At 35.1% G+C, this 54,464-nt stretch overlaps 6 protein-coding genes across 11 annotated transcripts in view; 2 read left to right on the top strand and 4 right to left on the bottom strand.

Moving 5' to 3' along the window:
* The window catches only part of LOC18094000 (uncharacterized), an 8,199-nt gene extending 126 nt beyond the window's left edge, over positions 1–8,073 (bottom strand). Inside the window, exons 1-9 of the mRNA XM_006368150.3 lie at positions 7,890–8,073; positions 3,716–6,841; positions 3,530–3,610; positions 2,433–2,585; positions 1,385–1,548; positions 1,141–1,288; positions 864–986; positions 552–639; positions 1–253 (exon numbers count right to left, since the gene is read on the bottom strand). The exon at positions 1–253 is cut by the window's left edge and continues 126 nt beyond it. Of these exons, the coding sequence (XP_006368212.3) occupies positions 75–253; positions 552–639; positions 864–986; positions 1,141–1,288; positions 1,385–1,548; positions 2,433–2,585; positions 3,530–3,610; positions 3,716–6,730 (3,951 nt within the window). The 5' untranslated portion in view covers positions 6,731–6,841; positions 7,890–8,073 and the 3' untranslated portion in view covers positions 1–74. The remainder of the gene's footprint in view (positions 254–551; positions 640–863; positions 987–1,140; positions 1,289–1,384; positions 1,549–2,432; positions 2,586–3,529; positions 3,611–3,715; positions 6,842–7,889) is intronic.
* Positions 8,074–13,163: 5,090 nt separating this feature from the next.
* LOC18093999 (protein CHROMATIN REMODELING 4) lies at positions 13,164–28,507 on the top strand. 4 transcript variants are annotated; one of them, XM_052450489.1, is made up of 11 exons: positions 13,164–13,885; positions 14,964–15,407; positions 16,701–16,802; positions 16,929–17,705; positions 18,342–18,446; positions 18,562–21,345; positions 22,259–22,413; positions 24,073–24,187; positions 24,972–25,054; positions 25,345–26,005; positions 26,157–28,507. In XM_052450489.1, exons 2-11 carry the CDS (start codon positions 15,198–15,200, stop codon positions 28,170–28,172), a joined length of 7,008 nt encoding a protein of 2,335 aa, XP_052306449.1. In that variant the 5' UTR covers positions 13,164–13,885; positions 14,964–15,197; the 3' UTR covers positions 28,173–28,507. The 4 variants fall into 4 exon arrangements, with proteins under 4 accessions (XP_052306449.1, XP_024444902.2, XP_024444906.2 ...); XM_024589134.2 differs by having other exon boundaries at positions 13,165–13,885; positions 15,077–15,407; positions 18,339–18,446; XM_024589138.2 differs by having other exon boundaries at positions 13,165–13,885; positions 18,339–18,446.
* Positions 28,508–29,591: 1,084 nt separating this feature from the next.
* On the bottom strand, positions 29,592–30,257 carry LOC18093998 (uncharacterized). The gene has a single exon (XM_006368148.3). It carries the CDS (start codon positions 30,166–30,168, stop codon positions 29,758–29,760), a length of 411 nt encoding a protein of 136 aa, XP_006368210.3. The 5' UTR covers positions 30,169–30,257; the 3' UTR covers positions 29,592–29,757.
* A 7,269-nt stretch (positions 30,258–37,526) lies between these two features.
* LOC18093997 (uncharacterized) lies at positions 37,527–40,493 on the bottom strand. Of its 3 annotated transcripts, XR_002980873.2 has the most exons (4): positions 40,310–40,493; positions 39,361–40,098; positions 38,058–38,126; positions 37,527–37,934 (listed from the first exon to the last, which is right to left on the bottom strand). XR_002980873.2 is itself a non-coding variant. In XM_024597133.2 (3 exons), exon 2 carries the CDS (start codon positions 40,065–40,067, stop codon positions 39,369–39,371), a length of 699 nt encoding a protein of 232 aa, XP_024452901.1. In that variant the 5' UTR covers positions 40,068–40,098; positions 40,310–40,493; the 3' UTR covers positions 37,527–37,934; positions 39,361–39,368. The 3 variants fall into 3 exon arrangements, 2 of the variants coding, with proteins under 2 accessions (XP_024452901.1, XP_006368209.1); XM_024597133.2 differs by lacking the exon at positions 38,058–38,126; XM_006368147.3 differs by lacking the exon at positions 38,058–38,126 and having other exon boundaries at positions 37,527–38,057; positions 40,310–40,492.
* A 6,546-nt stretch (positions 40,494–47,039) lies between these two features.
* On the top strand, positions 47,040–49,298 carry LOC127904776 (uncharacterized). The gene has a single exon (XM_052449574.1). It carries the CDS (start codon positions 47,040–47,042, stop codon positions 49,296–49,298), a length of 2,259 nt encoding a protein of 752 aa, XP_052305534.1.
* Positions 49,299–53,381: 4,083 nt separating this feature from the next.
* Positions 53,382–53,852, bottom strand: LOC18093994 (uncharacterized). Its single transcript, XM_006368144.3, has one exon. It carries the CDS (start codon positions 53,743–53,745, stop codon positions 53,572–53,574), a length of 174 nt encoding a protein of 57 aa, XP_006368206.2. The 5' UTR covers positions 53,746–53,852; the 3' UTR covers positions 53,382–53,571.
* Between the last annotated feature and the right edge of the window lie 612 nt (positions 53,853–54,464).

Below are 54,464 nucleotides of genomic sequence, written 5' to 3'. Positions count from 1 at the left end.
TAGAAATAAAATCTTATGATTGTATTTCATGACAATTGGCCAAAAAGGCATAGCAAAGGGATTGACAGGCATCACTACTTGGGTATCTGTTTAGTTTGACATGCTGCTGACATGACACGTAAGCGTCTGGTAATCTCTGTGAATGATGGACGGGCCAAGGGATCGGGTGCCCAACACTGCTCCATTAGCAATCTCCATTCAGAGTCACAAAAGCTCGGTACAGGTGGTCTCAGAGTGTTATTAACTATGCCTCCTGCAAAGGAGAGGGTACACAGCAAAACAACAAAGAGACATGTGAATAACAAAGCAATTCCAGTATCAATAAGAAGTTGTGTGACACATTTATCGGCAAACAACAATTTATAGAAGAGGTTACAACCCTCAAACCAATATTCCTAAACTCTTAAAAAAATCTAAAATACAGAAAAAAATTGGATAAAGAACATGGAAGGCCCAAACTTCAGCACCTGCGGAACATATTATCACGCTGTGTGCAATGGTTGATCAAAAGTGTAATACTCTGTGATGTAACAAGAATGTTTCATACATACCTATGATTGCTCCGTAATGCATATTGGCATAAGGCTCTTCACCAGTGAGAATCTCCCATAAGACAATGCCGAAAGAGAACACATCAACCTGCCAATAAGTGAAGAAGCTACAAGCATTAATTGCATAATTACTGTTGTGAATTGACCAGGAGAAACAATATGTCGAAACTCATGTAACAAAGTCTCATGTCCTTTTTATAAGCGTCTTGATAACTTGCCTTGCTTGAAGGGAAAAAAAAAATCATGGTAAACAAAATCTGACAGGGATGTAAATATTCACTTCAGGCAACATGGAAGAAATTTGTTACTTGCCTTTTCAGAAACCTTACTGCTGCTACCATTCAGGAGTTCTGGAGCCATCCATGGAAGAGTTCCCCTTACACCACCAGTAACCAAGGTATTCCTTTTGATTTTTGACAAACCAAAATCACCTACCTGCAAAAACAGAAGCATTTATGTTAAACATTAGATTCGCTAGACCACCTTGCTGCTTGCTAAGTAAATAAGATTTCAGAAATCAGGCTGTTGGATAAGAAACATGTATCATCATAAATGGAAACTACTCAAACAGCAACAGTATCACAGTTACCTTGCAAATAGGTCGTAAAGGATCTTTCAGGTTGACAAGCAAGTTGTCACATTTCAAATCAAAATGCACAATGTTCTTTGAATGCAAATATTCCATTCCAAAAGCTGCATCCATTGCAATAATGAGACGCTTACGATGATCAAGATGCCTAGACATTCATGAAGGTTAGATTAAACAACAACGACGCTAACAGAGAGTGAAATGAAAACAGTACAGCATCCACAAACACATATAGAGATCTTACCTGTCCTTGCTAAGTAGAACATGTCTAAGAGAGCCATTTACCATGAACTCTGCCACAGTGGCAAGTGTTCCTCCGGGCCCATCCTGAACCACTCCATAAAATGCAACTACATTGGGGTGGTGAAGCTTTGAGAGAATTTCAGCTTCACGCCAGAACTCCACGGTCTGAAAAAAATATAAGCACTGTTTATGGATGCAGAATGAGACAAGTATGGAACAGATCCCTATTCTTCTTGATATTCTGGCAGATAGTTTACCATGTTGATCAACTTGCACATAATTGTGTAAAACTCCACTCATGAAAACCACACCCACTCTGTTCACTCACGTGAAAAAGAACCTACCCTTTACCAGGCAGTATGAAAGAAAATTCTCGTTTCTTTCATTTAACTGAAGGTTACTGAAACACTACAGCAGCAGCTGCATCAAGCTAAAAGTTAAGACATTCAAAGTATCTGAGATGGATCGCATTCAAGCCTTCTAATCCAAATTTGATCTTGGACACAAAAAATAAGGTTTAACAACTGCTTTATTATTTCCTTACTTACAAGTCAACCATTTACATGCTTAATTGTTCATAACAAAAAGTCAATAGAATGAAAGTCAGCTCACCAGTCTTTCTTGTTTTACATCTATTCTTAGTCCTAAATAGAATGTAACAATGGAGGGTAATATGTAATGTTTACAGTATTTTTTAGATACAAATGACTTTTCTTGTAAATGAGGATGTACACAAGGCTACTCTAGTCTTGTCCAGTTTGAAATGATCTTATAAGCTCTTATAATCAAGGAATTGACTTGATTATTAGATTATAGTTTATAAGTTCATAAAAGTTTTGAGAAATACAGATGTGCTAATTCTTTGATCCCAGTTAGTAAGAGGGATCTTGAACTAATAAATAGTTCTAGAAACTAAAAAATGAAATATTGGGCAAATTCCAATCGGAAGTCTCATTGATAATCACATGTAAAACTGCCTTATTTACAAAAGTCAACTATTTTCATGCTTAATTTCAATTAAAAAATCAATAGAAAGAACGGAAGCTCACCAATCTTTCTTGTTCCGATGAACGGCCTGTGAAACAGCTCTTTTTTATACGCTTAATAGCAACATCCGTACCCCTCCATTTTCCATGATAAACAGTACCAAAAGTGCCAGACCCCAATTCTTTCAACTCTTCCAAGTCTTCATTTTTTATGATCTGTGATGACAAAAAAATTATACAACTAAAAGAAATCCTCAATGACAGCTCCAATAATAATGAAGAAAGGTAGGGAGTCTTAAAAAAAATAAAAATAAAAAACATCCAATATAATGCATGACTAGCAAGTCACTAGATGTCTCATTATGCATCTATATGTGCAAAAAAGTGAATGAAACAGCAGGAATTCGAGTCCACTAGGTCATTCAAAAAGAATGTCTGGATATGCCAAAGTGATTCCGAGTAAGCATGAGACATCATATTGTTTCATATAGTTTTATTCATAATTTAAACTGCGTAGGACTTCTTGAAATGAGTTTGAAAATGCAGAGCATCACCGTGGAACAAAACACCAAAATTCTCTAGTCAAACATTGCCAGTGTTTAGGTTGCATGTTACTATATCCACTACAGTGAAGAAAGCAGTGTCAGGAGGGAAACACAACCCGTGTTACTTCACATTTGCCACCCCAGAAACAACACCTCCAGTTGGTTGAACTGTCAACCATGGGTCTCACCCTCATGGAGGGAAGTGGGTGGTGTAAAACAGTCCATTTCTCCTTTTCATTTCTTATTGTTTCTGCAAAAGAAAACAGAGCAGATTCTAGATACAAGTTTTGCATTTCCCCCTCCTGGAGGGCAGTAGGTGGTGCAAAACAGTCCATTTCTCACTTACAATACTTATTTTCTCCTTTTCATTTCTTATGGTTTCTGCAAAAGACATCAGAGCAGATTCTAGATACAAGTTTTGCATTTTCCAGTCCAACAATGCTTTATCAATACTCTTCTGTTCAACTACAATAGTACCTTGGAAACTAATGAGATTTTCACATGAGAATTTCCAAACAATAATCTAATAAAATGTAAAATGAGTCTGCAACCAACAAAATTTTCAGCTTCTGCACATGGCACAGCCATAGTTTAAGGAAAAATGAAAGAAATTACCTGCAAGGTGCTAATATCAAACTCTCCTGAGGAAAGGTCAACAAGATGTGCACCGGTGTTTCGAATGTCCAACTTCCCACCCTGACAGCATTAAGAAAATCAGAATGTCTGGTGAAATGATAGCAAGAAGGTAAAGACACTTCGATTATCAAACAGATGAAACAAAAAAAAAACTCATCAAAGTACCTCATACTCTGATTCTGGTATTCTAGCATTCACCCCATCCAATTGCGCACTCTCAGTTTCCTTCAGCTCAAAATGACCATAATCTGCATGGGAATCCATGGTGTTCAGCCCAACAACACCAGATGTCTCTTGTTGAACATCTTCCTCAATGTGAGGCAAGGCAACTCCATCAGACCTTAAAGGTGGATAACTATAATCAATGAGCGTCCCTCCTTCATCATTTGTAAGGGAGGATAAGTAACCCAAATGGTCTTGGTCTATAAGGGAAACATCTTTCCTAACAAACTGATCTTGCAATTTCCGAAAGTAAGACCAGTGTTTCGGATCATGATTCTCCATGTTCAAGCTCAAGCCCGCTCCATCAACAATTGGACTGACCACATTCTCATGGATTTTGGCTTGTGAGAAAATATCAGAGAGGATATCAGGACGAAACCGGTCATTTATATCGATTCGTATGTCTTTCTTCTCAAGAGTGCCAACACCAATGCTGGGATCCCCCTCAGATACAGCTCTCACTGGGCTCTCTGTCCATGCCAAAGGCTGCACATTCACCTTAGTGTTGTTCCCATTATTATTGTCAGAAACAGTCTCAGTTCTTTCAAACTCTGGAGGCCCCAAAGCAGGATCTTCTGGGTGCTTACTGGAAGTTCCCTGACTTGCTGTTGGATGTGTCAACCCAACTGTTTCGTTATCATTGATAGAGAGATCAGTATAGTTGCCTTTAACCTGGAAACCTTCATAATCATCCACTGGATTAAAAACAACACGTCTTGAGTCAGATTTCTGCACATTTGACCCAAGACCTTGAGCAATGCTGGGATTTACTGTACCGATGTTATCAGCAAATTCTTTATACTTCTCAAACTGTGCAAGTCCATCTTCAACAGTCTGAGGTTTTGCATAACACAATTTTGCAGATGGGTGGGACTGGTCAGTCTGGGAAGCCACATTTCCTTCGTGCAACTTATCAATTGATTCTATAAGTGGTTGAGAACAACCAGAACGTGCTTGAGTTATTAGAATCTGAGGATCAGAGGAATCCTCCGATTTTGACAAGCGATTTAATTCTGCCTGCTCCCTGGGAATTCGCTCAGAATGAAAAACCCGATGAGGAGCCACAGATGGTTCGAGGTAGCTAAAATCTGTTGGATCAGCCTCAGAACCCCCATATCCTGGGGCAAATGGATCACCAGATGAGTGAAAATGGTCATCCCCATTATTCTTTATCCCTTCGGTCACAGTTTCAGTGGACATCGAATTCAGTACAGGTTCATGGGGGCTTTTATTATTTTTCATAAGCAGCAGAGGTGATCCTACTTCTGGTGTTGAATTGGCAACCAATACTTCTTCTCTAGAAGTATAATTTGGAATGGAACTATCATATGGATGCAAGGAAACGGTATCATTTTCCACTGCCTGAATTTTAACAGTTTCATTAAGCTTCTGGAATGAATCATCTCGTTTCATTTTCAATTCCTTTATTCTTGCCTCCTTATCCAGAGTTTGAACTTTCTCAGGTTCATTTATTTTGTGTCCTGAGCTCTCTCTTTTCAGTTTTGCATCCTTTACAGATGCTTCTGCATTTTGCACATGAAAGCCATTGTACGGTTTCTCTTCTGCCAAAACCCCCTGTTGAGTTGGATACATGCGGAAAGGCACTCCCATTAGATTTTCCCCAACCATTGCATGGATAGGGAGATGTGAGCCAAAACCATACTGAATTGGGCCCGACAATGGATTGGTCCCCTTTTCATCCATCTGAAGGAAGCTCTCCATAGGTTGCATGGAGGACACTGGATGCTGGCTGGCATCTCCATGATGCATCTTCTGGCCATGGTAAGGCTGTGAATTAGATTCATGGGCACTAGATGAACTCGTCAGTGCTGGTTGAGAAGATTGGGTTGTTGAAGGCAGCATATTAACAGCTGAAGATGGAGCATTACTTCCAGTTAATTGAGCTGCAACTCCACTGCTGCCCCTCTCAACATTAAGACTGAGTAACTCATCCAAATTGTTCCCTGATGCGCTTACCAGATTAATTGAATTCTTCCTTGAACCCAAGTCCATACCATTTACAGCAACTACATATTGAATCTCAGAATTCTCACCCTCTCCACTTCCCAGGCCAAATTGGGAGTCCTCTAGATCATTGCTAGAAAACAAGAACATCCTAGGCTTCTTCGATCCCCCATCTTCTGATACATTGCATTCTTCCATCATGTTCTGAAGATCCTCATCACAGGATACAGAAACCAAAGCGTCAAGATCTTCACCAGGAAGTTGATATTTTATAGTGTGAGATTCATTGTAAATTGCCAAAGTTTTCTGCATAAGCTCCTGCCAAGAAATATTCTTGCTTATCCGGATAATGCGTGTTTCACCCCCAACATATCTCAGCTTTCCATCACTCGGACGAGGCAAAATTGTACCACCGAAGCTGCAGAGAAACTTCACCTTTGATGATGAACTATCAGAGGCTCCTGAAGATGTATAACCATGAATTCCTCGACTGCTGTCATTTCTTGATGAGGTTCGTGGTACCGGTCGGACAGGATCATAATAACTTTGGTCTTCATGCACAGAAGATCCCTTCCGGTCAAACTCCTGGTTCCGGGCTTTTTCTACTGTGCTTATCGTAGAGATGTCAGGCCCACTTTCCGAACCCGTATGAGATATTCCCAACATGCCCTTTAGTTCCATATAGCTAGTTGTGCTATTAGGATCAACGTAAGCATTTGGAAAGAGCTGTTGCCTGGGGTTCACCCTCTCCCGCATAAATTCAAGAGCGAATTCCTCACCAGTCTGAATGGAGTAATTTAGCACAGGCCTAGCTCCAATTGACATGTTGTAGTCAGGAGGTCGCATGTTAGTATTAATATTAGCTGATGGATCATGAAAAAACCTTTGGTTTACAGACCCCAGCCCTTCATTTCTAGCTTCCATGTTATTATATCGAACTTGTTCATAGTTTTTCTGCTGATCTGTCATGCCTTTCCCCAGATTCCTGTCCATTTGGGTCAACTGCACCAGTAAGGCAAGCCAATAGTGCCATATCAGTACAGAATCGCTTGTATGGGCAACCACAAACTTTGTTTGCAAGATGACATCTTTGCAGGAGAAAACCTGAAATGGGAAATAAGCTCTTGCTAATAAGAACTACTTGGTTAATTAGAAAGCAAAATGCCTAGCATGAGCACTCTTTAGGAAAAGAAAATATTTGGAGCAACAAGACAAAAAATTTCAATCATCTTAAACAGAAACAAACACATGATCAAGAGCTTATTTAGTATCAAATTTCAGTAAGTTTTACAGGAAAGCTCCCCGGTGATGGCAGAGCTGCACAAAGTAACATGAAATAGATAGATCTACTCACTTAAAAAAAAAGAAATAAAAGGCATTAATTTACACAAAAAGAATACAAATATGCATGCCTTAGGACAAAGATGGATCTGCTTTAAGAAAAATCGTGTGGAGTTTGAAGGTCATAAGATTAGCAGGTGCTGCATTTCCATGTCCTTAGCAAAGCGGACTTAATATTAAAAACTTGTAATCTCGTTACTTTTGCTTTCTTTTCTTTGTGGCCAAACAAATAGAAAAGTACCAGTTACATTCAAAAATCAAAGTAGCTTCCACTAAATTACTACATCTCATTGTACTATGAATCAATCAAATGTTAAAAACACCACTTAGACAACTCATTACATAATAATCACACAAAAAAAAAATGCTTAATTCTAAAATTCCAGATGGACAAAAATACAATCTTTACACGGGAAAAAAAAAGATTGAAAGACAAAAATCATACTTAAACAATTAAGTTATTTAAATCCACTTGAAAAAACCTGATCATAAATAAAAGACTGGACGGTTGCTTTTGAAATTAGGACTAACACAATAATAAACATCAAACCCTAAAAAAAACTAGCAAAATTGAAATCAGACCAAAGAAGTAAACTTTAGACTCTTAAGAACCCTAAACTCAATACAAAAAAAAACCCACATGGAATCCTCACTCAAAAGCCCAAAACTCACACTGATTACACCTCAACTCACCAGAAGAAAAAACAAAACAAATTATAAACTAATCACAACCACAGCTTAACCAAATGAAAAGGATTGAAACTTAGAAGAAAAAAAAAGAGTGGATGAGAAGCGAAGAAATAAGAAGTACCAGAAAATAGAAGCAATGACCGTAAAAGCTTAGGCAGCAGCCAGAGTCAGAGCTCTCTTGCTTTCTCTCTCTTGATTTTATAGCATGTTCTACTTTTTTATTATTATTATTATCAATTGTTTTTGTGCGTGTAGATGTTGCTAGATCTATAAATTTTGTTGGCTTTTTCTAATATTAATTTTGTGATTTTCTTGGGGTTTGGGGCAACTGTGTACTGATGATTTTTATCTTAAAATAAAAAAAGTCGGTATTTGCGGAGAGGTTAATGAAGCCCACGCGTGCGTGTCGACTACGTTTTTTACCACGGAGCCGTGTTTTGCTTAGTTGTGTAGGTCCCACTTAATAGTTAGCTTAGCTGGTGGTTCTCCCTTCAGATTTGGATGTGAGAATTCCAGGAACACCCTTTTCTCCTTTTTCCTTTTTAAAAAAAAAACAAACAACAGTATTTTATTTTATTTCATTTGTTTTTTCATCCCTTGAAAACGAATATGAGAAGGGACCTTCTGGCGAAAAATATCCGATTTCTTCGCGATGAAAATGGAGGTTACAAAGGCTATAAATTATTTTTTTATTAAGAAGTATATTAAAATAATATTTTTTATTTATTTTTTAAATGATTTAAAAATATAAAAAACAAAAATTAAAACAAAAAATTCAAAAACATTTTTTTTACCATAAAAACAAGGAAACTCGTTAAATTGGAAGTGGAGGATGAATCATCTACATGTAATTGATTATCATGCATCTACAAATTCTCAGGTGTTTATCTCTGATAAACAAGCGGTCGACAAGTTCAATTTATAACCCAAATTTAATAGTTTTAAATCTAATAAATTTTAAATCGACTAAATGCATATCAATCTTATAATGCAAGTAATGTGAAATGTGTATATTCATTTTTATAAAAATTTATATAATTAGCACTTGAATGAATTCTTAAGAACCGAGTTTTCATTTACTTTGTATTTTAGACTTATTGATTTATTTATTAATTTATTTTTTCTTGATTGTTGATGATCTTCGTATAAACATGATTAAATTTAATCTCAATTAAAAATATTATTAGTTTATTTTTATTTAATTGTTATTATCAAACTATATAAATATCAATATGCGACTGCGCGGCAACATGGTTATCAACTTACCTAACAAAATTTAGTGACATTGATGAGATAATGTTTATCATGTCTTAAGTGTTTTTCTTGGAAAAGTTTAACATGCCGAGCAAATTTTAAAGAAAAAAAATAAAAGAGATCAATAAGTACCTGAATTTCAATAATTAATCTCTTAAAAAAAAGAAATTAAAAAACCAACTTGCCAAAAAGATGTTGTAGACAAAGCCAAGGAGTAAAATATATAGACGATAGTGACACCAGATGATAGATGGCGATAACAAGAAAAAATGTGATGATAAGCAACTGAGGCAGATGAAGAAAAAAAAAGCTACGAGAGATAATTGCATAAATTAAAAAAAAAAAAAAAAAACATAAAAGGGTTCGACGGACCAAAACTTGATGTTCGTGTGTGTAGGGTGTCAGCTAAAGAAAAGAGAAACTAACCGCTCACCAGTAAAAAAAAAACAAAACCCAACAATAGAAGCTCTCTAAAAAGGTGAAATAAAAAAAAAATTATTTTACCATATTTTTTTTATAAATGCTAAAAAAATCTAAAATATTATTCATTATAATAATGTTTTTTTACTAGTTTTTTTTAAAATCTATATTTTTTAATTTATTTTTTATAAGATTATTTTGGCCTCATAACTCGTATCAAGAGTTTTGGGAGTTTATCTGAGTTGATTTAAGTTATTTTTTTAATTGATTTTTTTTCAATTTCATGCTTTTATATTTGATTGATTGAGAATCGTCCGAGTTGTGTTGAGACCCATCAAGTCATCTGGGTCATTTCAGGTTGTTAAAATAGTTATGTGTTAAGTATATTAAAATACAATTGTCTTTTCTAATTTTTTTTTTTATCATTGAAGTGCAGATAAGTAAAAAAAGCTATATTTACACCATTCAAATAACCATATTATTAATTTGACTCTTCTAAATAACATCTTTTATTGAAGATGCTCCAGAAATAAAAACGGTAAAAAATAGCAAGCAAAAAAAACCTATTATACAATGAATACGTGATAAATCGAGTCTATGTTAACAATGAATGAACAATGAAATATCATGATGCTTTAGTTGATTTTAGAATTTGAATTAGAAATCCTCTAATCTTGACATAAACTTTGATGGAGCTTCATTTGTGACATTTTTAATATCATTATAAAGATATTGATGGGACAAGTCTAATTATACCTTGGAAGATCAATGATAGGAGTGCTTTGCACATGCCGCCCCAAGATAACATGTCAACCCACTCTTTATCTTTAGCGCATGCAAGGCTCACACCAAAAAAAAAAGAAAGAAATAGACTATTTTTAGATGTTCTGACCAAGCTCAAACATCTAGAAATTGGTCCAAAAGACTAGGTTTCTTCTTTTCAGCCTCTCACACATTTTCTCCCTCTTTTTCTCAGCACGTGAATTGTCCAATACATACACAATTGGACCTTTTTTTAGGATTCATAAAGCGACGTTGTGCACCGTCCATGCTCATAAAATTTTATATGCTTTACTAACAAATTCTTTATAGATACACATTTTTATACATGGTTGACAACATATTTCTAGCAAATGATAGAAGTGCAAACACGTACCATATGTTTTTGCAAAACATCCACCTCCTTTCTCCCTAATTATTATTTTCTACCAAGGTGTCATTAACAATCACCAATCTCTCCACCAATGGTAAGGCTAAACACTTCAGCTAATGGTGGACATTAATATTTCCACCAATCAATTATTTTGCAACTCTCAACATCATGAGGTGAGCTGACATAACCAAGATCTATAAATATCTCGGGTCACAAGGTAAATAGAACAAGTTCTTAGATTGATTGATTCAAATACAATACACATTTTTCCTGGCTCTTCACAATATTTCTCTTGTGCATTATCTTTTCCTTTTCATTTGCTAACTTAAGTATAAAAGAATCTCTTGTTCTATGAAAAACTTATTTTTTAGGAACAATGAAGCACTAATATAAAGCCCATGTTCAAGCCTACAAATCTCCGTCTAGGAGTGAAGTCCATAGAAAGTATAATTTTTTTAATATAGTTTTTTCATGACTTCATCGCGAAACTCATTTAAGAAGGAAAATAAAAAATAACACAGGTTGACCTATGTTTAACTATAACAAAAAACAAGGGCAGAGGCATGTTAAACGCTTGGGTGAGCTATAGCCCAGGTCAAGATTTTATCAATTTTTTTTTATTAGTTTTATGTAAAAACAAATTCGTAATTCATAATTGAGATATCAAAATATTCTGAAGATTTGCGTGTAGCCTTCTAATATGATGCTTTAGCTTAGGTTAAAATTTCAGATTTTTAGGAGAAATTTGATGAAAAACCACAATTTGACTAGTTTTATGTTATTGGGCGTAATTTTCAATCCGATCATCAGATTGAGCTGAAATTTTATGAGGGATCTTAAAATATATTAAATAAAATATGGTTACAATTTTAGGATGAATGGATCTTGGTAGTTCTAACAAAAAAAAAAGGACCGTGAAATAAAAGCAAAACAACTCATTAAGGGTAAAATGATTATTTGCCATTAAAAAATAAAACAAATCAGCTCCTCCTTTCTTCTATATGTTGCCGACTGGGCAGAAGCAGTATAAAAAAAGAAAGAAAAGAAAAGGTGAGAGAGAAAGAGAGAAAAGTAAGGGAAAAACATAAAAAAACAATCCAAGAAAAAAAAAATAAGAGAATAACCTTCTAAACTTACAAAGTCCAACTTATAAAACATTAATCTAAGGAAGAATCAAGTGAAGGAATGAGGAATTGAGAGAGGAAAAAAATTTAATTACTTTGTGTTTCCAGTTGACATGAGATTGTTATTTTATCTCGGTTGAGGGGTTGTTACAATATCAATTCTGATCTGATTATAGATGAATTATATTCCACAAAACATCGAAGGATGTAACTTTAATAGTGAATTTATTTTTACTTTCACTTCAATTTTATGTACTTTCAAATTTATTTTTTAATATTTTATATTATATTTGAATTAAAACTTTACTGTTAAGTTTAAAAATTTATATACATGAATTAATAATTAATCTTAAAAAAATTATATATTTATTTAATAGCTCTGAGTAAGAATAATTTCTGGCTCCAATAAAAGAGGCGGATTTCACTTTTATTCATGCAAACTTACATAGCAATACAATTTAATCATGACAGCATGAGTTTTAAGTCTTAATCCTAGATGTACATGTACCATATTTGATTATTCTTAGCATTTCTTTGTTGTGATTATTGAACAAGTGTTATGAGCTTCCCGAGTTCTATAGAATCGAGGAAGCTAGCAAGTGAATTTGATGAGAGGTTATATAATAGTTACCAATCTCTCATAACCAACCGCAGTGGCACTCGATAGAATACAAACTCATGAATTCACATAGCGTATTAGATATGGTCAAGTGTTAGAAGAATGTTTTTCATACTATACTATGGTGCATGATATTTTTTTAAAAATATTTTATTATTGAAAATATATAAAATAATATTTTTGTTATTTTTTAATACTAGCACATCTAAACTATAAAAAATATCAATTTAATATCATTTCAAGAAAAAAACAATTTGAAATATATTTTAAGAAGCGAGTTAAACCGTAAAAACAAACACACCAGAAAAGTATGCTTGTGGATTTCATGTGACATTACATATTAGCTTCATAATCTCCCATGATAATCAATGAGGTGTTACCTTCTAAAAAAAAGAGAGGAGCAATTACATTACCAGATTCACAAAAATAGATTCTTTGCACGCACCATTGTAACAATATTAGAAAAAAAAAGCGTCACTTTCCAATCTGAAAACTGCTCATCAATCACAAAGAATCTCAATCCACTGAAGATCTGATAAAATCCTGTTCCATTGAGAGAAACAACATCCAATGCATAGACGTGGTAAATTAATCATTCAATTACAATTTCCACACAAGATTATAGTCATGTCATGTTCCATTAAGAGAAATCACGTGCACTGGACAACTGTAGTAAAATCATGCACTTCTCCATTTACCATCACATATTTTGATAGCTATAGCTATGGTGTAAACAAGCAAACATTGTAACAGGAACAATACCACAAGAGGATGTCTAAAAGCAGGTAAAAAAAACTAGATGTGCAGATAGTCGGATCGGACACTTCACCAGAACCGTTCCCTACAAAATCATGTTACTGTAGGATTAGTTGCCTCGTGCCCGTGAATCATTGTGCAAAAAGCAACGAATATTTGTGTCTCTCCATTTACTCGCTCGCTCTCTGCATTTTCTTTCCATTAAACGTAATGCAACCAAGGAGAGGGTAAGAGCTTGTAGTAGTGTGTAGAAAGACGCGCAAGATCAAATGAGGAGAAAAAGGAAAAGAAAGGAAAGGGAGGACAAATTTTGGGAACATGAACCCGGGTGGTGAGACGTGGCAATATATAAGTGGGTAGGTGCAATTTGACGGGCTTTGGCTAGCGCTCTCTCTCTCTCTCATGCGCTGCCATGTCAGAGTGGAACCCCGTCCTATGACCCCGGCGAAACCGTATCATTCTCTCTAAAAAGATTAAAAACCTCTCTCTCTAAATGTATTGATTGTGTGCGTGTGTGTTTATATATAAGAGGTGGTGGGGGCTTTTTATTATTTTAGTGTTGATGTTATTGTTGTTGTAGTCTCGTGTCTTTGTGTGTTGTGTCTTTGCCTTCCCCCCCCCCCCCCCACCCCCGTCTTTGTCTCTCTCTTTCTCGTATCTCTTATATCTTTCTCTCCTTAACTTCGAAGCCCTAATCCCTCTCTATTTCTATAGTCTGTATCTTGCTTAACCTGTCAATTTCTGAGGATTCTAGACAGTGAAGATTGGTTTTTGATCCACAAGAAAGATTGGTGAGCTTGTTTTCTTGTCTGGGTACTACTTATTTCTTTGATTGAAGTTGGTTTTTGGGTTAATTCTATGTGTTGTTTTGTTATTATGCAGCGTGAGCTAATTTCCTAGCAGTTTTGATGCGTATATTGCTTGATTTTGGAGTTCTTGTGCTTGTTATATTGGTTGGTGCTGAATTGTTTGGTGATATGTAGTTATTTGGTACATAGTTTTGAAAAGAATGTGGTTTCATCAAATAGTTAATGAAATGGGGTTCTGGGTTTTGAGCGAGTGAATGCATGTGCTTGGTTAACTTCATTATGCTTGGACTCTTCAATTTTGGCACTCCTTTTGGTCTTTTGTTTGACATTTCATGTTTTGATTGTTGAAGTTCAAATAATTAGTTGGTTTCATTACGGAGCTTGTGGTGGCTTGATTCGGCTGTGTTCTTCTAGTGCAGAGGAGAGGTTGGCTTTTGGTTTCTGTATTGCTTGCAGGTGTTTGTTGATGTCGATTACATTCGGGCATTAAAAAATGGAGCAAATGTCTGTCCTTCTTCTTCTATTAGGTGAACTTATAGTTGGTTGGTAATTAGTCAAGTCATTGGTTTTGGTTGGTTGCGCTTTGATTCTGGTGGTGGGTTGATGTTGCAACACTTACCTTTGGATCATTTCGGCAATTTGAGCCTTGTACTTTACTGAAAGTAAAGTACATGGTTACACTTTAGTGTGAAATGCTGATTTTCAATTTTCAATTGCGTGACTTGATTCTGCTAGTTTAGTGAGAAGATGCAACCCTTGCTATTGTTACCTTGTTTAGGGCTTAAATTTTTGATGGTCTGGTATTATATCCTGTCCTATTTGTGCAGAGTTTTGGCTTTCTCAGAGAGAAATTAATAACCCAAGCTCTTTGATGTAGCAGACATGGATAAATACAGTGATTGGCCAATTTGAATTCAAAACCTTCCATAGTGCTTGTTGCTTGTGCTTCTTTCATTGGAGATATCATGTAATTTTAACTTTTTTTTTTCTTCTGTGAGGATTTGACAAGATCTGATTAACTGTATTGAGCACTGATCATGCCTCACACTTTTCTCTGCAGATTGCTGTCATAGCCTGTAGGCAATATGAAAATTAGTCACCACTGTGGTTCATTCTAATTTGTTATTCAATGTTGCTATTTTCTTATTGGAGCTCCTTTAAAATGTTTAACAGGATGCTGAGGGTTTTGTAGTGGCTTAGATTTCTCTTTTGGAGCTTTGATGCAACTTCCTCACTGATGCATGGCATGCTTTGTGGGCACGCTTGTGGTAAATGTAAAATACAAGATTGAAAGATGAAGGATAACAGTTCAACAAGTAGTAAAATGATTAGCAGAAACTGGGTCTTGAAGCGAAAACGAAAAAAGATTCTGTATGGACGAGTTGTTTCTACTGGTAAAGAAGATAACTTGGAATCTCCAAGGAATACATCTGCTGCTAAACGCCGGCCAAAGAGTGAACAAAGTTCTGATCTATCTTCATCCAAGAAGAAAGGAAATGATGGGGTGAGTTATCCTTTTGTTCTGTTTAGCTTTCTGTTAGATAGATGTTTCTTCAGCTCAGAAGTATATTATAAATTCTTGATAGAGATAGTTTGTGAACACATTTTGCTCTGATTTTTAATTGAACAGGCAGTTTACGTCTCATCTTTTTGAACTATAAAACCTTTTATGTGAGCAATAAATTATGGAGCACATTTTAATTGTATTATTTTTGTCACATGTTTCGGGTTTCTTCTTCTATGCCCAGTTGCATGGCTGTTTATGTTCAACATATGGATCCAATTTGTCTTACAAAATCATTCATGTGGGTTTGAAGTCCTATATGTTTGGAACCAAATTCCCTTTATGAAACAGGCTTTCTTCCATTCAAATTTTGATTCAACTCCGGGCATTTTTTTCGAGTTAGTTCTTTCTTTTCTTTGAGAAATTGCAAATACTATTTCATCACGGGTTGAAATTACATATATATTACTGATATGGGATTTTGAAAAAGAAAACAACACTTAAACATATATCTAAACTGAAAAAAAAACATCTCGGATGTCCCTATCAGGGTTAAATTTGGTTGTAGAGTATGTGCGGTGAAAAACAAAGATCCTCAAAATGCTCTTTTCAAATCATGACAGGAAGACCCCCTTGGTGTGAAAAATATTTACATGATACATCACGAATTCTTTCCATTAAAATTTAATTTTAAGTTTTTAAATGAAAGAAGTTTCAGGTTCACCCCCCCCCCCCCATCAATTCCAATAAAATTAAGAAAACTGGTAGTAAGTAATTAGAAAAAGCAACCTTTCCTAGCATAGTCTTTTCTCCAATTGAACATAGTTTCTGTCTTTGAGCAGAATAATGACCCAAGGATCCTCTTTTCAGTTGCCTCTAGCCTTTCTTGGAATTATAAATTTTACCAACTTGGGGGCCTTTCAAACTTGAATATGATGCAAGGTTCCCATCTGGTTGTTTTAGTGAGTAACTTTGACCATGGATAATATGCGAGAACAATATGGGAAGTTTTTTTGATCTCTTTATATGGAAGAGGCGTGTAGCTGGTGTTCACAATCTCTCTCTTTTTTGTTATATTTTCAATAATACCATTAGGATTCAAAATCTGAAGTTGAAATCACATGCCAAGAAAGTTCATTTATGTTGTTCCTAATGTTAACACCTTATTTCAGTGGTTAATCCTTGTAGTTTCAGCAAGCTACTTATCTTTATTGCTATTTGGAGTCGAGTGTCTTGGCTATGTGTTAGCATTCACTAACACCTTGTTGCCTTTTATTCAACTTTGCCTTTCAGTATTACTATGAATGTGTAATCTGTGATCTTGGTGGCAACTTGTTGTGCTGTGATAGCTGTCCCCGGGTGTACCATCTACAGTGCCTTGATCCACCTCTTAAGGTATTTTCAATTGTATTGAAGCTGCATGCTGATATTTTCTTTTTGTTCTTTTTTCTTTCTGCCTTATTTGTTGATATCACTGATTCCCTCTTATTTTTTTAATTTTTTGTTATTTGTCTTCTGAAGCGCATTCCAATGGGGAAATGGCAATGCCCAAAGTGCTCTCAAAAAAGTGACCCACTGAAGTCCATTAGCCCACTGGGTTCCATTTCAAAGCGTGCAAGAACAAAAATAATCACTACAAATTCTAGAACTGGATTTAAGTCATCTGGCACTGACAAAGTATCTGCGCTTTTCGGAAGCTCCATTGTCTCCAAGCGAAGGTCTTCCAGCAAGGGGAAATCGACTCTAACTGTTGGATCCAAACCCATTGAAAAGGAACCAGATTCGTCCTCAGATGTATTATGTAGCACCAAGTCATGTGATCCATCTGCTGTTAGTTCTGTAGATGGTACTTCATTGCATGTGAACATTGATGATGAAAAGAAATGTGATGCATCTCCAAAAGAGTCAACTGCAGGGAAGAAAACAATTTCCCTTGCTGATGAACTCTTTTCTCATTCTAAACTTACTGAATCCAAGCCAAATAATGAAGGTTCTGGTGAGAAGCATGTCTTGGCTTGTGATAATGGATCTCCAAGAAAGAAAATTGTTCTTGCAATTGGTGCAGCCTCCGAGAACAGGAAAAGAAAGCTTGAAGGCAATAGTGTGGACAGTGTTAAGAAGCCCAGGACCAACAAGGGAAAGCGCACCTCCATAAAATATAGACCCAAAGCCAATAATGCAAGTTCTGGAACTAGTAAATTGAACCAGAAACGGAAAACCATTAATCATGAAGTTTCGTTACTTTTGCCAACAGAAGATGTTGAAGTCAAGAACATAGAATTGCAGAAAAAGGACGAGGTATCTTTATTCTATTATGATTTTTCATTTTCCTGTAATAGATTATGTGGATATTTCATCTTCCAAGGAGATACTCTCGATATTTCTCCTCAAGCATACAATACTATGGTAGATAGTACCAATAATGATTGGTAACTATGACTATGCTCCAGTACCTTAAGCCATTTTGTGCTTGCCCCATGTTATTGGTTCTTGCTACTCTAAATTTTCACTCTTCTTTGGTTCTTAGCACTGTGACAATATACCACTTCCATCTGTCTAGCTTTGCAGTATTTTGTGCTGATGTTATGTGCAAGCTGGTGCTATAGTTTGTTGTGGTGTTCCTACTGGCACCATCTACTGTGGGCAGATTATTTCTCTCCATCATCATGTGCAAATACAACACTTACCGTCTGCCTATCTTGGATGCTTAGGCTTCACACTAGCAAAACCGATAAACCATGCAATCTGCCCAACCAGATACCCCCTACACACTCAAGTTCAATATCTTACAATCATTGCCATCTTCTTCATGTCATTACTGTTTCTCATGTCATTCTCAGTACTGTTTCTCTTGGCATTGTCACTGATTACTGTTCCTGTGCATATCTTTGGTGTTATGATTATTATGATTAAAAATATTCGTTTCATCAGAAGAATCCTGTGGAAGTTGCACAACCATTAGAAGAGTCGTATAAAGCAGAGGTTCATGTGGATGAAACCCAGAAATGTGAGGATATTGTCATGACCGAACTTCAGCAGGTGAATCAGCTATTTTCAGAAAATTTGTAGGCTTTCTTCTATTAATATCTTAGACCTAAAATGCTTTCTGCTTGTAATATTTGAATTTATACAATAGAATATATCCACATTACAGGTTGATCGGGTATTGGGGTGTCGGATTGAAGGTGAAAATGCAAGCTTGTCATGCTGTACATCTCTGATTTCAAAAAATGACCGGCCTTCTGATGAATTGCTTATATCAGAGACTGAAAATGGACACTTGGAGGAAAAAGCCGCTGGTGACACATATTCAGATCTCGGGGTTGCTGAAAATCATGTTGAGGGTCATCCTGGTGTTATTGAAAGTTCTGAGAAGGATGAAAGTGTGAAGAATGACATTAGAGTGGATACAATACGTGTATACAGAAGATCTGCTAGCAAAGACTATAAAGGAGGGAACAGCAAGGATTTACTGGGGAAAGATGGAAAAGATTCAGGTTCTGGAGGCATTAGTGGTAAGGATCAAGATGAATCTGCAGTAACAACAGAAGTAATGGTGAAAAGACATGAAAATCCGGTGATTGAAGAAACTACTGATTTTTGTTTGAAAAACTCAGATGCAGATCAAATTTCTGAAGTTTGTGAAATGCATGTCTCTCCTGAAACCAAGGACACAAAAGAAGAAGATATGAAAATCAAAACTTCTAGTTGTGAAAATAAAGTCCCGGAGCCTGCCATGGAAGAGCTAGCATGTGCTCACAAAGACACAACATCATATGAATTCCTAGTTAAGTGGGTAGGGAGGTCTCATATACATAACAGTTGGATCTCAGAATCCCAGCTGAAAGCTCTTGCAAAGAGAAAACTAGAAAATTATAAGGCTAAGTATGGAACAGCTTTGATAAATATCTGTGAGGAAAAGTGGAAGCAGCCCCAGCGAGTAATTGCTCTCCGTGCTTCTGAGGATGGCAGCCGTGAAGCTTTTGTAAAATGGACCGGTCTTCCATATGATGAATGCACTTGGGAAAGTCTGGATGATCCTGTTCTTAAAAAATCAGTTCATCTAATCAATCAGTTCAGTCAGTTTGAGCGCCAGACATTGGAAAAAGATTCTGCGAGGGATGATCTACAAAAAGGGAGGCGTGATGGTCTGCAAAATGAAATTGCTACTCTGATGGAGCAACCGGAGGAACTAAAAGGAGGTTCCTTGTTTCCTCACCAGCTTGAGGCATTGAATTGGTTGCGTAAGTGTTGGCATAAATCCAAAAATGTAATACTTGCTGATGAGATGGGGCTGGGGAAAACAGTATCTGCTTGTGCTTTCCTTTCATCTTTGTATTTTGAGTTCAAAGCTTCTCTCCCGTGCTTGGTCTTGGTTCCACTTTCAACAATGCCTAACTGGTTCTCTGAGTTTGCACTGTGGGCTCCCAACTTAAATGTTGTAGAGTACCATGGGTGTGCAAAAGCAAGGGCCATGATTCGCCTGTATGAATGGCATGCTAGTGATCCCAATAAGATGAACAAGAAAACCACTTCCTACAAATTTAATGTTCTTTTAACCACTTACGAAATGGTTCTTGCGGATTCCACTTATTTGCGTGGAGTTCCTTGGGAAGTTCTTGTGGTTGATGAGGGCCATAGACTTAAGAATTCAGGGAGTAAGCTGTTCAGCTTGCTCAACACGTTCTCTTTCCAACACCGTGTTCTTTTGACTGGTACCCCTCTTCAGAATAACATTGGCGAGATGTATAATTTGCTCAATTTCTTACAGCCAGCATCATTTCCTTCTCTAACTTCCTTTGAGGAGAAATTTAATGATCTCACAACAGCTGAAAAGGTCGAAGAATTGAAGAAACTTGTTGCACCACACATGCTTCGAAGGCTTAAAAAGGATGCTATGCAAAATATCCCCCCCAAGACAGAACGGATGGTTCCTGTTGAGTTGTCTTCTATCCAAGCTGAATATTACCGAGCAATGCTAACGAAGAATTATCAAATGTTACGGAATATTGGGAAAGGAGTTGCACAACAATCGATGCTAAACATTGTGATGCAGCTGAGAAAAATTTGCAATCATCCATATCTCATACCAGGTACCGAGCCTGATTCTGGGTCACTAGAATTTCTTCATGAAATGCGAATAAAAGCTTCGGCCAAGTTGACTTTGCTGCATTCCATGCTCAAGATCTTATACAAGGAAGGTCATAGAGTTCTGATTTTTTCACAAATGACCAAGCTTCTTGATATCCTTGAGGATTATTTGACCATAGAGTTTGGCCCTAAAACATATGAAAGGGTGGATGGTTCTGTATCAGTCTCGGATCGCCAGACAGCAATTGCACGTTTTAACCAAGACAAAAGTCGATTTGTCTTCTTGTTATCAACGCGCTCTTGTGGCCTTGGAATCAATTTAGCAACCGCAGACACTGTCATTATTTATGATTCTGATTTCAACCCACATGCTGATATCCAAGCTATGAATCGAGCACATCGAATTGGGCAATCCAAAAGACTTCTGGTGTACAGGCTTGTTGTTCGTGCCAGTGTTGAAGAGCGCATCTTGCAACTTGCTAAAAAAAAACTAATGCTTGATCAGCTCTTTGTCAACAAGTCTGGGTCTCAGAAGGAAGTGGAAGATATTCTACGATGGGGAACAGAAGAGCTTTTTAGTGAATCTTCTAGCATGAATGGAAAAGATAATAGTGACAATAATATCAACAAAGATAAAGATGACACAATAGTAGATCTGGAGCAGAAGCAGAGGAAGAGGAGTGGTGGCCTTGGGGATGTGTACCAAGATAAATGTACAGATGGTGGCAACAAGATTGTGTGGGATGAAAATGCTATATCAAAGTTACTTGACCGCACAAACCTCCAGTCTGCATCAACTGATGCTGCTGAAGGAGATTTTGAGAATGAAATGCTTGGCTCAGTAAAGGTGAGTGTTGTTACTTTATTTCACTGGAATATGTGCTTCTGCTTCATCAGAATCTTTGGTAGAAATACCATTTCCTTGCGCCTTGGTGCATCTCTCTAAACTGCAGTTTATTTAAATTTGAATTTGTTGAGTTAGATGCTCTGGGCTATGTTCTAATGTTACAAATGGTTGAAAATGGTTTTTAGTTTATAGCTGGACTTCACTCACCACCACAATTGCCAGTGATCATCACTGCAATGGGATCAATGAAGTCAACCTATTTGAAATTTAACTGGCTGCCTTAATCCCTGTTGCTTGCATGTCAAACTGGATAACCACTCTTCATGACTGAATGGTGTATTTTTTCACCCAATTTTAGGATTTAATTATAGCAGGACTCTATGTATTGTTGGCATTTGATTCAGTGTAGTTTCTGTTTAATACATTTCATTTTATTGGTGGGTCTTTCACAATTACTTCGTCTAAAAGTTTGGCTGTCCTTGTAGAAACTAGCAATCTTATTTTCCAGACCTTATTTTATCTGTTGCAACTGTTTGTTGCATCTTGACTCAAATATGATGAAATGATATGACCAAGTTATGTGGGAGAGAATGGCCCGTAGGAGTCAGTATTTAGTTCTTTTCTTAGTTTTGCTTGGTTTTATTTAAACTTTCCTTGTTCCTGTTTTTTTAGCCTCCTAAATTTTTCTTCTTTAAAATAGCTATTTGATGAGACTTTCTTTCGGTTTCAAAATGTTTCTGAATATATTCTTTGTTTTGTTTTATTCTTGCCTTTTTTGGTTGCAACTTTATTTTTTTTTTCCTTTCCCAGAATGTTGCATTTGTAATGATTAATTCTACAGAGGAATACCCCAAACAAAATCATGTTTACTGTTGGTTTCAATTAAATAACGTCTCTGCATTGTTCTAAGCAGTCCTTGGAATGGAATGATGAAACAACAGAAGAGCAAGGGGGAGCTGAATCACTAGTTGTGGTTGATGATACCTGCGGACAAAATCCTGAAAGGAAAGAGGACAATGTGGTAAATGTTACTGAAGAAAATGAATGGGACAGGCTTTTGCGTTTAAGGTAAGGAAATTTACCTGTGCTCACGCTGTCTAAATTTTATTCTATAATACGTGAAAAAATGAATAGATTTGGTTGGCAAACGTACTGTTTCACCAAGATTGATCTATGTACCCAGGATTTGATAAAAATGTGATAATTATAAACATGCTCATTTTATTATTATTTTATCACTCAACTGCTTATCTATCCATGCCATGCGATGAACATTTTCTGGAACCCATCAGCCTGTTTCTCAATTTCTTTGATCAAAAGACTAGTTAAAACTGTTGAATTCAGGTTCTTGATTGGGTTTATTTTAATGAAACAGTATTAAATCAATTCATTTGGTCAATTGGTAGATGGTGGGAAATTCAAATGCCTTTTGTCATCCCTTGGTTAGTTCCCATATTGATCAAGGCTATGAACTGATTATTTGCTGATTCTTGATCTTGACTTGTTACTCATTCATAGTTCCAAAGTGAGAGTTCATTCCAATCTAATATTTTTATGGGTAAATGTACCAGTTGTTAATGTGTGGTGCTGTTATCCTGAACTGATACAGGCTTTGTTATCACATAGCATCTTCTTAAGAATTGAAGCAATTTCACATTTTTTTGTTTCAGCTGATTTTGCGATACCTTAAGTAGTTTTTGTGACACCTTAAGTAGTTGTGTTCTAAGAATTTCTATTTGTACAGTGAACGGATTTGATCTTGTTTGACCTTATTATACTGCCTTTTGTTGTAGAACTCAATTAAATTATGGGCACCCATCCAATTTTGAATTCCTTTACATTAAAAAGTGCCTAATAGTAATTTGGCAATTTCTCTCTTTTTATCATAGTTATTTTATTGTTTTGATTTTTGTTTTAGAAGTGTAATAGAGTCAAGTTTCCTTGATGGGCCAAATTCCAAGTGTGTTATAATAGAATTTACTTTTTCAACAGTAGAATTTACCTCATTCTTCTCAACAGTTTATAAGTGTAGCATTTCGGTGCTGTTTGATTGAAGTTTAAATTATTTCTCATTTAATGTGTTCCAGGGATGTATTTTTATTTTGTTTACATGGTTCGGAGTCTACAAAGAATTGTGATTCTTTTGAAGGAACAAAATTATATGAAAATTTGTCTTAAAGGGTGTTTAGGGTTGCGGTGCAACCCGCTTTTCACCAAATTTTGATTTTTTTTCCTTACAACTATTATTTTTATATATTTTTGAATCGTTTTAATATGCTGATTTCAAAAATGATTTTTAAAGAATAAAAAAAATATTATTTTGATGCGCTTCTAAATGAAAAACACTTTGAAAAATAATTGTTGCCACACTCTCAAACACCCCATTAGTCTTGGTGTTGAGGAGTTATCTCTTTCTCTTAATTCCTTTTCATCACCTTTCTCACTTCATACCTTCCTCTTACGTCTCTTAACCAGAAAAACAATAAATGCAAATTCCCAATTCTGATTTGTCCTCCCAGGATTATCTCTTTCATTGAAATGCAACATTTGAACATAATTTCTCTCCAATACGTTAATATTTGTGTCTTCTTTCTCCCCATTCCATATCAACCACATGCATAATTCAAATAATTCACAATATAACATTACAATTCCTCACATATTCTGTTCGGTGAAACTTATTTCACAGGAATGCTTATTTAAGTTGTATGTTTTGCTGGGTTTTAGATGGGAGAAGTATCAAAACGAGGAGGAAGCTGCTCTTGGTCGAGGGAAACGCTTGAGGAAAGCTGTCTCATACAGGGAAGCTTATGCCCCGCATCCAAATGAAACTTTGAATGAGGTACTTCATTTGCTTCCGAGGTTTATCAATACAAAGCTGGTCTATTATGTTGCGTCTGAAGATTGAACCAGTATGGTCTTTACATCCCACGTGATTTTTTATTGGGCTACAGGCTGATTTAGCTTTTCCCTTGTCCTTGTCCTTTTCCTTTTTCTTTAGTGTTAATACATGTCTGGGTTATTATATCCCTTCCGGATTAGTATTCCAAACTAACCAAATCCCCACTCCACTCTCAATATTTCATAGGAAGGCATTCATTATAAATCTCCAAAAAATGGAAATGGTCTGAAACTATGGAGATTGGTAGAATGGCTGCTTCTTATTTCTGTGTTTTTTGCTTAAGATTGTCATGCTGGCCTCTTGCAGTGAGAATTTAACCTTGGCTGCCATTTTGGTCTTTGATGTTCACTGCAAGCCCCAGTTCAGTTTCATTTTCTTTGCTCCAGTTTACTCTCTTTGTCTCTCCTTTCAAATGTCTTTCTTTTTTCTTCCTTCTCATCATATTTCTAGTGCATTCAGCTTGAAGCTGCATGGATTGAGATTTTATTTTACATAAATGTTTTAGTTTTGATGAAAACTAAGTTCATAAATGTTTTTTATTTACTGGACTACTTTTGATTCACTTGCTACTTATCTTTTCAATGCTTCAGTGGATCTCTCAAAAATGTAACCTTTCTTGTTTTCCACCAAGCACAATTCATTTGTTGTCATAGTTATTCTCTTCTTTTACTTTTTGATAATGGTTTTTCATAGTTTCGGTTGTCAACTTCAACTTTAAATGCAGAGTGGTGGTGAAGAGGACCAGGAGCCTGAAGCAGAGCCTGAGCGGGAATATACACCAGCTGGAAGAGCTCTAAAGGCAAAATAGTAAGTTAAATTTCTTCCCCCAGGTAACCCAAAGTTCTCAACACAAGAACTAAATAAAAATAGAAATCTAATTGCTGTAATGAAGGATTGGTATGGGGTTGAATTGGACCCAGGTTAAAGATTATTCTGAGATCTTCCGGATCAAAAAATAAAAGATAAAATAAAATCATCTGACTTCATATTCCTGAAACATGTGGAAAATGTCATGCTACTTGGGCAAACTTGATGGGAAATATGATTTAGACTTAACTATTTGACATTGTTATTTCAATTTACTTTTCTTTGAACAGCACTAAGCTTCGCTCTAGACAAAAAGAACGCCTTGCTCAGCGGAATGCAATTGAAGTATTTCGTCCTAATGAGGGGCTTCCTGTACGTGAGTTGGTTCTTCATTGCCCTCCCACCAACGAAATAGACAGGGATCGGGCCATGGAGTTTGCTCAACAAGGCAGAGAGAAGGCGTTTGTAATTAACTTGGAGGATGACGAGTTCAGTCAGCAAGATGCAACAAAGAGAAATGCCGATGCAACCATAAAGTTGGGCCACCTATCTAATCATAAATTGAGCAGTCATCTGGATCTTTCTATGAACTCTCTTGGACACCCCTCCTCTGACACTATCCTTCCAATTCCCCAAAATCACGGCAGAGGCAATAAAAACTTGCTTTCTTCCAACAATCAGTTACCTGTTCTGGGACTCTGTGCTCCCAATGCTAATCAATTGGATTTGTTGCACAAAAGCTCTTCAAGATCAAAGGGTCAACAAAGCAAGCCAGTGCCTGGACCAGAGTTTCCATTTAGTCTACCTCCTTGCTCTGAAACTTCAATTGAGATGGATATAAAACATCAGGAGCCTACATCAGACAAGCCAAAATTGCTAGATGCATCAGCTGAGATTTTGCAACCGCGTCTTAAAAATAACTTTGCAGATGGTTGGCACTCGTTTAGTCCGGTACACTCTCTCTCTCTCTCTCTCTTTGTTCGTCAACTTTGTTAACTTCTAAATAGAACTCTATGTATGCATGTGATTGCAATGCTGCATTTATTTATTTATTTATTGCAATGCCCTATTTTTGTTATTTATTTTATCATTACTTTTGCAGTGTCCACCTATATCACAAGGGAAGGATTCTGATCACTTGGAAGGTTCCAGTTCTAGTTTTGCTGTTTTCCAGGAAAAGATGTCACTGCCAAACTTTCCTTTTGATGAGAATTTGTTGTCCAGATTTCCACTTCCTTCCAAGAGCATGCCTAGTAACCATGACTTATTACCAAGCTTGTCACTGGGGAGAAGACTTGAAGCTGTTAACGACTCTACTCGAGACCTTCCAGCAATGCCATTGTTGCCCAATTTGAAATTTCCCCCTCAAGATGCAACAAGATATAATCAGTTAGAGAGGGAGGTTCCTCCGACACTGGGTTTGGGTCAGATGCCATCTGCTTTTTCATCATTTCCTGAAAACCACAGAAAGGTGCTTGAGAACATAATGATGAGGACTGGCTCTGGATCAAGTAGCTTGTATAGAAAGAAATCAAAAATAGATGTTTGGTCTGAGGATGAACTTGATTTCCTTTGGGTTGGTGTTCGGAGATATGGAAGGGGTAATTGGGATGCCATTCTTAGAGACCCCAGGTTAAAATTCTCGAAGTACAAAACTTCAGAAGATTTAGCAGCTAGGTGGGAGGAGGAACAATTCAAGTTCTTGGATGGGTCTGCCTTTCCATTGCCAAAGATGATGAAGCCAACAAAGTCCTCCAAATCATCCTTGTTCCCAAGCATTCCTGAGGGAATGATGACACGGGCTTTGCATGGAAGCAGACTCGTTACCCCGTCAAAGTTTCAGTCACATCTGACGGACATGAAATTGGGTTTTGGTGATCTGTCTTCTAGCCTACCACATCTTGAGCCGCTGGATCAATTTAGTTTGCAGAATGAGCATTTTGGACCAATTCCAACTTGGAATTCGGATGAGTTGCGGGTAAGTTTTGTTGGAGATTCTTCAGTGGGACCATCACATGTTTCCTCTGAAAAACCATTTCTGCTCAATTCTTTTGGAGCAAGCACCTTGGCAACTCTTGGATTGAATTCCTCAAGCAACTTTGATTTACAGCGAAGAGAAGAGGAATACAATACCATGAAGTATGGGAAATCACCTAGCCTTCTAGATAGATCATTACATATATTGCACGATTCCCATAACAATGTGGGAAGTGGCGAATTAAGCAGTTCAGCATTGTTCTTGGACCCAAATAAAGTGTTGAATCCATTCCATTCAAAGGGCAAAGAAGTAGTTGGAAGCAGTTCGTCGAACAAGCTGCCTCATTGGCTTCGGGAAGCTGTAAGTGCTCCTCCTGTCAAACCAGCTATTCCTGACCTGCCACCCACTGTATCAGCAATAGCTCAATCAGTTCGTGTGCTATATGGAGAAAATCAGCCAACTATTCCTCCTTTTATTGTACCCGGTCCACCTCCCTCCCAACCAAAGGATCCAAGAAGGATTTTGAGGAAGAAAAAGAAGCGGAGGTCACATATGTTCAGGCAGTTCCCACTAGATATTGGGGGAAGTAGCCAGGATTTTAGAAATAGCATCCATGGCAGTAATGTTGCTTCGACCTCTATCCCACAGGTCCCACCATTAGTTCATGAAACTTCGGGCCCATGGAATGAATCTGACTTTAACCTGCCTCTTCCCAGTTTACACAAGATGAATTCGTTGACTTCATCTGCTTATTTAAACATACAGAAGAAAACTACCATGGGATTGTCCCCCTCCCCTGAAGTTCTTCAATTGGTAGCATCCTGTGTTGCTCCAGGCCCTCATTTATCCTCTGGTTCTGGTGCAACAAGCGCGAGCCTCCATGAAAGTAAAGTACCATTGCCAAAATCTCCTGACCAAGTTGGAATTTCAGATCCACTAGGTGCTTTGGAAGAACCTATGGACACAGAAAGGTCGCCCCCTCAGGTGCAGTGCATTCCAGAGAAGAGACTGGACCAACCTGATAGTGGCGACTCTAGCAAGACCGAGTCAGATCTTTCTCCGATCAAACATCCTGATGTAGAGGACATATCTTCTGAGGGAACTCTATCAGATCATCCTGTGAGTGACCAAGAACCATAGTTAAGTATCGGATTGAAATATGGAACATCATTATTCTTTGATGCAGGCTCTCCAGTTAAATGCTCGAATTTTTGTAGGCATGACTCAACAAGCGATGAACTAGCATATATAGGATCATTTAGGACATCTTGTGTAAAGTTATTGCAAGATAAAATGAAATATACAGTGTTCCTCGCTGGTATTGCTGCCTCTGTCAAACGTGCTTCCAAATCTAAGGGTTTTTCCTCCTCACCCCGTTGAAAAAAATCGGTTGGATTGCGACGATGTAAAAGTGATTCATACATTATTTCTCGTTGTTCTTGGCTCATATATCCATCATTTAACATTTAAACATAGTATCTCCCTTAAACTGTACTAGTTAATACGCCCGCTAAATAGAAGAGGGTTGTTGTTATTGTTATTGCCGTGTGATGATTAAAATAAATATTTCTAAGAATTCAAACTATAGAGAAAATGTGTTTTTTTTTTAGTAAAAAAAATTCTTTTTAGTTATGCATTTCTTATTATTTTTTTAACGTAACATGTCTATTATATTAACGTGATGATTTTTTAAAACAAAAACTTGAAGTAAATAAAATAAATATCCCTAAGAATCTCAATGGTTTAAATCAAGTAAGAAAAAAAAAATTATTTAGCTAAAACTTTCCTTTTTTATTCATTTTTTTTTTTGATAAAACAAATACAATCACATCATAACATGAAAAATAAAGATTGTTTAGTTAGAAACTTTGAAAACAAAAACAACTTCGGTCAAATGCAACGGATCTAAGTCTCTTCTAACATGAGTAGCATAGCATGTATACTTTCTTTAATTAATTATGCAAACTCATCGTTGTGCCTGTGCCTGCCATTCATTATGGGATTTTGTCTCCCATATAGACAAGTTCATATGTACATCGATGTTCTTTATAATTTTACTTTGGAGCTGGCAGCTCACCTTGCACATGTTCGCACCACGCCCCTTAATAAATAAATAAATAAATAAATAAATAAACTCTCTCTCAGACAAGGGATCAGAGCATGGTTATTTATTCTGGCACGAGGTCTGATTTGACTCATAGTTTTGTTAATCGGCATGATCTATATACCAAAATGCCATTGTTTTAAACAAAAATTATAAAAATAATTCCTTGGAGTTAACCATCTAAGTTTAGTCAACACCAAATAATTAATTAAATCGTAAGTTGATCCGTATCCAATTAACTTTTAAATTTAACCAAATTAACTTTTAAAAAAACTAAACTCTGAATTAATAAGTTATCAAGTCCATGTGATGGGTGGTAATGCTATGGCTGGAAGATTAAAAAAAAATTAACTTTTTTTTTTATTTTGAAGTACAATGAAGCCCATACCTCATTTGAAGCTCCTCTGTTTCTCCATATGGATAAATAATTAACTCTCTCTCTCTTTCTCTCTACCTAAAAGACTAAAACTATGGGTTTTATCATCCATTAAATGTACAAATAATTATGCCCGTTACAAGCAACCATAACCTAAGATCGATACATTAACTTTCTAAACTAAGAGAAATTAAAACAAGACAACAAAACTTGGGACTTAATACTAGTAGTAATTTATATTCTAGCTAGTGAGAAGTGGCCACTAGTATTCTTGAAGAAGAAGAAGAAGAAGAAGATGTACTGCTTCTTGATGGGTTGGCCACAAACCTTGAAGTGAAAGCACAAAACTGGTAGTAATCTTCGTCATCTAACATGCTTCCACACCCACTTGTATCGAAGTTGAGAGAATAACTCAATGGATCATACCGGCACTGGAATGAAGATTGTCTACTTGCAGTGGCAGTGCGTAGCACTCTCCCTCTCTTCCTTAGCTTCTTCAAAAGCTTTGTTAGACACCCACAAAAACAAGTTTGGGTACTACCAATCTCTTCGACTATCTTACTGTTGGTGGCCTTAGTGGTGGCAGTGGTATCAACACCACCAGCACCAATCTTGGTGGTGGTTTTTGGCCACCAAAGGAGCCACATCTGTGCCATTTTGTCTCTAGAGTGGCGTTGTTTGCTGTGACTTGAAGTGGGGGAGAAGAGACTGGGAGGTTGTGACTTGTGAGGTGAGGTGAGGGGGGCAGAACACTACATATAGGGAGTCATGGGAGGTGTAAGGACGCTCCAGGAGGGGGAGTGGACCTTTTTTTTATGCAGTGAAAAAATGGTTATTTTTAACGTGGAATTTCATGCAAGGTAATACGTCATGCAGGGGCGGACCAGGGGGAGGCGGGCTTTATATTTTTAATGTTTAAATATAGGATAATATAATATATTTTTATTTTAAATAGATAAATTTTCTAATAATAAATTATATTTTGAGTTTTAATCCTTTTTATTATATAATTTCAGCTCCGCCCTGAAACCGTATATCTTTGTTTAGGTGAGGTGATAAGAATGTCTATATTCTTTTTTTTTCTCCTTTTAAATTCAGAATTTATATCAGGAGTTTTGTGGATATAGTTTCTTGAACCACAAACAAATTGGACTAACACTTCCTCCCCCCCATAAAACTCATCTCAAAGATTCAAGTTACTATCATTTTTTTTCGTGCCATCAATTAAATTTCTCATCTGAATTGAAATTGTAATTCGTAAAACTGGCCATGAAGGTTTTAATAATTTGCGGTCCTATGTCCAGATGAGACCCTAAGAGTTCGTCTCAGTAATAATATTGCTGATAGACCCATTTCTTCCCGGTCACCAAAAGTTGGTTGCTGATAGACCCTAATGAGTCTTTTAATCTTTAATTTGTACAATATAATATTTAAAATACCCTTAAAAGTTGAATTTTCTTGACAATATGGGCAGGGGCGTTTTTAATTTGTACTTTTTCTTGGCACATTAATAACGAAGATTAAGAGGTTTTCTAGTCTTTTTGTTATGTTTTTTTTGTTAATATTGTGTGGGATTAGGGTCAATTTAGTATTTGCATAGAATGAATTAAAAAAAGAAAAGGTTATTGTTGTGCGCGGGGGGTCAACGACTTTTAGGAGGCGCGTGCGACGCCTTCCGATCGCCGAACACCACATTTAAGGGCAGTGTTTGATGCGTTGAGCCAAGTTTTAAAATAATAGCTTTCCAGATGTGGTACTTCTAGTTTAGTCACTAGCAAGGGTTATAGGTTTGAAAAGTTAACACGGGTTGACGTCATAAAAATAACCTAAGTCAATCCGCTAAACTCATAACTCGGGTCAAAAGACTAAGTTAACTTCATAGAAAGAAAATAAAAAAAATGACATGATTTAACTAGGGTTAACTTGCCGAATCCACGACTCTAGTCATGAGACTGAGATAACCACATAAAAAACAAATTATGAAGCTCAATTCCTAATTAAACATATTGAACCCAATGTTGAACAATAAAATTTATAAAAATTGAAATTAAAAAATGACACAAAAAAAGAGCCAAGTCAACCTGAGTTAGCCCATTAAGCACTATTCTCGAGTCATGAGGCTGAGATAACTTAATATAAAGTACACCAAAACAAATCATGAAGCTTAATTCCCAATCAAACACGATATTAATTGATGAAATTGAGAAAAAAAAAGTCAATTAAAAAACAATTGAGTCAATTGAGTTAACTTGTCAAACTCGCGACTCAGATCATGAAACGAGAACAACCCAATACAAAAATCCAATTTTGAAAGACATATGACTCAAGTCATTAGAATGAGATAATTAACCTCTTAAAAAAACTAAAAAAAAAACAACCTGATTTAACAAGGTTAAAATACCAAAACTCGCAAATCTAATCATAAGATCAAAATATTATTTTAAAAAATAAATTAAAATAAATTATATAACTCAATTCACAACCATAATATATTTCTTAAGTTTCGAATTGTTGTATAGATATAGTTGCGACACAGATATTAAGGATTATAAGTGAATTATTACTATCCCTTCTCTACATGATTGGAAATGATAATGTAACATGATTTGATTATAAAAAAAATGCGACATGTATTTTTATTTTCGATGGAGTAATGCATGTAACGAAACATTACTCTTTTTGACGCATTAATTATTCAAGTCGGAGATTACATTGAATCGTAGAGATTTTATTTATTTCTATGAGAAGTTTTCATCAACAAGTACGTATAACTTTCCCCTCCAAAGGGAGGGTTGCATTTCTTGATTCGTGGTTTGTGTTGGTGGAAATACATTGATTGGAGTAAAATTGCGGTGAAAATAGAATGGAGATATATAATTATTTTTTAATTTAATTGTATTTATTTGTTATTATCAAATAGAATGGAGATATATAATTATTTTTTAATTTAATTGTATAGTAAAACGATCAAAATATCATTGAAAGTAAAAAATTCAAACTTGGTGTCAAGGGATATTTTTTATATTTTCACAATGATTTTATTTTGCTATTATAATTGAAGCTAATAGACACTTTGATATTCACATAACTATAAAATATAATAAACAATTAAAATGCACGATAAAAATATTAAAATACCTTTAAAATAAATGTTTTTAAACGTGGGATCAAGGGATATTTTTGGCTTTTTACAATGATTTTTTTTGTAATTACAAAGTCAGCTCAAAGAAAATTCTATATTTGGATAAATAAATAATAAAAAAGATGGGTGAGTGTGGACTACCTGAAGGGCGCGACGTCTCTCAGTGTTTAAAAATGCCCTTTTGACATTTTGTTAGAAGCTTCGGTATGTTCTCTTTCCGTTGGTACGATGCATGTCTCCGTTGATGGTCCTTTTTTTTCCCTTCTTCTCTCCTCCCAAAAAATTACAGCTTGATTCTCTTGATTGTTGACATTTCAACTTCAGTCGTTATTTTTTTTATTTTTAATTTTTGATCTTGACCCTTTTATAAAAGTTTTATTTATTATTCAATCACAATTCACCAAATATTATATTCTCTAATGTGATCCTCATTCTTTGGATTTCTAATTTTTATTCTTGGTCATTTTGTGAGAGTTTTAGTGACTTTTAATTTTATCCTTCAATTCAAATTGATTGTATTGTGTTTTCAAATTTGGTCCTCATAGTTTTGATTTTTTTATTTTTCTCTTAGCCATTTTGTAAAAGTTATTATTCTTTTCAATTTAACCCTTTAATTACAACATTGTTTTTATTTTTGTATGTCAACTTTGATTCTTATTTTTTTTTATTTTTTATACTTTTATGAAAATTGATTTTTTTTATTTCACCCGTTAATTAAATATAAAATTATTTTTTCATTTTAATTTTGATTCTCATTCTTTTAATTGATGTTTTTTAAAATCTTTTTGTATAATTAAAATTCTATTTTTCAATTTTATTTTTTTAACATTTGATTGATAGGGAATTGAACTTCATGATTTTTCCAGATTAGATGTTTTAGTTCTAATAACTCAGGTCATGTTTTTTTTTTTTTTAAGAAGGGCTTTATAATCATCTTTATTTTTTTAATCGGGTTATCTGAATTTCATGATCTGGGCTACTGATTTGACGGAATATCCGAGGTTGACTCGGTCCTAAATACTGGGATTATAGATTTGTTATGACTGATTCTTTTATTATTAAAGAGCAAAATTTTCATCATCCTTGATTAGATTAACACTAGTGTGTGTGTGTGCGTGTGTGTGTGTGTGTGTGTGTGTATATATGATGATGATATTTCTTTTTTAAATTTTAGCACTGCATAGCAGATCAAAGGGTGGAGCCAGAGAAGGAGAGCATGCACGTGGTTTAGATTGGATTAGAGATATGTGTCAGTGTGTAGTGACATTCACTTGTAGACATGAAGATTGAAGACCTCCCCTCTTTCTTCTCTCCTCTCCATTTCTCATCTGCTTCCTCTTGGCATAGCTTGTAAAAGAATATACAAGGAAATTAAATCTATTTCATGTTTAAAGGAAATATTTTTTCTTATATATGATAATTTTTTGCATCTTGGAGAGATCTGTTGTTGCTTTCAAGAAGAAGTTTTTCATGAGTATATACTTTCATCAGATGAGTGATTAGGAACATGATTATCGTGGAAATTAATAACCGAAAATAAAGAAAAATATTCAAAGATGGAGGGGGCGGTTGTATTTCTTATAAAATAGGGGAAATATTTAATTGAAAAACAAAAAAAGGGGACAGAAATGCTTTGACTCCCTGCCTCGAAAATCTACCCAGACGAGAGGACACCTTTTTTCATCGCACTTTTTACATATGCATTTTCCTCGAGAAGCTCACTTGTCATGGTCGAAAGAGCAACTCCAAACCAGGTGCGGAGACAAAAATAAAAAAACAAAAAAAAAAACGATATTTTGACTTTAATTTATTGTTTTTCATTCTTAAAAGAAAAAATAAAAGCATTTTATCATATTCCTTTTCTTATAAAAAATAATATTTTTATGAATTTAATTGAGAATTAATAAATTATTTTTAAACTTATCAAATCAACTAAATCATATCAAATTATTAAAATAATAGAATAATAAATATATTAAAATACAATCGCTTATTCTAAGTAACTTTCTACTATTATAGTGCACCATTACCTAGTCCGAATGATACGAAGGAGGAGCTTAGGGTTTGGAAGAAACTAGGAAAAATAAAAAAAACTTTTGAGTGCTATTCCTCGAGAGCCTTTACATTGCTAGCTTAGGTATATGATATCATATTGTGCTTAGAACATGTCCTTGCAATTGCAGCCATAAATAAAAGAAAGAAATATACCGTCTCTAACCATCTAGGTGGTGATCCAGTGGTAAAAACTTGAAATCAATTACTACCTATTCTTCGACAAATTCATTGTAAAATTAAAAGAAGGAAAGAAACATTAATTAGTAATTGAATAAGAAATTGGCCTAAGCATCCTAAAAAGCTTCATATTATAACTTTAAGAGCTGGAAGTCCTCTTTAAGGCATAATTTCCGGTTAGCTAGGGAATTCAATGATATTATATATTTTTTTTCTGAAGTATTATTATTTAAACCATTATCATGAATTATGTCTAGAGCAACATAAACCGACTCCATTATATAGGTAAATCCAAGGAAAGCGAGATGATAAGGTCAACAGTTTGACGGTGAAGTCATCATGTGCCTTCAACCTAGAAATCTGGTCTGGTTCATTAATTCTTAAATAAAACTATGGAGAGCATAAATTGTGAACATGACTTTTGTGGGTTGAAAATGTAACTAGCTGCTACTAGTTTGTTAATTCTCCTTAATGCATCCTTTGTTGAATATTGATAGCACAGTTTGATGGTCATTGTCTTGAAAGCTCGCCCTTGAAAATTCCAAATATTAATAATTTAAGATATTTCTTGGTAAAATAAATATTTGAAAGAAAAATGCACTCTTTTTTCCTCCTTTTTTTTGTGATAAAAGTTATTTGGGGTTCACTTCATATATAATGATGAAGTTATGAAAAAACTTTGATTGAGTTATGAAAAAGCTTCGCATGAAAATCGTGTTTTTCTCGTATTGCTATCTTAGGCTAAAATATGTGTGCCTGAATATAAATTTGGTATTTGAGATTGATTATGTAATATTAGCGGAGAATGAGTATTTAATAATTGGTCTTATTAGTATGCTGCTTGCTGATTTATCAGACATGTTTTGAGACCATGTATAGTTACCAAAAACAAATTTATTAGGACAATAAGGCTCAAAAAAGATAATATCTGGCAGGTTGAACCGGACTGTGACATATTATATCTGAAAAATAAATATCTCATGAAACGAGAGACTCTTTAATATTTAAATCAATAAATATAAGAGAGAAATGAGAAAAAGATAAGGATGAGAGCGAAAAGTTGAGTCTAAAAAAATTGTGAGTTGTGAAAATCCATCATGTTTATTTGGTAACCTCAAGTATTTATAGAATTTAATTACATAATCTTATCTCGGGAGTAGCATAAAAATTAATTGGTGAAAAAAAATTGAACTGGAAAATAGATGTTCAGATATTAATTATAGTAAGAGCTTGTTTCAAAGTGTGGTAAAAGTTATGTCTCAAATATTTTTTGTTTGAAAATATATTAAAAAATATATATTTTTTAATTTTTTTATAGTTAATTTTTGATATAACACTAAAGATATTAAAAAAATAATTTTAAATAAAAATAAAATTTAAATTCTGGGCATATAGCCCAAAGGCCCTAACTTACAATGGGAAGCGTCAAATCCTCGGAATACATGAGAGACTTATTTGTTAATGTCACCATTAATGACGATTATCACAAGCTCCTCCTGCCTTGTCTATCTCTCTGAAATTTAAGAGCTAGCCTTCCGTATTCAACATTATTAGCTACATATATAATCAATTTAGTTTGTGCATCCAAACCTCTGAGATCACCTTATTTATTATAATCATCACCGACTGACAGATATTAAACAGCCACAGATTATAAAGTTAAAGAGTTTTTTTAAGAAAAAATATGAACAGAAGCTCAACTTGATGCCTGTCAGCATCCATTATTTTGGATGATAGTATATTTTTGTTTTAATCATCAGGTAAACCTCTCATTATTGAAAGTGGTACTACTACTTTCAAAAATTTTGGTTGAAATTGGATTTCTTCGGCTTGCTACGGCCACCAAGACTCGACGCTCCAAGCTTTATTTATGCCCTTTTATCTTGCGGGCTTCATGTTCTTGTCATTCCTCCCTTATCCAAATCTGTGCTTAATTGGATTATAAAACTCTGTTGATCCAACAATAAAGCAAGACAAAACTGATACTTGGGAAGGTAAGAAGAATTGTTTTATAGACGCATCTCAGTGCATCATGACGACCATGTACATTAGAGAATTACCTGAACATTCTATTATTATTCATCCGAGAATTAGCTCAGTATTTCTTTATATTTTAGGTTTAGTTTTCATATAAACTAAAAAAAATACCCTCAATTGAGAAATTCAAATCTCCACTTAGTTTATTAAAAAAACGAATTAATATATGATGTTAAAATTCAGTTTTATCCATGGTTAATGTCACTGAACACGCGCATTATCTCATGCCTATGCTTAGAAGCTACACATGCATAGCAAAAGTCAAAATGAATCTCGCCATAACCTTGCATGAAGCTAAATAATTGTAGAAGCTGCACCTATATAACAAAAATCAGATCTGAAATCAAGTTGAATTGGAATATTGAAACTTCCCTGGTTGGGATTAGCACGCACATACAGGTTATTCTGAACCAGCAGTCAGCGTAGAAATTCAAAGACAACTTGCCGTAAGGCGCTCAGCTAGAATTTCTATTTAACGGTCTGGGAGCCACCCACCCAGAACAAGCTGTTGTTTTCTAAAATAACAGAAACATTCTGGAACATGTTAGCTCAAATCTAGTTTTTCTTCTACGAGTAACAGTGATTTGTCAATCCACCTCCGGAGAAACAAGATCTATCTAGCTGCTATGTACCAATAAAATAGCCAAGTATACATACTATCTCGTGAATAAAGAATCGCACACTGGGAATTTCTGTCAATAAAAACTCTAATAATGCCTATTCAGATAAAGATTCATCCACATTTTCTAAGTGTTTGATCTCCAGTCTGCATAAACGCAGACAGAACACATGGAACAGGTACAGGTACAAATAACAGAGTAATGACTTTCTTTGTTTTCTTTGACCACTTAGATAAAATGCATCACCTTCATCATCAAGTGATTTCACTGCAATACTTCTGCACCATTTTGAAGATGCTGGTGCAAAATCATGAATTATGGTAAAAAGGACCACACTATTTACTCCATGGTTCTCAGATTGCTGTGAGAGTTGTACCTGAATTTCTGAAGCCTGGATTTACAAGAACAATAATGAGCTCAAAAGGAATAATCTCCATGTAACACTTCCATACAAATTGTGAGAATCTCACAGCCCAGCTATTGGCTATATCCATTTACAAAAACCAGGACCTACCTGCATGGGAAGGGAGAACAGTCAATCTGCTGACTACTACCTTCTCCAACATCTAGATTCTCAGCGATTCTAAAATCATATCGAACAATAGAAGTGGATTAACACATCTTGAAGTTGACATCTCCAAGACATGTAAAATTAGACGTAAAGGCATGCCCTGTAGGCATATCCAGAGCATCTAAATACAAGTATGCAACCTTCCATGCAAAAAAAATTAGTTCGTTCAACTTAAAAATAAAAAAAGGAGACTAGAAGGTCAAGGCCACAAGTATGTGAAAATCACATCAACAACTATGAGAAAAAGGGGAAACTAAAAGATAAGAGCCAAAACTACAAGGTCATGACTGCTTCATAAGCCTCAAACTCAGGCTGTTGTTTCACACAAGTTAAGCATATTAAGCCCCTGAAGAAGAAATCAAAATTATCTTTATAGGTTTTCACAAATCGATGGAAAAAGATCAACTAGATCAGAGAGGAGAAAAAAAATACTTGAAATGAGCCATGAAACCCTTTCAATAAGCAGGTCAAGGATCTCAACGTTGTCCCTTTAAAATTCATTGATTGAACAATAGATATGGAACTGCACTGAATTTTAACAATGTGATAAAATGACAGCAAAAGGGACCTTTCTGAGAGACAACAAACACAAACATGTAATAGCATTCGAACTAGGCATGCAGTCTCAACAATTTCTGGAGAAGATAGAAAAATACAAACCAAGGTAAATGCTCAACTAAGCTTCCACAAACAAATGCAAAACTGCACATTTTAGGCAACAAAATATGATAACTGGCATCACTATTTCAAATCAGGTAACTCAAACGCTAGAGATGCACAGGCTCTTCGATTACATTAAACCCAATATTCATTTTCCAAGCAGAAGAACAATGCCCAAATAGGTGATTATGAGATGACGAGTCAGGATAAATGAAATTAGCACAATCACACTATCAAAAGGTTCTCAATGTACTCAACATTTCAGCTAAATTAGAAGTGTGAAACATAATAAATTCAAGCATCACTATCAAGCATGTGGCTGCTATATAATCTAGGGCAACACCATTCTCATCAGTAGCACATGCCAAATAAACACAGTTGCACATACTGTTTCAGCCGTATTTTCATAGAACCACTTTGCTTAGATCAACTATGAGCTAACAAACATTTCACAGGAACAGGATAATATAAAGGCTGAGAACAAAATGCTTATTCCAGCCACAATTTGAAAAATACAAATATATTGTTAATAAGAGCCAAAACATATGACCTAAGAACAGAGCTCTTTTCATGTCCTCATGCTGACCTGAATTTTCAGTAAACAGACCTCCTGGAAAATCCTTTCTCCTTCAAACGAGATCCATCTCTTCGGCTCTTCTCTACCAACAAAGCTCTTTCCCTCTCCTTCTCGCGCTTCTCCCTCTTCAATCTCTCATCCCTTAACTCTTCCAAAGTCTTCTTGCCACTCTTCTTCCCCACCTCCTTTTTCCCTCTTGTCGACCCATCATCTTCACCCCTCTCCTTATTATTCACCTCATCACTCCGCCTCTCAAGGTACCAAGGCAACTTAACTCCTTTCCCAGCAACTCCATATCCCAACCTATACTTCTCATCCTCTGCAGTCACAATCCTCACCTCCTCTTTCTTCATCATCTTCCTTTTCTTCTTAGACCCTTCTCCCTCATCACCTCGTTCTTTCTCCAATCCCATAACAGGGTCGAAAATCTTAATCCCTTCAAAGAGATTAATGTGGTTGGATTTAGGTTCCGATATGGAAGCCTCAGCTTCCACCACAGGCACTGGCTCCTCAGGTTTTTGCATGGGAGGTAAGCCACGAGCAGCACGAAGGCGCTCAAGGCGAAACTCAGCATCACGCTTTCTCACCTCTTCGCGCTTTAGTTGCTCATCTCTCGCAGCAGCTTCTTCATCTTTCCTAACTTTCTCTCTGTTATCGTAATTGTAAACATTCCATTTCTTTTGAGGAAGAATGTTAAGACCTCCATGACCTCCCATAATCTAACTAAAAAAAAAAGTTCCAAATCACCTGCAAAATTTAATTAATTCGAGATTACACAATCCATAATTACCAAGAAAGGAGCAATTTTCAAACCCTAGAGCATTGGAATTGAAAAGGTCGCCATTTTTTTTTAATTGTGTTTAGGGTTGAGCAAAGGAAATTGATTAAAAATAAAGTAACTGAGTAAGATCATAGAAAACAAAAATTGAATGAATCAGGGGAGGGATTTTTAACTTACTCTCAATGTCTGACGATAGTAATATCTCTGATTGTTCAAGTATCGATCGATCTCAGCTTGAAGCAACGAAAAAGCTATTTGGAATTTGGTTGAGTAGAGTCCTCCAGGGCAGGCTAGTGTTTTGGGTCTTTTTTCTTTGTTTGGTTGGGCTTGCGTATACATGCCAACTTGGCATCTGCCTTGTCCGGGTTTCAAAGAAAATTGGATGCGAGTTCATCTAGTATGACCCCGTTAACTCACTGGTGCATTAATTGATATCGTTAAAATTTTACTTGATTTTTTTTAAATAAAATAAAAATAATACCAGTTTAATAATTTTTATAAAAATACTAGAATAATGATGCTTTAGATTGACATTGATAAATCTAAATTAAATCAATCAACTCGTGAATTAAATTATAAACCTAGTTGAATTTAATAACTTTATTTTTTATAATTTATTTTTATTTAATTATACCAATGAAAATAAACATTTGACAAATAAAATTATAAGGAGAAATATTTTTTATGATTTATGTAATTTTTTGTTTTGACAACAATTTTTTTTATTAGCGATATAATTCATTGAATAAAAAGCAGCAAAGAAGAAAAATTAATTTATATATATTAATAAAAAAAATCTAATTTTCTTATTCATGCATTTCTTTTTTATTTTGAAAAAAACTTTTTTTTTCCTATGAGAAACATTGTTTTTTAAGCAAAAACTTATTATAATTATGAAAGCAAGTTTCAATTATAAATAATGAATCAATCATTTCCATTCACCTAATGAAAAACAAATATGAGAACAATAAATTTGAGAAAAGATATATAAAAAATTAAGAAAATAAATATTTTATCCTCATTAAGTATTAATGTGAAATTATTTTAAAACTTATGCTTATCAAGCATCCATAATTATATATAAAACAATCAATAATATCATCATAATAAAACCAAATTCTTCTTAAACACAATGACATGATTTTTTACTAACAATAATTTTTTTTCAATAAAATGCAACAATATTTAAAATAAAAGTTTGTTAAAAATTTCAATAATTTGAAATGAGATGGAAAAGTATATTTCTTCCATCTAAATTTTATTTTTTTTTTCAATACATTTTTTTAATGTTATATATATAATTGGAAACAAAATTGTTAATATTTTTATAAAAACCTATAATATCATTCAAAAACTATGCAAAAATTTAATAATAATTTAAACATCATTAAGTATTTTATTTATAATGCATTTCAATTAAAATATTTTAAAAAAATTAAGGGGAAAAAGACCATATAAAGAGTTGCCTAAGCAAAAAAAACATTGGGCTTATACACCTAGCTTAACCTAAAAAGGCTTGGCATGTGGGCCTATAATGCTAGGCCCATGCTTTATATGTTTAAGGATAAACAACGCTTTATCAATCTATTTTTTTTAAATAATAATATAGATAATGCATTGTACATTGGTTTAGATTTCAACCATCGAAGAAGTGGCTGGAAAGTCAGGCTAGAGATTTTTTAACCTAGAAAATTATTTGCAATATATTTTTACATAAAAACACCTAGTAAATACTCAAAAAACCCATTTATAAGCTCAAATTTTGTTTTTTAAGCTGATTGTTTTTTATGAGATGAATACTAGATGACACTCCTCTCACCAAGATGAACATATTGGCACGAAGATTAGCTTTTTGTTGCTAAAATATGGTCAACTGACAACTTCCTCTCTACTCTCTTATTTCCTAACGACTCTCTCTCTCGTCTTAAATTCTAAGGATTGAAATGCAAGAAAAATGAAGTTTATAATTAAAACAATACACTCTAAAAAATTAGGGACCAAAAATGAAAAAAAAAGAGACCAAAGTATACTTTTAAGCAATAAAATTAAATTTGGTTAAATTTGGGGGTAAGGGATGTCTCTTTATCTCTGAGTTAAATTTGGTTCTTGTTGTTTTATTTTTTTTAACTAATAAAATTAAAAGATTTTTGCAAAATCATGAATAATTTAAAAGATGAGACATTTGTTGACACAACAAACTTGATATATCAAACGAACGGAAAGTAATTACCAAGTTTTAAATCATATAGAAATAATATGTAAGGATCAAATTGGAAAGAAATAAAATTTAATGATTGAATGGAATTATTGCAAAAGGAAGATAAATAGATATAATGATATTGTTTGAAATAATATGTAGATTTAAGGTTATTATGAGTCTATTCATGTGTTTTTCATGAAAATACTATTATTACTAAAAATCAAAACTTTAGGGGCTAAAATGACCCAATGAGAAATAATTTGCAATTACCTAAAATTTCATAAAATGAAAAAGAAAAAAAATAGTTAAAGTGTGAAGTAGATAATTATTAAGTCTAAAAGAAAAAAAAAATCTAGATGATAATTTGGTTCTAAATGACATGTCATTTTCAATACCTTAAAACCATAGTTTTCAGACCCATCCCGGTCCAAGGCCCGAGTTCCAGGTTTTGACCGGGTCACTGGGTCGGTCGGGTCAATTTTTTTAAATCAAAACGACGTCGTTTTAGTAAAAAAAAAACCAAAGTCAACGGGTTGCAACCGGGTCTTACCGGGTTTTTCCCTACCCTATTTTTTCTTCAACCTGGCCCGGTTCTAGCCCCGGGTCGACCCGCCGGGCGGGGCCGGGTTTCAAAACTATGCTTAAAACCCATGACACTACAGTTTTGGATCCCCAACATAAACACTCATGGAAACCCTGATAGGAAGATGATATATTTTTCATTTTTGAGACAAATTCGAGCCGCCACCATTCTCAATCATTTTGTTCTTAGAAAAAGATGTGAGAACAATATTACTGCTACTACTGCTTGTTATTCTTCACTATCTCTAATGAAAAATTTTATGACGCTCAGAAAATAATTAGTAGTTCTTATTAATTTTTTTATATGACCTACTTTAAATATAAAAAAATAGACAAAAAAGAGATAAAATAAAATCTATGACTCACCAAAAGTAATAAAAATATCTCTATCTAGGATCTTTTTTTTTTTTGTATATATCTTTTTCTTCAAAGTGAGTCATAGATTTAACTAATTGAATTTCATTATTTACTCCCCGGGCATCATAAAATTTTTCATCTCTAATTTGATAATGAAGAAAATACCTTTAGTACTAATGTATTAGAAATTAATAAGATCAATATGATGGTTTCTTATTTTGATGCACGAGAATAGTAACAACAAGGGCAAGCTTTCAACTTTTTAGTTTGATAAATAACAAATTCATGAACGTTAAAAAGAAGACAACACAACAATACTATTTGAGTTAGTCATTGAATGAATGTTTAAGATATGATTAAGATAGCCAATTGAATATGTTTGCATTAATGGCTTGTGTCTACTTGTTTTGCTAGCATCATTTCATAATGAACGACATCATATGTAAACATGTAGATGTCTAGGCATTTATTTCCTACTAATGAATTTTTTATATTCCACTATATCCTTTTTGAAATGAGTTTAATGCACTCCTTTTCCATTATAGATGTAGTGTACTTGATTTTTAGATTATTGAATCGAAAGGCATAACTTTTAATAGGATCCTAAATTATCCTGGTTAAGTTAATCAATGTCACTTTTGGTTCTATTTTATAAAAATGCTCGTAGAAATGAGTTTCCATCTTCTTTCGACTTTTAATAAAGTTGGGTGAAAATATAGAGAACCACTGAAAGACTATGTTAGTCAATGATAAATCAATTAGTCTTAGTTTTATGAAAGGATTTGTTGCATCATTACCATATTGGTCGGTGAATTTGACAATATATTCTTTTGTTGATTGGTTATCTTTTCTATAAACCTATTTTAGAATTAGTGATATTTATTCCTCTAAAAATTGGATGCAACCTATCAACTCACTCTAAATATGAACGATTATAAGCAGATCTAGATGTTCATCCAAATTATAGCCTTATTTCCATTTAAGTATTAGCCTTATTCAACCTTGTGTATCATTCCTCGTGTTATTGATCATTAGTAAAGGCTTGTTACGCTAGAGGATTGGGTTTTCTCTAGTGCAAAACAACATATGGGATATTAAACTACCTTATGACATGTTATTATAGTTGGTAATAGGGTTATTGAGCCATGTAATTGACATGTGATTACTTATATACTTACAAGACAACTAGTGTATCAATGGTGACCATTACCTAGGCTTCGTTAAGGTTGTTGTAGTGCCTAATACATTGGCATGTTATACCCTGCATAAGGCATTGTGCTTTCAAATACTCCTAATAAAATACTTATGACTACATAACTTACTAGAACTTGTCCCATAGGTGTATGAGTTTATGAGGTTCTAGATCTAGTTTGTCATAACTCATTTTGAATCTAATTCAATATATCACATATGGTCTACATAGTTTTATTGACTATAAATATTATTATGGTAGGTTGTGTTCATTGTATTCTCCATCTTTATCTAAATGATCCTCATATTAATATTACAAAGATTTAATGATGGATGCCTATGTAGGAGGAGCTATGGCTAGTTAGTACTCATCATAGCTTATTGTAATCACCTAATAAAATCATCTAGCCCATACAAAGGATACTTATAGGCCTATGTTTGAGGCACATATGCGCCAACATACTCGTTTATGGTTGATTGTGATGTCGTCGTTAAGAATGGTAAAAACATGAGATATTGTATATGGACATCATGGTTTTGTCTAAATATAGTTTTATATTATAAAAGCGAGTTAGACAATGAAGATCCATCTCATAACACGTTTAATATTGGTTGTTCCATAAGGACTTGTGGTGATGGTGGATTATCAGGTTCTTCTCAACCAAGAAAATAAACTTTATTTGCTAATTATTTGTTTATCAGGTGTTACAACGATAAATTTACTTATATTCTTTTTTTGTGGTATAATTGTTGGTTAATAGAATGAATACTTAATCTTATCATACTAGGCATGTTGATATATTGATTTAACACCTAATTGTGTGATCTATCGTCTATTAATCAACTGACCAATTATGAATTTTCTAATTAATTATACTATAAAAAAAGATAGATTGAATAAATTATAGAAATAAATTGTATATGTGGGGTTAATTATATTTCCTATTAGATGGATGATCCTATTTCAACTGGTACAGTGTTTGAGTCCTATCTAAACATCTAACTCAAATTCTAATTCTAATTATATATAGGTAACCTATAATTCTAATTATATATAGGTAACCTATATCAAATAAAAAGGTATATTGAATCCTAATGCAAACTAAACTTTTTATTCACTGATAATCACATTAATTATAACCAAGGTATACCACTCAGTCAGTTTAACTTGTAAGGATTCCTACTTTAGTTAAAATTGAACCTTATGATCATTCATGTAAATTTAAATTTGTACTATTGATTATTTAATCAAATGCTTTCTAGTTTTTTAATTTAATTAGGACTCTTCAAACTTGATATATTCCACTTGTTGCGATCAATTTTAGTCTTTCGTTTTCATTTTGATAATAAACAATTAGTATTTTTACGTGAATGCTTTTTTTTTTTCTTAGGTAAATATCACTGACGCACCTTAAGCCAACCCTTCCAGAAACAACCGGTAGAATGATGAGAATTAACCGGAAGTGGTGGATTGCTCCAATAAATTTTTTTTAAAAAAAAGGCTATTCCATTTGACCAAATGTCACGGCACCATATAATAAGACAATTTGATTCTTAATCATCGAGATTGCCTGAAAATTTGGGTAAATATATTGCAGTAAAATATTCCATCTGACAGCTTCAATTATGTCAGCCATCCTACAATTGTGCGGTTCCGGCAACTATCATGATATGTCGACTGCTATCATGATATATCGGCTGTATATGTTTCTGTAAATATTTGATTTTTTTTTTAATAATTTTTTTATATTATTTTAATATGCTGATATAAAAAATAAAAATATATTATTTTAAAATATTTTCAAATAAAAACTCTTATTATTATAGTAAAAAACAATATCTTAGTAATAGTGATAAGTGATGTGGGAAATGGCATTCACAAAAAACACAATTTAATGTATCAGGATTTTTTACTAACTTACGTTGAAGTAATCAAATCCCTGGCCCTCAAAAGAATCGATGAGAAGTAATATCGATTTAGAACAGTTTATTTTTTAGTTTTAAAAATATTTTAAAAAAATTTGAATTTTTTTATTTTAAATTATTATTTTTATGCTTTTATATTCTTGAGTTGATATTAAAAATAAAATTTAAAATATTAAAAAATATTACTTTAATATATTTGTAAATAAAAATACTTTAAAAAACATTCATTATTATCCCAGTAAAATCATTAAAAAAATATTGATATTTCAGATTTCCATTGTAAAGGCGGCAGCCTACTTTTAATGCAGCATTGCAAGAAATTGACTTCAGGACCACTTGGACCCAACGAGATAATTTTCAATACTGGAGGTTCTAAAACAGTTTAATCTACTGGCTCTACCATTACAAGAAAGCCAAATAGAACAAAAAAAACCTACCTGCCCTGAGGAATCAAAAGACAATCCAATCCTTGAACGCCAATACAAACGATTGAAATATATCCAACAGTCATTCATTGTCACATACAAAGTAACTGGAAAACATAGAATGTCTAGAATAAAGCAGGTAAGAGAGCTGCAAACCTGAAGCAACCAGCCAATTTGGCAGCAAAACCAGACTCACTCAGTAAAACACCGGAAGTGAAACATATAGATGGGGAAACTGGGCTGTGGAATCGATGGTGGTCTGAATGAAGCAAAGTTCAGTGCACCTATACCATGGATTGGTCTCTACATAGCAGTGGCATCTCTGGCCTGTGCAATTGCTATGGCTGCGGATTTCATCCGTGGCTTCCGCCAACAGAAGTTCTGGTTCCCGAGCAAATTCTTCTCCATTAATGCCACTTCACTGACCATAATAGCTGTGGCAGTCAAATTGTCAGTGGATCTAAACACTGCTATGCCTCGCCGCGTTGATCAGCTCGCAAAACTTAGCAGTGGTGCCTTGCTCTGTACAGTAATGGGTAACTCTATGCCTTCTCTAGGAACTATGGACAACAATGATTTATACACAAATATTATTGCTTTAGGAATACTCGTTGTTACTGTTATTGTTAATACGGGAATCCAATTAGGCACTGGTGTAATATATCTTCACTGGAAAGAGCATGCTTTAATTATGTTTCTCATGCTTATTTTGCTTGTAATCCTAAGCTTTTCGGCTTTAACTGTGCCGGTAACTAAAAAATATTTCCAATATAAATATAATAAGAAGTATGGTATGGCTCTGAAAGAAGACTCGAATGAAACCAGCAAAAGGGAAGACAGGGAACTTAAAGAAGATATAATGAAATTCTGGATGATGGCTCATACCTGCAACCCCCAGTTCGTGGTTGGCCGTTCAGTTACATGCACGGCCGCAGGTGCATTCTGTCTCCTTGGTGCTATGACTTTAGCAGAGGCCATGCTGCGATCTTACTTGATGCCCTGGTCATTCAAATTTTGCACCGGAGAGTCTGACTATGAGTGGTCGACCATCTTAATTCTTATTACACAGACCATTGCAGTAGGAGTTGGTACTATTGCCCCAGCAATCAGATGGTTCACTGCTGTAAACTTCAGATGCCCAATCAGAAGGATGAAAAGCGGCAAAAGAAAATGGACAGTAGAAAGGTACTGGATCCAGTTGCTTGTGGAGATTAAAGAGTGCCCACTAAGCATACGATTCGAGGACCGGTTTTGCAAGAAATTTGCCCATCATGTTAAAAACAAACTGGTGGACCTCTGTATTGGAATGCAAACGGGAATTGTGTTGGGAAGCAAAGTGATTCAGTTCATTTCAGTTTACTTCATGATCCAGGTTTTGTTATTCTTTGATTTCTGTAAGAAGTTAAAAACGATGAAACCCAAAAACGGCATTTCATCTGACTCGGGATCAGAATCACGATCGACTCCAAAACCAGATCTCAGACGTTACGTTATGCATCTTGAAGGTGAAGACGAGCTAGTTGAGTTGATGATGAAGAACAACTTTGATGCCACTGATCATTGGCTGCGAAGGGGGGAAAGGAAACAGCCAAAGCATCTCACAGAACTTCTGGAAAAATCAACCTTTGCAGAAGGATTTAAGGGAGTGAGAGAGTTTGACAGTGACCTAGTTCTCTCTTTAGTTTGTGATGAACCTCCTAACTGTTGGGCTCTTCCTGTAGTAACTCTGACAGCCATTGCAGTTGCACTTCCAAATGTCAGTGGTAGTTTAATGAAACAGTTGATGCGCAGTGTAAATGAAGGCCTCATGTATGTCAGACTCATAGAAGATAGCCTGGACGCAAATGGAGAATTGCTTAACATCAGGAAAGCAGCAAGTGTTGCATGGGTAGGAGTCGATCTCTTCCACAAGTGGCTAGATGTGGACCTTCGAAAACTGTCCTTCCAAGCAGAAAGCACTAAGGAAATACTCGAGAAACTATCTGATGCTGCAAAGAATAGGTTGGAGGAGTTTAAGAAGACACCCATGAATCAATGTCTGAAGGAAGGACCTTCAAAGTGGCCCATCAAGATACTGGCCGCTAATTCCATGTATAGGATAAGCCAAACTCTTCTGCAGAATTGTGAAAGAAGAAATGGCTTGATCGACGAAAGATTATTTGAAGCTTTAACTGTCATGATCTCTGATATACTGGGCGCTTGTCTAACTAACTTACGGCAGGTCATATTCCACTGTTTGAGCAGGGCTGTCACTGATAGAGAGCATTGTGTACGCAGAGCCGTTTTCATTCTTGGAAAAACTGAAAAGATTCGGAAACTTCTAGATCAGCAGCCTATTTCCACTTTAGATCCAGATCAAATGGCCTACATTGATGAGTGGCGTTCAATGCATGATTTGAAGATCTCTTTGCCCTCCATTCCATCTTCAGCAAAGAGTGAAACGGCCTTATCCACTTCGAGCGACTTGTATATAACCATGGAATGAAATTACTAGTTGCTTGGAGTTGCAAAACAGGAGCAACTTATGACTATTGCTGTGTAATATTTGAATTATTACTTGCAACTAATGTCAACATGTAATGAAGATAGTCCATCTAGAAGTAGAAAGTAGATTTTTTGTGAAACTGAGGATGCAGTTGGCATCCCTTGATCAATTGTAACAGTGCAATGAATCTATATGGCAGTATATGAGTTGAGATTACCATAAAGTATCCAATTGAACGTTTTTTAACTATTAGGTGAAGAGAACTAGAACATGGTGGATCTGTGGAGTTAAACATGCCGTATGGCTCATTCAAAAGCTTCAGAATCTTGTATCACAAAAGGAGACTCGATTTCTTCCCAACTTGTTCAGCCTCTTGAACTTCAATTCTTAATAAATATACAGCCATAGGACCTCCCTCACCTGTAGAATGATGACAATTAAGCGTGGATTGCTTCTATAATTTAAGCATTTCCATTTTGACCAGAACCAGAAACTTCCATTGTCCACTGATCTACGTTGGGTAAGAATGTCTTGGCATCGTATAGACAACTTTTGGGGAATATCAATATAGCTACAAATGTTAGAAATTTATGCTTAAAAATTCAATTACTTTAGAAATTATCTGGCAACAGCAACTACATTAGCTTAACATAATTCTTCCAACTGTGTCACAATTTACAAAAAGATTGTGATAATATTAACTGCCACAGCATCAAGACTTTCATACACAAGCAGTGGTGATGTAAGAAATTGACATGCATAAAAAAAAAAAAACAATTCGATGTGCCAGGATTTTTTAACTCAAGCTAAAGTTTAACAAATCAAATCCCTCCGCCCCTGAAGATTTGATGGGAACTAATATCCATTTAAGGAAATTGAAGCCTTGCAGCTTAATTATACAGCAGCATTGTGCCAGACATCGACTCCAGGGCCACTTGGATCCACAAAAAATAATTCAACACTGGAGGTCTATGATGCTCTACTTGATCACCATTGCAAATAGCTGAATTGACAACAACTCTGTCCACTCCTGAGGAATCAAAAGACAATCCAGTCCTTGACAACTCCAAGCCAAACGGTTGAGATACATTTAACAGTCATCCTGCTTTGTTTCAAACAGTATTTTAACTTGACCATAGACAATATCCGGTGCAAAGCAGATAAGAGAAGGGCAAACTTGAAGCAACTCGATCAACCCATTTGCCAACAAAACCAGGCCAAGCAACAAAGACCAAGCAACTCGATCATACTTGATGCCCTGGTCATTCAAATTTTGCGTTGGGGAGTCTGACTATAAGTGGTAACCAATTTGGTTCTTATTATGCAAACTGTTGCAGTAGGAGTTGGCCCTATTGCCCCAGCAATTAGATGGTTCACTGCTGTAAAATTCGATGCCCTACAAGAGGGAAGAATTGCCACAAATGAGAATTCAAAGTAGAAAGATACTGGATCCAGTTGCTTGTAGAGATGAAAGAGTGACTATTAACTGTACGAATCCAGGACCGGAGCTGCAGGAAACTTGCCCGTGATGCAAAAAATCAATTGTTGAACCTTCGTACTGGAGTGCAAACTGGAATTGTGTTGGGAAGCAAAGTGTGTCAATTCATTTCTGTTTACATTGTTCACTGGATTTTAGTATTCTCTGAGTTTTGCAAAATAAAGAAGTTAAACCCCAGCAACCGCATTTCAAGTGACTTGCGATCAGAGTTACGTTCCAGTCCCAAAATGGATCTCAGCCATTTCGTTTTGCATCTTAAAGGTGAAGGTGAACTGGTTGATCTGATGATGACGAACAACTTTAATGTCACTGATCATTGGCTGCAGAGGGGAAAAAAGAAACAGCCAAAATATCTCATAGAAATGTTAGAAAAATCAACTGTTGCAGAAGGTTTAAAGGGAGTGAAAGAGTTTGACTATAACCTAGTTCTCTCTCTAGAATGTGACGAACCTCCTAATTGTTGGACTCTTCCTGTGGTGACTCTGACAACCATTGCAGCTGCACTTCCAAATTTCAGTAGTTTAATCAAGCAGCTGATTTGCAGTGTACATGGAGGCCTCATGAATGTCAAACTCAATAAAAGATTACCTGGATGCGAAATTTTTTTTGATTACATCAGGAAAGCGGAAAATGTTGTGTGGCTAGGAGTTGATCTCTACCAGAAGTGGCTAGATGTGGATCCCCGAAAACTGTCCCTCCAAGCACAAAGGATGTGCTCAAGGGACTTGCTGATGCTGCAAAGAACAGGTTTGGGGATTTTAAGAAGACAGAAATGAATCACTGTGAAATTGAAAGCCCTTCAAAGTGGCCCCTCAACGTTTTAGCTGTCAATTCCATGTATAGAATAACCCAAACTATTCTGCAGAATTAAGAAGGCAGAAATAATCTGATGGGCGAAATATTATTTAAGAAGGTGAAGGTGAACTAGTTGATCAGAAACTATCTGTCATGATTTCTGATATACTAGGTGCTTGCCTCACTAACTTGCGACATGTCTTATGACAGTGTTTGAGCAGGACCAGTGTTGAGAGTGAATATGATGTACAGAAAGCAGTTTTCCTCTTTGGAAAAACAGAAAACATCCTGAAAATTATAGATCAATGATCAATGTCCAGTTTGAGGCCAGATCAAATGGCACGCATTGATCAGTGGCGTTCACTGAACAATGTGAAGAACCATTTGCCCTTGATTCCATCTACAAAGAAGAGTAGCACAACCTTGTGTACCTGACGATTGATTAAAAGTTGCTAGCCTGGAGTTGGAGGAAAGTAAAAGCGGTTCGTGAACATGCTGTGTAATCCTTGAAATTAGTCAGCTTTATGCTTCATGTGTGATGTTATATGTTATTTCTAGGTAATTTTTTTTTCAATCAGAATTCAGAAGTTTAAAGCTCTGTTTGTTATTCAATTGTAATTGAACAAACCAGGAAATGTATGCACCAAAAGTAACTCATGCCATCCATGTAAGGAGGTAACCTTCATGAGAATTTAACAGGTCATTCTTATATAACAGCACCAATGAGCGTCATCGTCTAGATTGAAAAGGAGCTATAGTCAGTTGAAAGGGATTAAAATGCACACCAGAAGTGCACATGACTAGGGCACTAGGCAGAATGTGGAAAGAACCCTGTGGATTACCTTTGAGAGGCAAGTCAAAGAGCTTGGATGAGACCACTTAGCAGCAGTCATAACCTGTAGATACACTAACAAAGAGATGGTTGGAGAAGCACAAGAGTCGGGAATGGAAGTTGTGACTTGTGAGGTAGAAAGAGCACCAAACCATCCGGTGCTGGAAGGATGCCCCAGTCAAGTTAAGAACCTCTCCATTGCTACCAGACATCAAGATATTACACATTCATGAAGCAATTTGTTGAGACGTGTGAGTTAGCAGCAGAAAAAGACATATTCAGGTGAGCCCCAGTGGTGTGGCATCAGGCATTCAAACTCTGGAAATTGACATGAATTATCAAAGGACTGACATGCCAAATAGACCTATATTGGAGCATTATTTCTCCAGGTTTCATAAAACTACTAATTAGTGATGATGGGGGGAGTTGGCAACATGTAGCCTGAGTCAAGGAATGGTTCTTGTGAAAGGAAAGGAGAAATGTCTCCAAGAAATTGATTAAAATATATACTGTAACAGCAAAGAAAATCCACGTCCTGTAGTTTTGAGGATGCCAACAACATAAATTGATGAAAACATCATTCAGCTCACAATACCTTTTGTTTAGAAACAGAAGAAAACACAATCATTATAAACTAGAACATAAGAACCCAATTTTAGTTTATCCTTCTGTGTATAATTTTAAAACCGCGCAGCAGTTTTATTCACCAAAATAAGAAGCTTAACTACTGAAATCGATAACAAGCAAGGCAAACGGTGTCCTAGCAACCTATGCATTTTAATTTTAAGCATTAATTCAATTTATGCATCCTTCAAATAATCAAATTGCGAGCAATAGTACAATTTGTTTTGACATTCATTAATTGCAATGCCAACCACATTTTGTTTTTGCTCTTGTGAAAAGCACTCCGCCAGTATCATCAATTTCCAGCAGTAAGAAACAATTGAAGAACGAGACGAAAACAGAAAAATAAAAATTCTATTAATTCAAAATATTGATTAAAACAAAACTGTTCCAACTACAAAACCCAAGATCTTGCTTACCCCAAACAAAAAGCTCTCAGAACAGCCTACGAAGCACCCTAAAACCACTAAACAGAAAAGAAAAAAAGAACCTGTAATCCAAAAACAGGGAATAAGTAATAAAAATCAATCATCGCCGTCTCTCTTCTTGGGCTTCCTATAAGTTTCCTCGATGTGATTGGCGATTAAGAGACCAGTATTGGTAATCTTCCTTACGTTTGGAACGTTGTAGTTTTGAGCAACGTAGACGCCGAACACCGTCCCTGCGATGAACAAAAACCCGCTCCGAATTATCCCCATCTTTACTTTTACCAAACGAAAAAAGGGTTTATTTATTTAGATCTGAGTGGACCGCGGGGGGGGGGGGGGGGGGGAGAGGGTTTTAGACTTCTCTATACTCTTTATGAAAACAGAGGAAGTTAACAGTGATGAATACAATGACGACAACTGCTGGTGTGAATTTTTTATTTTTTTTTCAATTGTGTAATTAACATAACCTATTAACTATGAGTGAAAATACTGTTAAGTTAACCCTGACATTACGATAAATATAGCTTAATTAATTAGGTTTTAAGTTTGTTTTTTAGAAATTATCAATTCGAGTCTCACAAAATTCAGGAACATTGGAGATTTACATAGTTGTTAACTTTAAGGCCCGTGAGATTAGTCAAAATACGCGCAAGCTGGTCCGAACACCCACATTAATAAAAAATTATATATACTGTTCACTTGTAGAAACACATACAATGAATTCTACTCTATAAAATTTACTTCATCTTTCTCTACTATAGGTCTCAAGCATAGTTTTGAAATTCAGCCCGGCAAGTCGACCCGGGGCTGGAACCGGGCCAGGTTGAAGAAAAAATAGAGGAAGGAAAAACCTGGTGTGACCCGGTTGAGCCGGTCAAAAACCCGGTGTGACCCGGTTGAGCCGGTCAAAAATCCGGTTGCAACCTATTGACTTTTTTTTTTACTAAAACGACATCGTTTTGATTTAAAAAAAAAAAATTGACCCAGGC

Source organism: Populus trichocarpa, chromosome 1 (genome assembly GCF_000002775.5).
Source record: "Populus trichocarpa isolate Nisqually-1 chromosome 1, P.trichocarpa_v4.1, whole genome shotgun sequence".
Classification (NCBI taxonomy): Eukaryota; Viridiplantae; Streptophyta; class Magnoliopsida; order Malpighiales; family Salicaceae; genus Populus; species Populus trichocarpa.
Note: the sequence above shows the minus strand (reverse complement) of the source record. Positions and strands in the feature narration are given on the sequence as shown.

What these genes read in the sequence shown, in the direction of transcription:
- LOC18093999 (XM_024589134.2), top strand. Translation starts at nt 15,198, where the DNA reads ATGAAGGATAACAGTTCAACAAGTAGTAAAATGATTAGCAGAAACTGG. An exon ending in CAAATGAAACTTTGAATGAG is followed by an intron (nt 24,188 to 24,971) that starts GTACTTCATTTG and finishes CTTTAAATGCAG; the next exon opens with AGTGGTGGTGAAGAGGACCA. An exon ending in GTTGGCACTCGTTTAGTCCG is followed by an intron (nt 26,006 to 26,156) that starts GTACACTCTCTC and finishes TTACTTTTGCAG; the next exon opens with TGTCCACCTATATCACAAGG.
- LOC18093998 (XM_006368148.3), bottom strand. Translation starts at nt 30,168, where the DNA reads ATGGCACAGATGTGGCTCCTTTGGTGGCCAAAAACCACCACCAAGATT.
- LOC18093997 (XM_024597133.2), bottom strand. Translation starts at nt 40,067, where the DNA reads ATGGGAGGTCATGGAGGTCTTAACATTCTTCCTCAAAAGAAATGGAAT.
- LOC127904776 (XM_052449574.1), top strand. Translation starts at nt 47,040, where the DNA reads ATGGGGAAACTGGGCTGTGGAATCGATGGTGGTCTGAATGAAGCAAAG.
- LOC18093994 (XM_006368144.3), bottom strand. Translation starts at nt 53,745, where the DNA reads ATGGGGATAATTCGGAGCGGGTTTTTGTTCATCGCAGGGACGGTGTTC.